The 70502-nt window shown below is 44.8% G+C and overlaps 2 protein-coding genes across 4 annotated transcripts; one reads left to right on the top strand and one right to left on the bottom strand.

The window, feature by feature from the left end:
- Positions 1–22112: 22112 nt before the first annotated feature.
- GDAP2 (ganglioside induced differentiation associated protein 2) lies at positions 22113–46986 on the bottom strand. 3 transcript variants are annotated; one of them, XM_057415923.1, is made up of 15 exons: positions 46856–46958; positions 45335–45413; positions 44892–45139; positions 43297–43436; positions 39070–39223; positions 37499–37587; positions 35253–35329; positions 34079–34238; positions 32196–32346; positions 31281–31357; positions 29789–29865; positions 29090–29229; positions 28490–28544; positions 23702–23845; positions 22113–22863 (listed from the first exon to the last, which is right to left on the bottom strand). In XM_057415923.1, the coding sequence occupies exons 3-15, from the start codon at positions 45065–45067 to the stop codon at positions 22816–22818; spliced, it is 1488 nt and encodes a 495-aa protein (XP_057271906.1). In that variant the 5' UTR covers positions 45068–45139; positions 45335–45413; positions 46856–46958; the 3' UTR covers positions 22113–22815. The 3 variants fall into 3 exon arrangements, with proteins under 3 accessions (XP_057271906.1, XP_057271905.1, XP_057271907.1); XM_057415922.1 differs by lacking the exon at positions 45335–45413 and having other exon boundaries at positions 46856–46986; XM_057415924.1 differs by lacking the exons at positions 23702–23845; positions 46856–46958.
- Positions 46987–47094: 108 nt separating this feature from the next.
- Positions 47095–70114, top strand: WDR3 (WD repeat domain 3). Its single transcript, XM_057415888.1, has 26 exons — positions 47095–47319; positions 48710–48919; positions 49297–49415; positions 51024–51102; positions 51515–51610; positions 52073–52183; positions 52949–53050; positions 53165–53262; positions 55154–55249; positions 55579–55809; positions 56636–56729; positions 57141–57242; positions 59343–59428; positions 59881–60016; positions 60670–60726; positions 61422–61522; positions 61668–61779; positions 61894–62028; positions 63286–63336; positions 63935–64000; positions 65396–65488; positions 66027–66074; positions 67786–67829; positions 68344–68472; positions 69019–69112; positions 69689–70114. Exons 1-26 carry the CDS (start codon positions 47149–47151, stop codon positions 69842–69844), a joined length of 2817 nt encoding a protein of 938 aa, XP_057271871.1. The 5' UTR covers positions 47095–47148; the 3' UTR covers positions 69845–70114.
- Positions 70115–70502: the final 388 nt, after the last annotated feature.

Genomic DNA, 70502 nt, shown 5'->3' with positions numbered 1-70502 from the left:
TGCTGTCTGGTTAGAAATAAAAGATTACTGTAAGGGTGTAATTGCAGCCGTGGTCAGGAGTTTCAGTTGACCAGGACTTCAATTTTGTTTTAATAGCAGTTGAAAACATTGGTTTAGTTGAAACAAGAAAGGAAGTTTCTCTCATAAATAAGACTTCATTAACTAGCAGTGTGCTGTTTGATGGCAGTGGTCTTGCTTTTAACTGTAAAAGCTTGTGAAGTTATGACTTTTAGTTCCGAAACAGAAGCTTTTGCTCTGGAGGCATTTTCTACCTGGTTACTGATTTTACTTACTGCTAATGAAAAATAGATGAGTAGCGAATGGTCTCTGGTTCATCTCAGGGTTCTTTTGACTGACTTGCAGTATTGTAACACCAGCTCATTGTCAGAGTTTATGTCCACTGCTGAAACCTCCAGATCCCAGACTTCACTGAAAAGTAGTAGTAGTACTGTTATAATGCATTGTGCTATTATGCTATATTATAATATTATAGTACTATATATAGTAGTATATAGTACTATAGTACTATTATAATGCATAATGATCTTGAATAAGAGAAAAACTGTAGGGAAAACAATCTAAACCTCGTTTCTTTATGACAACTGCTCTTGAGGCTGTTTCAGGTGTGCCTGATAGATTACAAATGATCTCTAATTTGTAAGAGAGACCATCTCAGAGGAGGCTGTTCATTGCAATATATATTACACTGTAATATATCACAAATAGGCTGCAATGTAATAGCATTGGCTCACGAAACTGTTTGTATCAGTCTGACTTAAATGATGACATTTTATACCCATTGAAGTGATACAACTTTTAAAAATGGTATCAGAGAAGCCTGCAGAAAGATGTTTAAGGTCTAAGGTCGGGGTGCCAGAGCTGTCTGGAAGCCTACAGCTGGCAGTGAACGCTCTGCATCTTGAGATGATTTCTGTGCTTGGGCTATTTCAGAGAGGACCCCAGGGTGCTCCTGAGCACCAAGCAGCAGCAGCACAGGAGCTTTCAGTCCCCTGCCATATTCACTGCTTAATGATGTGAATTAAGCAGCAAGTTAAATCTTACCTCCAACTTTAATCAGGCTCCATAGCAACCTAACATACTTGTTTTATTTTTCCAGTGGTTTAATTTCCTTTTTATTTCCGTAGTGATGGATTCTTGAGAATCCAGACATGCCGGAATGCTGGCAGAGTATCTAGACTTCATCCAAATCTTTATTCTCACAGTATAGAGTTAGCAGAGGACTCAAGCACAGAGAAAACAATGCATAAATACTGTATAAATGTTGTAAACAAACATATAGAAAACTGATTTTAATGTTCAGAAGACCCTTATTATGGAAAATGTTTTAAAGAGCTAAAAAATCTTACTTTTATCATATAGCTGCTATTTTAATTTTTCCTTGGGTAGGTGCCAGAGGTGGCTGGTCTCCCAGATGTCATCTGAAGATTCCTTGTCATAGGTGTTAAGGACAGCAAAATGTAGGTATCGCTACTATTCAGGCTAATGTTTTACTTCCTGTACTCCAGACTGAAGATAATGTTTATCTTTTAATATCATGGTAAGATATTGCACAGGCTCACAACAATATTTTTCTTTCAGGAAAGATCACATATACATTCTTTTCTAAAAAAAGATGCATTGAAGCAAGCCTAGAGGTTTATTTTGGCAGGGGGTTCCTGACGTACGGCCACCTAAAATAAGTTGCTTGCAGGATTTCACACAGGGTCGTGTCTGCGCCCAGGGTGTTATTGAAGGATGGGGCAGCCTGTGGTGCTGGTGCCTGGCTGCAAAACCTTGTCTGGTGCTTTCTGGCTTGTGATAATTCAGCTTTGGGTTAGTTAGGGTCCAAACTCAGTCTCCAGTTAACCTTTTCAATAGTGCTTCTACAAGGGGTTGGTGCATCAGGCATTAGCTGATGTTGATGCAGCATGGGGGTCATGAGGTTTGGGGAAGAGAAAAGCTGTTGGTGTACCAGAACAAGCTGCAAGAATGTGACTATTTCTGTGGACATGCTGTTTGTTGGCAGTGTATTTTGGAAACCTCTGTTCAACCCTGTCCTCTCTGCTGACAAGCTGTGCTGCACTGCAAGATCACTGGGCTCTAGGAATGTCTGTTTTCTCTCCAGGAACTAACAAGATATCCTGGAGGGATTGGCTCAGATACCTACACGACAGACAACTGAAAAGGGTTGAAGAAGAGTCTTATCCCAAACTGCTAGAAATCAGACAAAAATACCAGGAATTTCCTTCCAAGCCCACTGGAAGCATTTCTTCCTTTCTGTGACTGTTTTTGTGATGACAACATGGGTTCTTTCTTGCAGGTTGCTCAATTCTCTTTCTGCACAGTGTGTCAAGGCGGGTGTTTGCAACTCTTCTAGCCAAAGGTCTGCAGGGAGCAGGGTGGAGATTTCTCCTGCAGGGAAGAGAAATCTTTGCGCCATCATCTCCCACTCTCCCCTACAGTTGAGTGAGCCACTTGACTTGGCTTTTGTTTTTCCATGTCTGTGCGTGTGCCAGGAAACCCTGCTGCGATGGCAGGAGCAGAGGGTTCAGGGGAAAAGTCAGACTCGGAGATCAGAGCTTTATCGGGGAATGGTTTACATCTTTTGAGCATGTTTAACCCATGCTCTTAACCATTTTTTTCCCAATTATCTTTGGTCCACAGTTGAGTGAAGTCATTGGACTTCAAGGACTCTCCTGTTTCCAAGTGAAAATCACTCCAAAATGACTCCAAAACGTTTGGGAGCCAGAAGGAGAAACCTAGTCAGTGCTGAGCAGCAGCTGGTGTGACTATACAGATGAGACTGGTTCAGCCAAGAGCAGTTCAAGGGTCTGGAAGCTGGTCATGGAATATCCAAGCGATAACCATTAGGATGTGAAACAGGGTGTTCCTGCTAATGGTTTGATATGTTGCGGCGTGTATCTCTAAAAGCCTAATATCCCAACAGGAGGAAATTCTGAATAAGATGGGAAAAAATCTTTGTGGAAAAAAAATAAAACTCCATTTTCAAAGGGGAAAAAGTTCTTTAGGAAGAATATTTTAGGTAGCCAAAGAGCCCTCTTTCCATGTTTGAGGGACAATAGCTTTAGCTAAAAGCCATTGTACTGAACAGCGACAGCAGCAAGTTGAAGCAATATGTGCAGGATATTAGATATGGGGAAAAAAGCAGTAATAGGTGGCATTTGATGTAAATTATACTTCTGAAGTACAAAAAATATCAGGAGGGGATGCTGAAAACGGATGCATTTTGCTTAAAGATAATGTGACAGTCTTCAATTTTTGGAACTAAACTTACTGTGCTGAGGACATGTACCGTGCTGATTTTTGGAAGTAAGTCTGTTAGTAAAGATTCAAAAGGATAGGATAATTTTTTCTGATGGATATTTGGAAGGGAGGGTGACATGCTTAGATGACATGCTACTCTTGAGCCCAGTAGCAATAGGGAAAACTTGTGAGAGTTGTTGGCTGGAGAGCATTCTGGTCTGCTGGTATTAATGTTAAATCTTGAAATACTGGGTAAATTCCAGGAGAATGAAAATATATGGCCTCTATTCCAAGAGGAATAAGAGGGAGAACCACATAAATCATAGAATCATAGAATAGTTAGGGGTCAGAAAGGACCTTAAGATTACCTAGTTCCAACACCCCTGCCATGGGCAGGGACACCTCACACTAAACCATCTCACCCAAGGCTCTGTCCAGCCTGGCCTTGAACACTGCCAGGGATGGAGCATTCACAGCTTCCTTGGGCAACCCATTCCAGTGCCTCACCACCCTCACAGTAAAAAACTTCCTCCTTATATCCAATCTAAACTTCCCCTGTTTAAGTTTTAACCTGTTACCCCTTGTCCTATCACTACAGTCCCTAATGAAGAGTCCTTCCCCAGAATCCTTGTAGGCTCCCTCCAGATACTGGATCCTCATCTCTGACTCCAGTTTTACAGGTTAGTGGAAGAAATGCCTTGTACATGTGAGGGAGTAATCCTGGCATGTGAGGACTCTTTCACGTAAGCTTTGGAAGATAGTAAGAAGTGAGGTCGAAGGGGAAGTGTCATACTGCCTTTAAAAGATAAGAATTAGAAAGATCTTCCTTTTTCTGCCATGGGCTTCATGGGCTTGTTCTGGCTGTGGAGAAGGGAGGGGCTTCCTGTATCACTGCAGGGCATGAGGTGATGCAGACTCAGATCAGCAGCTTCAGGTGTAAGGTTCCTCTGCTGCAGTGTGTTTCTGCAGAGCAGTCCCTACTTGTTTCAGTCACATGTGGCAGGATCTAGAACTGAGTTAAGGATGGGTGATACAAGACTTGTCCCTTCACCAGCATAAGGGGTTCAGAAGCTACAACTGGCCTTCTCTAGACGTAGCTAGCAAATGCATAAGCCCCCATCCAGCCCCAGTTTGCACTCAAAAACAGTCCAGTAAACCCACCCAAATTTGAGATCTTGCACTCCATGTGGCTGACAACAGGAAGCCTGATGTCAGCTCTGAGAACCCATCTCACGGTTCAGGGAACAGGCCTTTGTGAGGACAAGAATTACTTTTCTCTGACAATCCTTTAATAGGGCAATAGGAGTCCTTAGGAAACCAACCACTCACTCTTCATGGAAAGGCAGGGCCCTTCTATGGGTGTCCTTACTCTACCTACCAGAAGCCATCCTGATGGACACTACTGAATGAGTCTTTTGAATGGACCCTGCTGAAAGGAGGACTCTTACAAGTGTCTTGATGGAGGCCAGGCTTTCACATGCAAATGGTGGTGGTGCAGTATTTGCTGCCTAGAATGACCATTCCAGTTTTGAGTGTGGCCATCTAGACATTGCTGTGGGCTACTGACTCTAGAGCACACTACTTGAGCAGGGGGCTTGGACCAAGTAATCTCCAGCAGTCCCTTTCAACCTCAACCGTTCTTGATTCTGGGAATCTGGATAGCTCAACCAAGTCTCATGGTATGTGCTGGGAAGCAGACCAGATTACCGTACTTCCTGGAATTTCAGCCATCTCAAAACTTAAAACCATGGAGGGCTGCTTGAATCTTTTTTCACTGAAATCATCTCTCATCCTCTTCTCACTTCCTGCATTCCCTGCCCGCATAAAAGAAAGGGGATGTGGTAGATCACTGCCTGCACTGAGCCATGAGGCTGGTACATGAGAGGAACTTTGCTTGAGAAACAATCTGTTCTTTGCCTGCTTGAGAAATAAAATGGACTTGGAGCACAGAGAACCTTCTAAAATTTTGTAAGCCAAGAGTCTTTGAAAATGCTTCAAGTACATTCTGACTGGATTTTAGACACGGTGCTTTGGAGAATGTAACTCAAGGCTGTAAGGGCAGTGTTCTTATTAGGAAATGATGTAATTTGTTCTTGCACTTTTGTCTTCAAAGAGTATTGAAAAGAATTCTTCCTATGTGTATTGTGCTGTGCACACTTAAAGTCACAGATGATGCAGGCTTTTTTGAAGAGAAAACAAAACAATGTTACTGATCACTGATGTTCAGATCCCTGATCCTGTCTGCAAAAGGGAATGTATTTCCTGTGTTTTAATTCTGGCTCACCTCAGCCAATAAACTTTATCCACTGAGGTTTCAAAACCAGTTCCTGCTGTCTCCAAACCCAGTTCACTTTGCCCTAAATAAGTATGGCTAACAAGGAAAACTTTTGTTTTCAGTGTCTCATTTTAGAGAAACTTGGGCTCTCCATGTAAGAGAGAGAAGAGAGGCAGGCATTTAAAAGATCGTTTTTAGGCTCAGATAAGTTCTTCCCTCTGATCTTGTCTCTGTTGAATTGTCTCAATGAATAAGCAGTGACTCATTCTACTTGTGCATGTCTGCTGTGCTCTTTGGATGAAACATAGAATGGTTTGGGTTGGAAGAGACCTTAAAGCTCATCCAGTTCCAACCTGCCTGCCATGGGCAGGAACAGCTTCCACTAGAGCAGATTGCTCCAAGCCCCATCTAACCTGGCCTTGAACACTGCTGCCTGCCACCTTTTATGCACCTTGGGCAATTATACATACCACAGTTCAGCAGCTGCATGTGCCTGTTTGGGCTAGTGATAAGTGGTCCACCCCTGCCATGAGTCTCATTGTATGAATTATATGAATTCCAAGTTCAGAGAAAGGCCTGGAGGGACTCTAAGGGTAAAGGCCTGTGAAGAGGTTGGCTTGTTGAAAGCTGTAAGGACAATTAAAAATGTATCCTTACACCAGTGGTTTTCTGAAACTTCTTAACCTCTACACTTCTCCCCTGTGCTTTTCAGGCTCCTGCAAAGCTGAGCAAGGCTCTCTCTCCTTTGGCAGCTAGGGACTTTGCTTCAGAACATGGATTGAAGAATGAAGCCCACAGTTGCGTGTAGGTCATAATAATTTTGTACCTTTAGGGCTGGAAGGTGACAATACCCCTGAGGTGGTAAGGGTGAAGAAAGCCATCCTTCAAACTGAATTTCTAATGCGAAATTCCAATTTTTGTGTTGTTTTTTGCTCGCTTGTTGGGTGTTTGGGGTTGAGTTTTGGGGTATTTTGTTGGCTTTTTTTTTTTGGGGGGGGGTAGGTGTGTTTGTGTGTGTGAGTTTTCCCCCTGTCACCCGGCTTCACCCAAGGAGCAGACGCTTTCCTTTGCCCAGCAGTGCCCCCGGTCCCCCAGCCCCAGCAAGCCCCGGGGAGAGGCGGCGGTGGAGCTCAGCACCGCGGACAGCGCCCGGCCCAGGCTCTGCGGGCCGGGGAGCTCGGCAAGCTGAGCTGCCGTGTTCCCTGCGATCCCAGTCTGAAGGGAAGGCTTTTCTTCTCCAGGACTCTTCACATCAGTCCTTCTGAAGACAGCCTCCTTCTTGAGCCCAGGCAGGGCACTGAGCAGGTGACAAGTGACTGAAGTAGGGGCCTTGCTTACTGAGCAAGGACCAGTCTACAACAAATGGAAGGACTGAACTTGGAGACTTCAGTCTGCCTGTAACAAAATCTCTCCTGAGCTTGCAGGTCGTCCTCACGTTCTCCTGTGATTAGGAGTATGAATGGAAGGTGAGGGCTCATTTACAGCCTTCTCAGGGCTTCTCTTGTACGTGTCACCTGCATGGATTCTGTGCATCCACCTACTCACAGCTATGGTGTGTTTATAGCAGTCCCTCTGTCACAAATGGTTAATAATATTTCATTGTGAGAGTCTCATAAGGATCAATTAATTTGCCTTTCACCATGACAGACGGAAGTATTTTAATCCCACTTGTATTGGTGGAGACCTGAAAAGACAAGGAAAGAGGAGAACTGAAATAGTCACAGTACAGTCCCTTCAGGCTCACCTCTACTCTTAATATGAAGCAATCTTTCTTGCAGCATGGGCTTGCAAGGATTTCTTTGCTTCTTCCTCACAAAGTACAGATGAGAAAAGTCTCAAGGCAAATCCTCTTTAGTAGGCAGCTGCACAGGAAAGATAACTCAGGTCTAGGACTATGACAGAACAAATACAAGAAGAAAAGCTTTCCCACCTTAGTGCCCACCTCATGCTCAGTATATGCTAATCAAAGCCCACTAGGGACTTGTTTCCAGCCATCTGAAGGCATTTATAAGACATTGTTTACCTAGATGATGGTTTTGAATAGTAGATTCCCCTTTCTCTTCTGCTGTTACAGTGTGAGCTCCATGCCCTGTTTCAGTCTGCTTGCTCTCTCTAGCCAGAGGCCATGTGTTAGCTTGCAGCGGTGTTTGGGCAATACCCTATTTAACCTGTAACTTCTAATCTCCTTGATGTGTGGTAGAAAAATAATGGGTAGGCAGTGCTGTTCGGGTTCTTGTGTAGACCTTCGTACAGAAGAGTGTGATACCAATGTGTAAAAGAAGATATCAGAAGGGAGAATATGTAAGTAGGGGTAGAGAGGTCAGGACTAGATCAGCCTGACCATGGAAGTGTCAACAGGAGGAAGGAGCTGGATACACAGATGGCTTTTCTTGGATTACCCATAAAAGCTCTGTCTGGGGTATGTGCCTTACTGTGCTGGTGCACCCAGCCAAAGAGGACTCAGCTGTCTCCCTCCAGTGTGCCCTCTCTGGCTGGGGAGAAAAAGGTGAGAGGACTTGGGGCTTGGCTTGGAAGCCTGAGTGGGTTTGAGTGGCCTTTGACTTCTAGGAGAATTAAAGGTCCCTTCAATGGTAGAAAAATAGAAGGAAAGAAAGTGTTTCTGCCCATGGCAGGGAGTTGGAAGTAGATAATCTTTAAGGTCCTTTCCAACCCAAACCATTCTATGATTCTATGAAAGGAAAAGCTGCCATGGGATAGGATTGAAGAGAAAAGGGTCCTGCTGTGGAAAAACCCTGCCTCCCCAGGCTGGCAGGTCTCCCTACAGTGGAAAAGTCATTGTTATATAGGAGCAAAAAAAGTGCTGCTGCTGAGGGAGAACAGGGAATTCAGGAGCCCAGGGTGGCCTGGGGCTTAGCTTTTTTCCTTCCTTTTCCCTCTTCTCCTACAGACCTCAAACCTTACAGCCTCTGCTTGCTCCCCAACACCTCCCTTCCTGTTACCCTTCCCTTCACACCTCTTTGCAAAGGCTGCTGACTTTAGCCCTGTCCTCTCCCTCTTTAATTGCAGACCCCCTGCTGAAGCTTTCCTGCCTTTTCTAGAGGGGTGCTCTTCTGGACAAGGGCAACTCCCTCCATCTCTGGGCACCACTTGCCGTGCAGCGTGGTGGGGTCAAATGGGATGTTTGTGCCCAGCCTGGGCTGTCAGCAGCTCCTCTCCAGTTTCACATGTGCACTGGCACGTTGGTGGTGCAGAAAGCCCTGCGACAGCATTTGCATTCCCCCGGGAAGGCTGTGTCCCTGTGGTGTGGGGGATCCCGGCCAGCTGTGCGTGCTCCCTGGCAGCCGGAGGGTGCTATATTGTGTACACAAGAGTGTGTGAACTCAGTCAAACTTCACAAACAAGGATAAGAACAGAGCCAGGGCATAATCAGTGCTCAAATATAGCAGCTCAAGGTTTCCTGAGAGAAAGACAAGCAAAACAGTGAGGCAGAGCAGGTGGTTTGGGCCCTGTGGCTTTCACTTCCCCCTACCTTGGCTTCTTAGCAGTGAAGCTGGTGCTGGCTACGGGGCCCGATTTAGACTACAGGCAGCAAAACAGCCCATCACAGGCAGCCTTGTTGCTATGCAGGACAGGAGGATTACTGTGCCTTGCATGGTGGCACGTCCTGGTACCACGCAAGTTCCTCACCTCTGGCAGCGTCACTGCAGCCAGCCCCCACCTCCATTGATGGCTCCAGTGGTGCTACCAAAACAGCCAAGTCTGATCCCAGCCTTCACCTTGAAGCAGCCTTGTGACTGGTTCATGGACCAAGAGTTAGGGGCTGTGCCCCTCTTCTGCACAGCCCCTGCTCCTGCTCTGCAGAAGGAACCAAGGGATCTGGATCTCCAGCAGGGAGGCTAGCTCCCCACATCAGAGGGGACTGCAGTGCCTGAGAGAGGTCTGCAGCATGGGGGTTCCCCTTCACCTCCAGAAGAGAAGCTAGGCAGCTGGAGATCTTACAAATACCAACATTTGAATTTCATCCAGCCCATTGCTTCTTCAGCAAGGGGATGAGTAGTGTTGTTTGCAACACAGCTACTGGCTAGACTCAGCCCAGCTTGGCCTCACTGACAAGTCTGGCCACATCTTGCTGATGGTGGAAAGGTTGGCTTGGTCAAACAAGGGGGGGCAAGGTGGCTCCAGTCTGTCTCAGCCCCTCACAGGAGGGACATAGCTGCCCAGCAGCGTCCTCCTCAGCCCAGCAATGAGATGTGTGCTACTTCAGCTCTCTCTGGGAAGAAGACCCAGAAGACCCTATGGCAATGCAAAGCAGAGGAGTGTATCCCCACCCTGGCATGGCTTGGCTAACATGGGGTAAAATAAATTGTTGCCCCTCTGAGCCCACAGGGAGCTGCCATAAGAGATGGTGCTGCACGAGAACCACCTGTAGCTCTCTGTAGGCTTGGTCACAGCTTGGGGTGAGGTAGTTGTGTGTCAGACGTGGCCTGAAAGAATGGAAAAGGGAACTTCTCAACCTAGAGCCAGGCTTAGAGCTCTTCTGGGGCTGGATCTAGGCAAAACCTGCCTTGTGCTCAAGTAGGGCCCACCAGAACATCAGCAGCCTCAGAAGACCCTCTTGGTCAGAAGCATTGCTTGTGCTTGGCTTTCCTGTTGCCGTACCAAGGAAGGTACCCTGGCCATGCCATTGCCCTGGAGGAGAGGCTGGGTTCCCTGGGGAGCTGAAGCCAAAATGGCAAGTATTCAGAAACAGGGGCCTCCTGGATACATCGAAGCCAGGACACTTTGGGGCTATCAGCATCCTGCGGAGCACATCTGTCTCCTGACCTGCTTCGTCAGCTGGGCTGGCTGCTTTTGACCTTGGGTGGTGGTACAGCCGGGAACGGCCGTGCTCTCGGTGTCCTTTTCTGACTCAAACCAGCAGCTCTGTGAGAGGACATGGCACTAAAACGGGATAAAGCTGGAGGGCCAGGTGCAGCCAGTGTGAAAGCTTTTGTGGTGTACTGAGTGCCAATAATGTCCTGAACAGGGGAGGGAGAAAAGCAGAGAGAAACCAGCTCTATCCTCCTGTGCACTCATGGTGCTCAGGCTCCCAGAAAAAGCCTAAACCAGGTGTTTCCTGGAATGTGCAGGTGAAGGGGGCCAGTGCCTATCCCCCTTCTTCAAGATGCTTTGGTCCCCATCCTCCTCCTCTCCCCTCATGCCTGCAGACAGCATGGGAACTGGAGTCACCTATGCCCCTGAGATAAGGAACTTGTCCCACTGTTTTCCTGCACCTCTGCACCCCACAGAACTACTCCTTCCCCTGGTTTTGTGCTCTGAACTGAACATCAGCAGGTAAATGGGGGCCATGGTCAGCACGGAGCTTGTTGCAGTGGTGCTTTGCTCCATCTCCATCCTTCACCATCAGTGTGGGGAAGTGCAATGACAGGGTTTGGCACAGGCAGAAGGAAGAGACCTGGCTGGCTGAGTTGGGTGAGGGAGAGACCTTTAGTGTGTGCATCCAGCCACTGGCCACATTCGCTGCCCTGGCACGTGTCCCCAGGCTTGTGTGACCTGGGTATTTAACCCAGACGGGGAGGCAAAACAAGCCCTGAGCTTATGCTGTAGCTCAAGAGTCACATCCTGCTATGGTTTGCTGCAGAAGCTGCATCCCCAGTGAGGCACCAATTGCACCAACCCCTCTCCTGAGTGCTGGCATCCCAGGCTGTGCCTGCACCCAGAACCTGCTGGGTGGGTTTTGCTGGGGCAGCTGCTGCTGTCCTGGGCAATTGGGATCATCAGGTAAAGTGGGCAGAAAATCATTTAAAAAGGGTCTACTGAGCTGCTGTGTGCTGCTCCTGGGCTGGAAGAGGTTGGTACAGTCGTGGCAGCACAGGGGATGCTGGGTTATCACATGGAGAATACATGCAATGCTTTCACGAGAGGTTTATGGGTGTCCCTCCAGCCTGCTTGAGACTGCTCATTATCAGCCTAAATTCGAATCAACCCCATCTTTAATCTTCACCACTGGCCTTGAAGCCCGATCAAATATTCCTGTCCCTGTTCGTAACATTTCACCTGGTCTTGAGCCATGGCAGCGCTTCACCCCTGTAGAGACTCACTGGGCTTTACTCTTCCTAAAATATACAGGTCAGGAACCAAGTAATGTCCATATGGCCTTGTAGTAATAAGGAAGGCTTTAATATCTGTTTTAATAACCTTTGGCTTGAGCACCATGAGGCAGAATAGCTAGAAAGGAAAACAAACCCAACAAACCCACAAGCCTGTATCCCTACACTGTCTGCACATTACCTGACAAAAGACCATATCAAAAACTTTGGAAAGCCCAAATAAACATTAGTTTGTTCCCTTTTAGCCACTTTTTGGCTGACTCAGCTGAACATCCTGTTGGGTTCATGGGATGATGGCGTTTGCTCTGCAGCAGGCATTCCTTGGCTACGCTCAGTGAGTTTATGGTTTTTCAAACCATGTCTTTGCTTCTCCTTGTTTTGTTGCCTCCAGTGATTTGCCAGGTAAAGGTATAAGTCCTAAGGGTCTGCATTTCTCTCAAATGACAGGCTGAAGCTTTTTGGAAGTCTCAACACAAACTGCTGGCATAAAAATGAGCTCATTTTGTTCTGTCTCCAACATGAAAATGTCATTTTTCTTTGAAAAGCAGCATTAAACTGAGAGGGGAGTTGGCTTTCTAGCCCATCTTGCAAGGGGGAGGAGGGAGGACAAATGCTTTGCTTGGAGCATGGTTTGGGCCATTTGTTTCTTTAGAAGCAGACACAAATACCTGCAACATTGTCAGACTTGAGTTTCTTTCTTTTTATTTAGGAAATTGGGTCATGATTGCTCATTTTCTGGAAGACTTTGCGGGGTACCACTGATGTAGAAGATGCTTTTGACGCAACCCAAGCAAAGGGGAAACCCCAGAGCAAACAAAAAGCTCCAAAAATAGTTAAGTCAATCAGACAATTCAAAACATACATGTTTTATGTGGGTTCCTTTTAGCAGCCCTTTGTCTCCAGATGTCTGGCAAGTGGTAGAAGAAACATTTCATGTGAACGTTCAAAGAGTGGTTGCTGCTTCAGCTAGCAATGGAGAAGGTTTGCCTTGCTGTTTCTCCTGATCTAACCATCTTCCTGCAGGAAACAGAAGGGAGACGAGATAGACAATGTTAGGGAAAGCAGGTCATGCAGAGACAACCCAATTCAGCATTAAAACCCAAATCTATATCTAAAAACCCCAAACCCAAGCCCCTTCTGGGCTATCTTGGGAGTTTTATAGACAGGAAAACAAAAGCTCTACAACAAATTAAACTCGTGCAAAGCCACAAATTGCCTGTGACCTTTTGGAGACCATAGGAGACTGTCATCACCCTGCCTCTGCCCCTGGGAGTGGTCTTGCAAAGGGCTGACTCCACAGCATGAGCCCTTTTTCTACCCAGGGAGGACACTTCAGTTTAACTGATACGGCTTGTACCTTGGGAAAGATTGAAACTGGCTTTGACACACTTTCTGCCTGTTTCACTCCTGGCTTTGCCTGGCTGAGAAGCTTTTACAAGACAGAAATGGAGCCTTTGCTGATGAAGCTGTAGGGACAAAAGAAGGATAGCTGTTCTCGGCCTTGGGAAAAGAGGGGTTATTAGATTTGCATGCCATGGGCCGAACAGCTTGAGCAGGAATGTGCAGAAAGCCTGTGGAGCCCGTGTGGCCTGTTCCCACCACCCTCCAAGGTCACCCCTATCAGTGCTGCTCCCCCAAAGCAGCGCTGAGGCAGCAGCTGCTCGGCTTCCCTCTGCTCAGCCTCCCTCTGCTCAGCCCTGGGGTTACCTGCACCAAGGTCCAGCCCTGCCAGAGCCCTCCCCTTGTGGGTACCAAAGCTCCCTGTGCCCAGCCAGCTTAGTGCTGGGGATGGGGATGAGGGACTGAATTCACAACTTAACTTAGACATGGTTCCCCATTCACTGTGGTGCGGCCCCTTGCATCTGGTGTCTGAGTGACAAATGGGTCTGTGACAATTTCCCTTTTATTCTTCTTTATTTATTTATTTATTTGTTCAGAATAGATAGATAGTGAAAATTGCCTCACTTGGCTTGGAAAAGGGCAAGAATAGGATGGGAGGAAGTTGCCTGGATGTGACCTTTCCAAAAGGTGTCTGCCAGCAGGAAAGCGGATGCTAAAGGAAAAATAATAAAGTTTTAAAAGTGAAATATTTAAAATTAAAAAAACCCAAAACTCCTATGAGTATCACATTTTGGACCATCAAACAACACCCTTAAGGTCTATTCTTAGGTTGAAGACCCTGTGCTTTCTGGCTCATTTTCTGGCTGGCTGTGCATAGCGGCTGTCTGCCCACTGTGAGCTGCCTGCCCTGGGGCTGTTGGGTGTCTGTCCTGGGACACAGCAGCCTTTCAGAATACAGCAGAACTCAGCTGCCATGAGGCAGGACTGAGCCCAGTTTAAAAACCAATACAGGTTTTTGGGCCCTGGAAAGCAAAGCACCTCGTCTGTCTGTCCTTGTCTCCCCCCATCTTCCCAAAGGGACCAAGGGACTTTCTGCCAGCCTTGCAGGCTCTCTGTTGTGTTGCCTGGTCCCGGGGGGAGCAGCTCCAGCATCGCCCCCGTCCTCCCCTCCCTGTGTGAGGTCACTCAACTGCACGTATGAAAATAACACACATGTCCCAGTTTATTATTTCTCCCAAGCGGATGAGAGGGCTGGAGGCTGATCAGAGCAGAGCAGTCTCCTGGTGAGTTCAGTCTTCAAAAGCTCGGCTGGCCTGCTTCTCATTAGGGCTTGCTATAGTGCCAGGAGAAGAGAATACTCCTCTCTGGATTCATGTGCACGTTCCTCTACCGCTGTCCTGGAGCTGCTACAGCTGCTCCCCTCTTGGAATTTGCCAGACACAGCAAACCCCATGCTGTTTAGACTGCACAGGGTGCTGGCAGCTGGAGGTGGAGGGCTCAGCACTGTAAGCTGTGCTGTGCAGCGCTGCCATGGGCACGGCACTGATGTCTCCAGCAGTGCCTAAGTGCAGGTACCCGCTACATTCACAGACCCTGTGATGCATCAAAGAATGTCCAGGAGTCCCCTAAACAGCTTTGTTCCTCCTCACCCACAAAAAAACCCCATGCCAAACCCCCAAGATCTCCAAACAAGATGTGTGTGGGGTCAATTTAATGATGATGGTTTAAAACTGCGCCGAGCCGTGCTATGGGATGGGGTGCTCTGGAACTGCTCACAGCCCTGTTTTCCTCGTTGGCTGCTCCAGGGTTGCAGTGTATTTCCTCACGCCAGTGGGTGAGTGGTGTTTCAGGCAGAGGGCACATGCTAATAGAATAGTCCTCCATGGGAAGACCTTGCTGCTGAGTGCAGTGTATTTTCCACAGGTGTAAAGACTGTTTCTAGTTCTACTGCTTGGCTGTCTATCTGAATCAGTAAAGTAACTTGCACAGAACAGCAAACACTGGCATGCCTTTCCAACCCAGGTGTTGGAAAGGTTTTGCACTTTGAACTCCTTGGAAACGGGCCACCAGAGGATGGGGCAGGAGGGAATAATGCATTTTGCAGTGGGGGCCAGCCCCGAAGTCTGTTTTTAGTGACTCAACTTCGAAGGCTCATTGCTAATTGTGAAATGTTTCTGCACTTTTGCTTCTGTAATGACTATTTAACTGGTTTTGCTTGCTAATGATAACAATGATGATTGCAGCACGGAGAATGAAACATTTACATGTGATGCAGCAGAGCAGAATTTGCCTAACGGCATCAATGGCTCCAAAAATGTCTAAAAGCACACGTTGCTCACAGCCAGATGGAGATGTGCAGAAACTCCATCATCTTCTCTGGGTCTTGGTATGCTCTGCTGTACTGGGTACCCATCTCATTCCCTAGTTCAAATAGATGCTCAAGTGCAAACAAAGCTACTGAGATGGGACACGGAGCATCTCCCTTTAATGTAACTACTTCATTGGGGTCTGCCAAAAGAAGCTATCCTGCTGTTACCATAAAACACATTTGCATTTTCCAAATGCTCTTTGGCTCAGTGGTCTTTCTGATGGCCCTGAACAGAAACTCTTGTTTAATGTTTTTGTTCTGACCATGCTGTTGCACATCTGCTCAGTAACATCTTCCCAAGTTCACATTTCACACTGATTGCATGTGCAAGCTTCTGATGCGCTTTCATACCGCATCAGAGAGGCATGTTCCTGAAATGCCGTGCTGTCCAGCCACCTGTGGTACAGCCCTCTGAAGGCCACTGAGACTAGAAAAGAGGGATTGCCCTGGCTTGCAATGCAGAGCACTTTCAGGGGGAGTTTCAGCTATGCCCAGCACTTTTGTGTCAGGTTTCCCCTCCCTTGCAGACTCAAAGGGTTCGGTGTACTGGCCAGATTAGGCTTTACCTGCAGATGGTGAAAGATTCAAGTGACCTCAGGCTCTGAGGTTTCTTTGTCCACTTTTCTGTCCTTGGGTGAGCACTTGCCAGGCTGGTGCAGTGACTCTTTTGGGATCTCCTGTACTGGCTCATCTCCGGGTTCTTGCATCTTACTGAAGAGGTGGCCAAAGACTTTCAGGAATGCCGCAGTCCACACAGGGCGTATGTAACTCTGAGGGCAGAGTTTGGTTACAGTTGGCTTGTTACTGCTGGGCTGCTACTGAGCAGAGCAGGTTCATTTGCTGTGGATCACCTGTCCCAAACTGCACACTTTTTCTTGCCCACTTTTGCCATTTCCCTGGTGTTTGATCCAGCAGGCACATGGCGGCTCACTGCTCTTGTAGAAACCCAGGGCAGCAACATCCAATGAAGAGGATGCTGATGGATCACAGAGCCAGAGAACCAGCAGAACTAACATATGCCAGCCAGTCGTTTCCTTTACTGCCAGTACTAATTCAGACAAGGGGCCACATTGCACCTTCCCTGTTCTTGTGTCGTTCGTTACTGCTAGGTTTTGATATACAAAGCCACCTTTGCAAATCACTTTCTGGGCAGACTTGGTAACATCTTACTTGGAAAGAAGCAAACCTGTTCAGATGATGTAAATACAGCTTTTCTTGCCAAATTATTAGCAATGCCTAAGTGTGTCCAAGTGGTTACAGCAGCCAGCTGCTGTTATTAACCTTTTAAACCACGGGAGTTCTGAGCTCTTTATTGCTCAGACATCCTGGTGAGAATGAGAAAGAAGGTTTGTAACCAGTTCTCTCTAGAAAATAAGCACGACAAACCCATGGACAACACTGGGCCCTTTCTGGGCCATGTTACCTAATCCCAGCACAGGACACTCACATGCCAATACAACCACCTGGTGTTTTATGTGTTGCCTTATGGTAGGCGTGAGTTTGTTGCAGCATCATGCTAGAAACAGAAGCAAGCCCACAAACAAGACTCAACTGTGAAGGGTCCTGTTTATAAAGTAACTCTGTTTAGCAATACACATCTGAAACTCCACCTCCACCCCTTTCTTTAAGCATTAGGCCAGACTACAGTCCATCTGCACTGGCCATGCAGGAGATGATGCATCCATGTGCCATGTAAGACCTGCAGCTGGAGAAGCAGTTTAGGTTTATGGTAGCCAGGAAGACCCTCCCACCCAAAGAATTCCCCAGTCACGCACAGGAACCCCTTTCCTGAAGGTACCAGGCATGCAGGCTTTCATGGGGAAAAGATGCACAACACAGGACATCTACTGCTCTGCCACAGGCTACACAATTGGTCCTAGCAGAGGTCCTGACTACATCACTCCAGGGCTCCAGTAAAAGGTCAACAATCCATTCATTCTCCTTATCAACTACTTAAAAACTGCTTTTGGTTTTCTCCCCCAAAACTACCAACAATGCAACAAGACATAAATGATCATGCTAAGCCTTTCTTCCGAGCGTTTGGTCTCCATGTCAGTTCTCAGTGAGTTAGGGCACCTTCCCAAAGGACTGAGATTAAGCCCATCATGTTTTCCCACAGCTTCCGTAATGGGTCATTGATTGAAATTCACATATGCAGATAGCAGTTCAGCTGCAGGTACCAGGCAGAGACAAGTCAGGACCACGCTTGACTGATACAGACACAATGCAGATCTGGTGCAGACTCTGGCTTGGGCCTCTAGTCCAGGGACAGTCCCTCCAGACCATCTCCCCAGGACCTGACTCAGGCTGCTCATACCATTGCTGACTCCCTGCCGACAAAGCCAGATCTCACTCCTAAAACCAGTTCCACCCAGAAGCATCAGTTTTAAAGGACACTGAACTGTTGCTTGATGCTGTAGAGACAGGACAAGGGGTGATGGGTTCAAACTGAAACAGGGAAAGTTCAGGTTAGATATAAGGAAGAAGTTCTTTACTGTGAGGGTGGTGAAGCACTGGAACAGGTTGCCCAAGAAGCTGTGAATGCTCCATCCCTGGCAGTGTTCAAGGCCAGGTTGGACAGAGCCTTGGGCAACACTGTAAGACATCCCTGCCCATGGCAGGGGGTTGGAACTGGATGATGTTAAGGTCCTTTCCAACCCAAACCATTCTGTGATTCCATGATTCTATTCCTCATGCAGTCCTTCTTCCACAACATAGGGATGGGCATTTAACAGCCATTCACCCCTAAAAGGGGAGAATAAACTCCAGTCCATGGGATAAATGAAGCAGAAGAGGCTCTGCTGCCTATATCCTCCCTGGAGTAAGGGCTTCTTGTAACATTGCAGTGAAAGTGTTGAGCACGTGATAACATTTTGGGGTTTGCTGCTCTGGTGCAACCCACGCTGTAATTGCAAGCAGCCCTGCCCCAGCTGGATGAGGAATCTGGTTTTCAGGGGAAGCACAGCTGAGAAAGGCTTCAAACAGGATCTGATTAGCCGATTAAAAACAGATGCTGTGCTGGCAGACAGGCTGCAGTGGATGATCCCATACAATCCCCTTCCCCTCGGTTTTGTACATGATGTCCTTCCAAGAAAAGCCACCTCCCCCATATTTATGTCTAAATTGCATTAGGAATTTTAGTGCTTTTGTTTTTTTCAGCTATACGTGTTGTGAATGGTTTTGCCATTTAAAATATTTCAGAGGGGTTGTACAGTTGAGCAGTTGACTGCTGATCACAAACCCACCTGGTATCCAAAGGAGGCAGAAGCCATGCTGCAGTGGGCCCAGGACTGTAGCAGGCCCCAGGACATTTTAATCTCTGCAGTCCTTAACCTTTACACAACACTTTCCACCTCCTCCTGGAGGAGAGAGCTCCATTGGGAGCACTGGGACCAGAGGAGGAACACCCTCCCCACCACAAACTTTGGTTTAGCTTTAAGCATGAGCTGAGAGGGCTCTGTATCCCAATACTGAGGCATAAAACATCTCTCTCTCTCTCATTTGACTTTGGAAGGAAAAAGGACCATGCAACAGGTTTGCTTACCTCTCACTGCTCTAGTATGGCTCAGGGCTACTTCAACTCATCCACATCCTCATCTTACCCTAGGGCAGAGACTACATGTTGTTGCTCTACGTACTCAGTCATTTATCTCTCTAACTAGAGGCCGATTCCCTTCCCATGGGAGACTGAATAAAACCCAGTGGGACAGCTGCCTTAGGAGTACAGGCTAGGAGTTGGTGCTAGTCCTTTGCTGCACTGGAGGATCACAAATTAAGTTGTTCCAGGTAGACTTCTTACCCTCTCCACAAATACAGCTCAACCACTTCCCTTACTCTCCCCTCAAGGCTGCACTTGCTAACAGAAGTCACTAGGATCAATTCCTACTTAGCCAGAATCAACATTCTCAGGAATTTCTGTAATATGCTTGAGAGGTGCAAACAAGTTTCAGACTGGGAATATTCATTCGGTTGCTTGGTCACAGATGTAACAGGAGACTCATCCTGGAGAGGCCAAGGGAAGGGGACAACTCCATGCTCTTGTTTTCCAGTTTGACAAAGGAGAAGGGCTGGTATCAGCTTGTTGAACAGCAGAACGATCTAAATTAACTTCACGTGGAGTGTCTGCTCTCAGCAGCAGGATGCTAATCTTTTTTAAGCACGTAAGTGCTCAGGGATAGTGCAGGACAAAGGCCTCATTCGGTGCAAAGCTGGGGCAAGAGGCATATGCAATAGGAAAAATCCTAAAGAAAAAGTAGTTTTAGGCTGCTGCTGGGTTAGAGAAGATGCCAGAGAAATGCAGCAGCTCTGTCTTCATCCTGGGATCTTGTAAGCAAGGGACCACAGAGAAAGAGCACTCAGCCTCCAGTGTACATGGCACATTCTACAGGCTCAATGGCCCGGAGAAAGCTGATGTTCTGACTTTGCCTGCAACTTTTTCCCACTTCCTACTCCCAGCGGCATCCAGTTAAGAAACAAGCACAAAACACACCAGGAGAAGCAGCCACCAGATACTCTACCTTTCACTGCCTTGGCAACTGCTTCAAACTCTGCTTGGGCAAACAACAGGGAAACCAAGACACTTTTGAGTCACCTGCCCATGGTCAGACCCAACTGCAGTGTCAGCAAGAGAGGACAGGATGCTTTCTGAAGAAGTGTGGCTGCGTAGTGCCTAAGTACCACATCTGAGTTTTAGTGACAACATACTCTGCTGTCGACATCCCATAGGGCGTTACGATGGTAGTAACACCACTCACAAGTATGTTAGTACATTTCCCTATGGAGACTCCCCTTTGGAGCCTGCACGTGGTGTGAAATAATTTTAAGCAAGGCAATAGAACCTTCATTGGAGCTTTTAATTCTGCAGTGACTGCACTGGGTTGGGGGTGTTAAAATGCACACAGAGTTATGAGATACACAGACTGCCTCTCTTCAAGAAGAAATCAGTGTATCCACTCTTAACTAGGGCATACCAGTATTTATCTCAGCTTAAATGCAGCTCAGTTGGCTTAATGCAATGTTTTTGGCTTATTAGAATTAAAAACCTAAAGATTTTAATAGCAGCGAATGTCCTGAGCATTTCAATGATTTTTCTTTTTTCTTCCATTGGCATGTTACATTTAAAAGTCTCCATTAAAAGCAACCATGAATTGGTAAATAGCCACAACTTCTGCCTCACTAGAAAACACAGGATCTTTGCAGCACAATGTGGTCTGTCTTGCTGCTGAGGTTTGTTAGGCTTGGGTAAAAAAAAAACCCAACTATTTAAGGCAAAATCTTTCAAGGGAAAAATACACACACAATAAGATGCACAGTGCCAAAATCTCTTTTTTGCTTTGCAAATGCTCTGGAGGTACATTCACACTTCACTGAGCCAAATCATTTCTTAAAATGACTGGACTAGGGTTTGAAAAACGTGCAGACTGAGTCCTAAGAACTGTTTTGGTTTTATGACTCTGAGCCATCTGTGAGTTAAAGGGACAGAACCCACCTAGACTGTGGAGAGCTCAGTTTTCACATTACGCTCTGAATCACCTTTAATCTGCCTCTGAAGTGCACGCTGGCTATTCTGCAGCAGCCCCAGTGAAAATGCCATGGGTGTGAAAAACAGCAGATGGTTAATGGGGGTGGAAAGCTACACAAATCGTTGGAGAAGCATGGAAAATTCACTGCTGGCTATAAAAGCCACTAGACAAGGGCAGCTTAAACAGCTAGGTGAACAGAGGAGGCAGGGACACATGGTAGCTGCTCTGTGTAGACTGCTGCCATTTTCTTCTCAAAACCCACCAGGAAAAGTGCTGAAAAGAACAACACACAAACTGACCATACAGTGGAACACTACCAAGCATTAACATCAAGGTGGTTTTCCATTGTGTTAGTTTCCAGCTTTTGGCAGCACCTTGGATCCGATAACGGAATCACGTAAGGACCCAGGGTACACTTAAAAAGCAAAACCACTTGCTTTTTACATGTTGTATATGCATGACTGTTAAACCCCAGCCAAATGACTGTCTTAATCTGTAACTGACACACCAACGTGCTGAGGATCTATGGACTATTAACTCAACATTAAGCCAGGAGGCCAAGGTGGGAAGGAAAGGAAACTCTATGGCGCTTCTTTCACTGCAAAGCCCAAACTCTGACATGCCATTACATGACCAAGACAAGACTTCTTTTTCTTGTTTATCCCAACAATTACAGTATCTCTAAACAGGAGACAGGTATCTATTTCTAATCAACTTAATGGACCTGAATAACCACCTTCTAAGTTATTGCAGAAGTGGCAGAAGGAGGAAAACAGAAGTTTGGTAAAGAGACAGTAGTAGATACAAGACAGGGCAGGAAGGTAGCTAGCATGAAACCATGAAACTTGTACAATCATTTTCGTATTCAGTACTGTTGTGACATTCTCTTTTTTTTCCATGTTCCTGTATTTGGGACTGCCATCCCTGATTATGTTTTATAAGGAAGCATTCTCCCTCCTCTTTTAGCTTAGTATTGGCAGGCGGCAACACTTCTCACCTCCAGTTCCATATGTACTGGAACTTAATAGTGTATGGCTGAGCTCTTGTATGTATCATATCTGTCAAAAATCAGTGAGTGTCAGTGTATCAGGAAATAAAATGGGCACTGGTATCTTTAAGAAGCAGTCTCTGCCATCAGAGGTTGGCACTGGAGTCACTGTTTCCTCCTCCATGCATACTTCAGGCAGATGGCATTCATTTGTCTTGCATACACATTTGGCTACGTCAAAGGAGAACATAAACAACTGCAGTTAAAGAAAAGAAACCGCAAGTGCCTTTCAATTTTATTCTTACTGGAAGGTAGTGGCATCCTAACATGTCACATTATCCAATGAAAACTGACAGGGACTTTGTCAAGGCTCCTAGCTCACCTAGCATTTATGGTACTAAGTCTTGCAGTAATCTTGGTTTGGCTGTAGTGTTTTGTTCAGCCTGCAGACATGGCATTCCCAATTCCAGACAGTTTTGCTGGGTCAAGACCAAAGTAATCAGCACTTACAGAAAGGGAAAGTAATCAGATGTGAAACACAGAGACCATATGATGAGCAATGTGTCAGGCTGGTGCTGCACAATATTTGTACAGACCAGCCAGAAATGGGTACTACAAATGGAGCTGGAAAATGGTAATAGTTAAACCATGATCAAGTACTTTTGATGAATGTCCCAGAAAAGGGAAAGTCTGTTCAGAAATAAATATAACAGTTTCAAAAAAAAAAAAACAAAATAAAATGCATCTAGTGATCTTTAAATCAACTTTTCCATTGGATAAATATATTTGAAATAGTTGTACAGTTCACAGTGGCATAAAGTTCTCTGATTGCTTGAGTGCTTGAAAATATCTCATCAGTAAAAAAATACCAGAGCTGGGGGAGGAAAACCCTCTCTCTGAATTCTGTACATGGGCAAATGCACAGGTTTTGGCAGGCATCAGGTCACTGGATCCATGGGAAACCAGCAGCATCGCAGAACTGCAGATCACAAGTCAGGGGATGGAGGATAAGAAGAATAGTAAGGCCCATTTTCCTGCAATGAGAACAGAATGAGTAGTTGAGCAAAATCCTTCTCCAATACACCTTAGTGCAATAGATGGTGACATAGAGGCAGAAATAAAGAGGTACTCTTGACTTTGTCTTCCACAAGTATAGTGACTGCTACAGTTCACCCAGGGAAGGACTGTGCTGGTGACGAGGCAGAAACAGGCCTTGGTTTTGCCTCTGTTTAAAGCAAAAAGTGCAGATTAAAGTTCTGCCATTAAGCCAAAGCTGTGATGCAAGGACACCACAAATGCTAGCATAGCCAGTCATTCAAGACAAAGCTGCTTATATAGACACACAGCTCTGGCTACTACTTTGTAGTTACAGCACATCCTCTTCAGAATGATTTGGCCAGTGAAAGGTGTATTAATTTCACCATTTGGTTAGGGACCTTAGGGAGAAGGGAAGAGTGCTTGTTGATACTGTGGAAGAGGGAAGATGAAACACAGGTATTATTATTTTTTGCAGCCAGAGTAAGGCATATAGCAAGTTTACAACATGAATTTTATCTTGCCCACAGGCTCTTGGTGTGTTACTTTACAGCTCTTGGCTGAATGAAAGTGGCCTGCCCTTTATGCACATAGGAGACTGCTCTATTGGAAAAGGAGTCTACTTCTTAGCCAAGCCCTCTACTTGGATTCATGTAGAAAAGAAATAAAGAAAGAAAATAGTTACTTTCAACCTGACACTAGGAACCCTCCCTTTCTTCTCCCCACTCTTAAAATGTGGAATTCAGCCCCTTTAAAGCTCTGGCAGAGCAGAACAGGAGAAGTACAAGAACTACACTTAGGAGCAAAGACTCATGCTTGTTACACACAATCACTTACCCTGGCATCATACTCAAGGACGAAGGGAGGGAGATCTATCTGTTCCGGGGGTATGGCTGTGAATAACTGCTGGAGGCTTTCCACATAGTGGATTTTGTCCTTTAGCCCTGAGACTGTAAAGGTTGTGAAAAACCATGCTGAGACCTGAAAATAAGACCCAACAAACCCAAATTAAGATGATGTTGTTTCAAAACCTTCCACTTCAACATAATACTCCATAGTTAGAGGCACAAAACACTAATATCATGGCAATAACAAAACAAGATCAGGAAGCACACACCAATGACTGCTAGTAAGCACTGCCTTGAGAACTTTTGAGCTAATGTTTTCTGATGCCACACTCTCCTCCCCAGCTGCCAGTTTAAGGTCCCCTTCTGTACAAGGTCCCACTCTGTACAAGAGTGACAGCTATTCTGCTGCTTGGTTTCAAAAAAAGCACAGGACAGTGGCACATTTTCACTTCCAGTTTAGCCAGCTCAGAATATGACCTATTTGACTCTTACCCAACAGCAGCATTTTCAACCTTTTGCCTTCAAGCTTTCACAGAAAAGGCAATTCAAGGGAGAGAAAACCAGAGATTTTTCAGCTGTTCCAATGTCCTCTTGAAATCTTCCTGGTTTGGGTTGGCTGAGTGTGTCCTTCTGTTTTACCACATTTGTTCTCAAAGCCTTATCAACTCCTTCTACAAGATTTTCCTTTGAAGTATTCACACTTTTGTCTCTTTTGGATGGAAACAGGACAAGGAATTTTTGTTTTGCAAGGGCCAGTAAGACACCACTGATACTTCTACTAGTTATTAAATACTGCTGTTTAGATTGACTACACAAGCTTTTACTTTTCAACTCGCCTTCTCCACAATTAAGCACTATATTACTTTTTGCTTATTTCTTATTCAGTCCTGGAATAACTACACTGCCACCTCAAAACAGAATATTTTCATGAGAAAGGAACAACAACAAAGAGAAAAGGAGGTAAAGAACAGGACAGAACATTTAAGATTGAATCATTATTTTAAGGGCAGAGTTAGAGATTAGCAGAAAGCATGGAGATAGATTAGTAATGGCATCTATATATATAAGAAGACTTCTTATGAATGACACTGGGTGACAATTTAATACTGTGAAAAATACAGCAGAGTGAAAACCAGGGTATAATAGAGTGAAAAATACTCAAAGTAGCATGCATTCCAAGGTGCATTACGAATGATAATCACTGAACGCTGCTGTGGATGTTTAATGTATAAAAGCCTAATAGAGGATATTTTTGCAGCCATCATGAAAACTGTCAGCAGGAAAAGCGATTTCCCCCCCTGGGGTTTGACACATCTTACCCAGTAACACAAAGGGAAGGAGTCTATCTAGAGAACTTTGCTATTTTCTCCATTCTCAATAATCACAGGTTATGGAAACAGTAATATGAGAGCAGCTATTTCCTTACTTGTAAGGGGACACAGAACTTGAAATTAAACCAAATCCCTGTTAATGCTCTGAAAGCAGAGCAAGTTACACCAGAGCAGTCAAAGTTAAAAATCTAGGCATCTGCTGAATTTTTCCTTTATTTTTCTTGTCCTGCAGTTCTGAATCTGAATAAAAGGTTATCAGAGTCACTCTGCCAAGCTGGAAAACCACAGGGTTCAGGTAGCAGACTTCTTTCCCTCAAAAAAACCCCATCACAGCACAGATAAACTGTGCCACCAATCTCACAAGTGTCACACCCCAAAGAGTAACGTATTAAATTCTGGGATATTTTATTACAATTGTAAGGATTGTTAAAAAAGCCACAAGTGATTTGTGACAACCTTTATACTGGCATCCAATCTGCAGAAATCGCTTTTAGGACTGCTACAGAAAAACAACACAAAGATTATTCTTGATAAATACAATGATTATGAGTATCTAATTTGAGCATTCAGGTATGTTTCAGTTTTGAAACATTCCTGATTCACAGCTAAGTTACTAAGTTTATGAAAACAATTTCTCTGGGTGATATTGTTTCAGACCCATCCACCAACGCTTCCACTCAGAATGCAGGCTCTGAACAGCTTTGTTTGGAGAGCTCTCAGAGGGGGTAGGGGACTGAGAGGATTCACATAAAAATGCCCCCAGAAGCTCTTTATTTATGTATCAGCAGCTATAGAAACAACAAGCAGAAGTACATTGACATGAAGAGCATGAAAGAACTTGTGATAGCACTTTAAAGGTATCTTAATCTAAGGCCTGATGGTGAAGTTGCTGTCAGCCTAAAAAACTGCTGTTGCCTGTGCTGTGATTTCATCACAAGATTACATTTCAGCAGCACAAGAGCATCAAGCTCTTCACAGATCACAAGAACACTCACATCAAAGCATGAAAAGGCAGGAGCAGTGTACAAAAATGGACTGCGCAGTGACACACTCTGATTCAGCTATTCTGTGTTTTAGACTGAACCCCCTCCCTGCGTACAAAGACCAATGAATTCTAGACAGGCAAAACAGTTTCATATCCAGAAGTCAAAGAATCATGGTTGGAACCAGAAAGTACATTGTTTTCTAAGGATGTGAGTTTTCCAAGAGACATGATTAAAAGCCTCTTGATCCCTTTTAGCTGAGAAATAAACAGAAGTGACTCTAAGAGATGGCAGCCATCCACTGCGTGAGGACTCAATACTGCTGTAAAAATAGACAGTTTTTATCAGGGATTTAAGAATGAGATACACACACAAGGATGATGTGTTAGGAAGCTGCATGAATGCACAAGGCTTCCTTATCACAGAATGGTTTGGGTTGGAAAAGACCTTAAGATCATCCAGTCCCTGCCACAGGGTGGGACACCTCACACTAGACCATGTCGCCCAAGGCTCTGTCCAACCTGGCCTTGAACACTGCCAGAGATGGAGCATTTACCACTTCTCTGGTTAACCTGTTCTGGGGCCTTACCTCCCTCACAGTAAAGAACTTCTTCCTTATATCTAACCTGAACTTCCCCTGTTTCAGTTTAAACCCATCACCCCTTGTCCTATCACTACAGTCCCTGAAGAAGAGTCCCTCTCCAGCATCCTCCTGCATTTGAGACATGGGGTATTTTCCCATGGAAGGAAGTCAACGCTCCAAATAGGAAGATGAATGTGCCAAATGTTTTTGTTTTTTTGAGGATATTTGAGGCTTCTGAACTAGCAGTCTTCCATGGGGACAACAGCCCTGCAATAGCCAGAAAAGGATGGGAGAGAAAAATCACCTTAGCAGCCACTTTCTCCACCACAACTTTCTGCTGTATATTCCCTATCATGTTTCATAAACTGACAGTCTCTACAACAGCCAGCAACGATCCCACTTGCCCTTCAGCTAGAGAAAGGGTTTGGCAGAAAAACATGGACACACATGTTCCTTTTGTCTCCAGCTGCGCTGCTAGAACAGGATAGAACCAAATTCCATTTCCAACAAGTTGAGAACTCTGCATCTCTCACCCTCCCTGCTTCCCACCAACTATCTGCTTGCCCCACAGACCTGTTGATCCCCACTGCAGTTCCCAAAGGGACAGAGACCATGGCAATGGGCTAGTGAACATGAGTTCTCATCCTTCAACAACAACTAAAAAAACCACCACCAAACCTCCCCACAAAACAGAACACATTTCCCATCAAATAGAAACACATGGTAAGAGAAGAGAGGGATAAAGTGCTGCTGAGAATCTAAAACACTAGGACTTCGTAGCTTCAGCTTTTCCACTCAACTCCATGACCTTATCAATGTTCTATGATAGCACCTACATTTTCAGTAGCATCACAGCTGGAATCTCTAATTCTAGTACTAAGACCTCAGATCTGTATCCTGTGGGAATAATTAATAGAAACTGGAAGGCATGCTGTTAGGAAGCCTCAGCCTCATCTACATGAAAACAAGGAAGCTCCAAGTCTCACAGTGTCCCAGCTGTGCACAAGCAAACAAAGGACTCTCTGCAAATGAGGAAAGAAATCCTTGCTGAACATGTGCAAACAGATGGGTTTTTTCCTAGGTGTGTAATTGTCTCAAATTTGATCAACGTCAGCAAAAAGCAGAACAAACACTGATGTGAACACGGAACGTCACATTTCTAACTGCTTTAATAGGACAAACAGAAGTTTCAGCAAGGGCTGCTGCCGATCCTTAGCTCATCTGAAGTATTCCTACTGTTGCAATATGAGTAGCGTGTATGAAGTACAGGAGGATGCGAGCTCCATCTTCTGCCACCCCACGCAGATTGTTATCAAGGATAATACCTTACTGCTTGACGAGTTCTGTTTTTCATCTCCTGAAAGCTTAACATGATTGTTCTGCAACCCATCACAAAGACATTCTTCCATCTTTCTTTGCTACTGTGCACTCTAATCCTGACTAATCTCACTGCTGCTTCACACACTGCCCTCTGCCCTTAGCATGGCAGCTCCAAGTGATACGCAGCACACATACAATACTCTTTGTGGGGAAAGAAAAGGTGAAATGTCCAGGAAGTGAACTCCACATAACAGGATTCCCAGAGATTTTGGCCAAAAAAGGATAAAAAATTTCTCCTTGAAAGAAACAAGATCCAAAGCTTCCCTCACACACAAAAGAAAAGCAGCCAGAGAAAGCTGTGCTGCACTGGGGTTTACTAAGGTTGGAAGACTACAGCTAGATCAAAGATGGGGATGAATTTCAAGGTATGACTGTGGATCCAGAAGACACTGCCTAACTTTGGAAGTCTTCTATATACCCTCCATATTCCTTGTGTAAGGGCTTACATGCTACTCTGCCAACACCCAAAATATACTTTTCTTTTGTACTGTTTACCTCACCTTTGAACGAAATGTTGGGTGGACAAAATACAGTGCCTTCAAGTTCCTCTTGTACCTAGTTTAGAGAAAGAAAAACATCTTTAAAAGTGACTTCTAATCTCACACAACTCAACTGGCAAAACAGATTTTTTGCTATAAGGGCAGATACTAGAAAAGTAAATGTAAAGAAACAAACAAAGCAGAATAATTATTTTTTTCAGATCATCATAGCATGCAGTCTTCTATGTGCACAGTGAAAGCTATGGACAAATTCTGATTGCCAATGTTACCCAAGCCTCTTCCCTCACAACCAGCAACACACTTTAAAGCCAGGCTCCAGAAGCTCCACCTCTGGATAGACACTCGAACAATACACCCAGTATGCCTCTTTAATAGCTCCAAAAGGGAGACCACAAAGGACAGAACTTCCTGGTTTAACAGATTTAGGTTTTGAGAAGGAAAGAAAACCTATCTTTGTTTCTCTTGCTGTTGTTATTTATTTAGGTCTTTGTCCCAGTAAAACTCTCTCAAAAATAAATGGGAAACCAGATACAGTGAATAACAAACATTTGCACAGCACAGAGGAAGACCAGAACGGGTTCTTTTCCTATAGACACTCACTTGGCATCAACAACATCGTAGAGTTTCTTCAAGAAGTTAGAGTCTAGTTGATTGTAATCATTTGTGAGTGTGTGGAAGTACACTAGGACATATTCCTTCACGGCAATATGATCCATGACGTGGATGAAATACAGAAGAGCCTGGGACAGAAAGAAATTAAATTTATATTTGCAAAGAACTCTTTCACGGTTACATTACATCTTAATATGCTTTCTTTAATTCATTCTTTCACAAAACAGGAATCATGGGGCTTGGTGGCGCTACGCTTCAGCTACAAAAGCAAGTGAATATTCCAAGTCTTCAACTCGACTGTAATAACTTAGATGTCTCTTTTGTCTACCTGACCTCAGAGATGAAGAGGAATTCTTGCTGTTTGCATGAAAAACTAACCTGACATTCTTCATGACTATGTAGTTATGAAAGCAGGTCAAGCATCTTCTTGAGACAAAAAAGGAGTCTACGGTAGGCCTGTTTTTCTAAAAATAGTCAGTTCCTCCTTGAAAGAGGCCACCCCACCCCACCCAAAGCTTTATAAGGGAATACATTTTCATCTGCCTATAAGAATAGTTTCTATTTAGTCTTTTAAGTCTTCTACAGATGAAGTTTCTAATATTAACACTGAACTACTCTTATAATCAGACTCTTACATCCTGAACATTCCTATTCAACCTACAGAACTCTAGTTTCCCAAGGTCTTACCTTTTCCATGTCTATCAATGTTACTGGGATATTCCTTCCAACCACCACCATCACTGTGCGGCCACAGTTATCTACACCTACAAAAGAAAGAGAGATATGTCCCAAAACCTGGCATGGCTGAGAGTAGTTTAGAAGTTGGTCCCTTTCAAACCAGCAACAACCAGTCACAGCTCTGAATTCTTGCAACGTATCTGCTTTCCATCTTAACAACAGAGGAAATAGGCTTAGAGGTACTGTTCTCACTATACCAGTAGCTATTCTGATCAAAAAAACAACCCCAGTTCATCACATCTGATAAACTCAAGGACTTACATATTATGTTGCTTGTGTACCCCAGATTTATCCGAATCTCCAGTACTAACAACTAACATGGTTTTTATTAAAGAAATCCTCAAAACCAAACCAGCAAACAAACAAAAAATCCCCACAAAACCAGAATACAAAACCCCCACCCTCCACTTGCAGTTCTACCACTGAAGCAAGCTTCTTCCAAGAAGCCAGGCTCTGAAATCTAATGCACATATTCCCAGAGCACACCTTATGGACTTCCTGCAGCCCACAGAGCTGTCTTTGTCCTCTGTCCTTTGTCTAAGGCAAACAAAAGGATTTTAAAATTGCAGCTACTGAGTAGAAAGTATTGCACAGCCTTGATACCTGCATGAAGATCAAGCACTGGATTTTCAGGAGGCCAAAGGATCAGCCAAAGTGCTGAACAGACTTTCTCTGCAGCAGCACAGCTATGCTTTCAAGAGCCTGACTACTTGCCTGTTTCTTCCTGTCATGGTGCAAAGCAGCAATAAGGCGCTGGGACTATGGCAAGTTTTTATGTTTGAGTATGCTGCTACGTAAAGAGTAAAAGTTAACTGAAGAGTACAGGTTCCCCATCTCTGCTTCCCAGGCTGCAAGGCCCTCACAGCTATTTTCTCCACTGAACTCTCCACTGGATCACTCCCTAACCTCCCCATCTACTGAACTCAAGGTTGTAAGATGTGCTGACCATGGTACTTCACCATTAGTACTAAGAAACACATACAGAGGAGAGCAACACATATCTAACCTGAGAGAAATAAAGCAAGCCATTTTGTTCTGGAAATCTCTAGTTGCTTTGTTAACTACTTATTCTGTACACTTATCACTTGAAAGCAATATTCATTTCTTTGTAGTGAAAGGGTTGAAATAGTTCTTTTGGTCTGAATTACCTCATACTGAGCACCTTATGTATTGGCTTATTCTAACAGTACTGATTTATATCTAAAGCTACAGATAATTCAGGTTATGCATGTATCTTCATATTGTTAGAGTTTGGGAGTTTACCACAAACTGGTTTCCAAAGCCAATCAAGAAAGAATTCCTGCTTTACTGCAGAGATGATGCCTAGCTCTTGGCCAGGCTTCCAGCTTAAGAACGTGACTTACTGCACACTCATGTCCAAAGCAAATACTATATTTTTCTTTAAATTATCATACATCAGATATTGGTACCCTGAACTTACCTGTCTGGTACAAGGCCTTAAGAGAAGCAATATCAGAGAGGTCTTCAGCTCTTGCCTGACACAGCCAGCGATTATAACTAGAAAGTTAAAAACATCTGGTCAGATCTAATCCCTCTTTGGATTAGCATTATAAGCCTGAAGAGGTTTAAGGATTTTAGTGTCTTAGTTACATAGCTACTGATTTTCAGTAGGGCAATGAATATGCACCAACTAGTAACTATAGTGGCATGGCATTTGGGTTAAAAAGATCTGAGGCTTTTTCCATTCAAATATATCACTGTTTGAAAAAAAATAGGAAAAAAGTAATCTTTAAAGAGTCTAGAAGTCAAATACAAATATGGAGCAACCACTGCTACACAGAGACGTGCCCTTCTTCCCACCCTTTGAATGGTGAACAACTTAGTGCCTCAATTGACAAAACAGGCCAAGTACTATGCTTCAAGAGGACTCCAGCATGGAACTGGTTCTAAGAAAGTGATCATGCATGTTAGTATTAGCTGGAGTGGGGGGAACAGAAGCCTCAGAATTTAGTTATCTTTTTGTTTTGAAAGACTGAAGAAAAATGTTTTGCTATCTGCCCAGGGCCTCAGGAGCTAGTGGGCGGTATTGAAAGCAGGTGACCCCACCAGAAAAAGCAGTAACAAAACAGTGACATCTTGTGGCAAAGAAATAAGGCAACTAGTCGGCTGCACTAGATACCCCAGGGGATTCATCATTAGCTTCCATTTCCCTCCTATTACTCTTTTCCTTCTCCCTTCAGGAGAAAGAAGCTACTACAGCGATCCAGGATGACACCAGGCTTTACATGTATTTCTGTGCTAAAAGATTAGGCTTTACAGGCAAAGTCATCATAAGGGTTGGTTCTCAGAACAGCTAACTAACACACAACATTCACACCGACAAGGAAATTCTCACTTCCTCTGATGCTGTTTTTGCAGTGCTGCCTCTGACAACTGTCCCTGAAGGATGAGGCGTCTCTGTTTATCAACATCTCCCTCCATGCGGGCAAAAGCATGGGAACCAATGAAAGACAAATCTGCCTCCAGACCCTCTTCATCTGAAGCATCTGCAGTAGAAACAAAGGCAGTGTAAAATGTTCAAGCTGTGTACAAGACAGCAATGCTGCTGCTGAATTGCTGTATATCTCAGTGAGCCAACCCAGTCCTCATGCTACAAGCCAACATAAAACCCCAGGATGTAGGCCTGTTACCCCATTACTACCACTGACAGATTATAGCACGTGACTAATAACTACAGATTCCCTTAACATGTTGGTTTGCCTGGAAACTAACTGGACAAATCTTAGTCATCAGCCTGTAACAACGGGATAATGGTAAACTCTTGAAAAACAACACCTGAAAAGAGTGACTTGGGTTTTACAGCTGTCTCACTTGTCACAGCAGGAAAAATAAGTGTGCAAAGGAACAGATGCTGCAGCTTTACTCAGCTTGAGAAGCTGTACTTCAGAAGGGGCTCACTCTTTGTACTGACGCTGCTGTAGAGCTGGCAGTGAACGGCATTTAGATATTTTTATAGTATTGTTTACAACATGGTTGGGTGATGAAATACAAGAGTACAGGACAGGCTCACTTGCTGGTGACAATACCAGAATGCTCCACTGAAGTTGATGCTATCAAGGAATATTGGCTAAGGTTTCTAGCACCACCTCCAGGCAACCAGAATGGGAACCAGGTTGCCCAGTTTTTAGTGTGACATGCTATAGTAGCAATGGGACAAAAGTGCAGGATTCTGCTATGCCTGTTCACTCCTACAGATGCAAACCCACTAATTTCACAAATTATTAGCTAGTGGTTGAATGCCTAAGAGTGAACAGCCACAGCTGCAAATACTGTTCTAAACAGCATTTTGGATGGGGGTGTGTGTATTACTGGAGTCTGACCAGCAGGAGTAGGTTCATCAGATAACAAACTGAACAGGAAAATTGTCTGATCCTCATTGCATAGTCAGCCTTATCCCAACCAGCCATGCAAAAGTAGAAAACCTTTGAAATCCATTCCAAGTTATCTGCTTTTGATGGTTTCAGACTTCTCCCGAAGAAGAGCAAAACTCTTGACAGCACTGCTTAATAAATAAGTCAGTGTGTGCCAACTGTGGCCATTTATATATTGTTTTGCCATACACATCTCACTTCCTCAACCCTGACGTCTAGGTAACCTCTTTACAAACAGACTTCTTTGGTAACCTCTTTACAGACTTCTTTCACTGAGCTTTGACAGCCATTTCCCAAAAACTGATCTTCGGGCTGATCTATCTTTTAGGGAGCTTCTGCTATTTTTCACTGAGCATCTGCTAGTTTGATACACATGAATATGATGCATATTCAACAGAATCTTATCATTTGAGACAACATTTGCTAACATGTAAGCAACACTTTGCTAATACAGAAGCTAGACCATTAACAATAATGCCTTTTTAAGTTAGGGGCTGCACAAGATTCTGCAAAAAAAGTCTGCAAAAGTCCTAATCATCTTGTAGAAAATTTGCAAAGGGAATGAAAACTTAACTATCCAGGCTCTTCCCCCAAGAAAGCAAATAGAACAACAGCTCAAATAGATCCTCTAACCACATCATTCTACACAACAAGGCAGAAAGCAGAAGTTACTACTGTGGAACACATGAAACCAACAAGACAGCTTGACAGCCGTCTTCATTATAGCCTGCCTTAGGTGAGGTGAGTCGAGGTAGGAAAACATCTCTCTGCTTCCTACGTGCCTTTCCTGGTTTTCCACTGATTTTCACACAGAGATACTTATTCTAATGTTCAGTTAAGAACTCACCATCTGGAACACCTGGCTTTTCAGTAATCCTGATCTGCCGCTCTGGTACTACCGGCTCCCCTTCTGCATTGCCAATATCTGCAGGGAGGTAAGGCAAGGATTGTATCTCTTCTTCCAATGATCTTGGAAAATACAGAGGCAGCAGCTTCTGGTAAGTGGCCTACAAATAAGAAAAATGCGTGAAGGGTCTATCACGCATCCTTGCTCTTCAGGTGAGTAACAACTGCTGAGGGGTCTTCTCAGCAGTTTGCTGGCGAAGTACTACTTCCCTCAGTGGCTTAATTTCTTTGGTCAGAGTAGCAAATGACGTTAAGAGGAAACTACTTTAACCTGCATGAACTCAGGAGACTGCAGATACTTTAGCTTTGTAATGAAGTTGCAACATGCGTGGATGACAGACTTCAGTGAAGGCTGCTTATATTTAAGCGCACCACTACAGAGACTACCTTTAGGGATCGGGTGGGGAAAAAGAAAAAGCCATCACCAACGAAGAGAAACTCTACCCACATGGATGAAAATAGTGGAAATCCCCATTAACAATGTAGTACTTCATGTGTTCTCCCCCAGATGATTAGGAGTTTTAGAATCCCCAACAAATGAGTTATTTTCCTCATTCAGATGCCACAGAATCTAAGCAATAGCGTGGGTGTCCTGCCCCGGGACTGCCATTAGCAAGTCCAAGGTACAAGAAAAGTCAATATTCAAACTGCTAGCCTCTGTCTGGACACAGATAATTCAATGTCCAGCTTGTTATTTCAACAAGCCAGAAAGCAAGATATTTGTAGGTGATGTGTGAGCATGCTAAACTGGCTCTTTTTAAGCACAAGGGAAGCAGCATTGTGTAAGGAGGAAATCTTGAATGAGGAATTTCCTTTCTGGCTGGCTGATGCCATCCAGCACAATTGCATTGCTGTAACCTCTAGTACTGGTTTCCTGCTCATGGAAGCCAGAAGTGAAAAGATTTTGAACATGACCATAGTGACTGCTGTGAGAGCATAAGCAGTACTGGGAAAGACGCTATGCTAGTAGGAGGCAGAAGGACTCTCTGGGACCAAAAGCCTGCGTAATCTGAAGGAGAAATTCAAATCCAGCCCTACAATGCAGGAGTTAATACTGCTGCAGAGAAGACTGAACATGCCCATGAGTTTTGGTGGAATGAATGTCAAGGAGATACCTCTTCAAGCTCAGAGACTGCAAACACCACCTTCTCCAGAGTCTCTCCATGAATTTCCAGGAACCTTCTAACTGTGCCTGCAAGCAAGAAGATTAAATGTAGTCAACAAAACAGGAGACATTTACATACACAACTATAAGCAAGGAAGTCAGAGTGCAGAACAGACACACATTGCTCTCATACAAAACAGCTTCACAGGCTGTACACAAGTGTGGATTAAGAGGCAGTTTAGCACACCAAATGGGCTGTTTGCCATATTGGAAGTTCCACCTCTATACTCTCCTGTTGCTCACTCTAGTGATGGGTACAAAAAGAGAAGAAGTCCCTCTCTCATTTTAGCTTACAAGGTATTCCACAGTCTGTGGAATGTGATTCTATGGTCTGCAAAATCAAGCCAAGTCCACCCTTTACAGAGACCTGTGCAAACTGCCAAACCCAGACCCTCCTAGAACAAGTCATCATGCCTAAAGTTACCAGGTAAGCAAGATCATAAGCAAACTACAGGAGAAGCTGGTACAAGACATTCAGCCACACAAAATCTCAGGGGTCAGCTATGCCCAAGAGGCATCTAAAAATTACATTTGTAAATCATGAGAGAGTTTATTTCCTCTATTACTTTTCTGGAACTCCACCAAAGCTTTGGTATAAATCAGGGATGCAGTCAAGTTCCTAAGCATTTGCAGCTGAGGGGAAAAAACGCTTTGTAACCAAGCTCCCGGTCAAACATATCCTTGAACAGATGAGGTCCTTGAGCTGCAATGATCTTGACACATCAGGCTTTTCAAGTGCTTTCCTGTCAGACTGCCAAGAGAGAAAGTGTCCAAACAAATAGGCTGGCCTTGCAGTATTTTATTAAGTGCTATATAGCCCTAGAGACACCAGAAGAGAGCAATAAAAAAACCTACTCTACAGAGAGTACATTAGCCTGAGTTCTTTGGGAAACAGCAGAAGAATTAAAAAAAGAGGAAAAAAGAAAAAAACAGCTATTTCCAAATACTTCCTGTGCAGAAATCCGTGCAATCGGGTTGACCTGCGCTACTTCACAGGACAAACGCAGCAGTGCGGCTCCAGAGCAAACAGTGTTCTGAACCTATGTGAGCAGATGTTTTCAGATGTCTCACACAACAGGCAGATAGAGAACACAACAGACTAATCTGTTTCCCCAGTATCAGCACCTCTGCTGAACAGAGGGTAGGAAAGATTTCTCTACTCAGCTTGCACAGCAAGAGAAAAACCCACCCCTTCCATCTGCAACAACTTCCCTATTGTGCAGGCGTACCCTGCAGGAAGTCCAGGGACTGGGTGGTGGTGGTGGAAAGCAGACAGGAGCAGGCCAATAGAAAAAGTCAAAAAAGAAAAGGGGAAAGTAAGAACGAGGCAAGTATGTAATTTCTTCTCTGAGCTCTTTACTAGAACTATTTTCAGCCTAGGAAATGTTCTGATTTAACAGCCTTCATTTTTTTAATATAGTTTCCTCTTGAAAGCAAATTTGAGAACTTTTAGCTTATATAATGCTTTTGGTAAGAAATTTTATAAAACAAACACTGTAAGAAGAACAATTTCCCTGTGTTTGTTCTGAACCTGATTCATACTAGCATTGTTTAAAGGTTCTTCTTTTGGGAGACAGTGAACAACTGATTCCTATTCACCATTTCCACACCACTCATCAGTTCATAGACATCTATTACACTCCCTTCGAGTTCAGCGTATTCCAGCCTGAAAAAGACTTCAGCTTACTTAGCTATTTCTTGCCTTTCCCTATTCCTGTTGACCTCCTCAACTTCCACTTCTGCTATATTCTTTCTGAATGTGCAGCTTTAAAGGGTGGGCAAAACAGATTTATAGCCTAACATTCTTAATTTTGTTGTATCTTACCCAGCTTGCTGTTTTGAACTCCAGTGAGCTGCTGTGTTCATGGAACTATTATAATCTTGATTTTGCTCTGTAGGATTAGCCCATCATTTTGCATGTGAAGACATCTTTTCCAGGTTATTAATTAATATATTGAAGACTATGAGTTCCAGAACAGATTCTCACAGATATTTACTGATGACATCTCTGAGAAAGGATCATTTGTTTTTATCCTCTATTTCTTGATCAACCATGGAAGCCCTTTTCTTTTTTACAGCCTCTAACAAACTACAGCTCCCTAAAAACACGGTTTCCCCATATCAACAGCAACCTGTCAGACATAATGATCTGCTGAATACTGCCATCCAGTTTGCATCGCTTTCCAACAAACTTACGCAGAGCTATGTGGGTTGCATCCTCCAAGGGGTAGCATCTTTTCAGAGAGTTAATGACACAAAATCCTATGGAGCACATTGCCTGTTCCCTGAAATCCAGAAAAAAAAAAGCAAACAAATGAACAGACAGTCAGATGAGAAAACATGTCTGGTGCTACAGTAGCTAACACCAGTACTTTTTATCCCCTGCAGCAATCCTCTTTCAGGTTTTTGCAGAAGGATTCTTTCCTGGCAAGATGTATACATACCACCATGAAGCAGAGGAGAAGGGAACCACTAATGATTCCACAGTTTCCTCTTGTGTTTGTATTCAGATTTCTCCTTCTACCTCGGCTACATTGTTCCTGCAGTTTTCCATATCCTGAATAAAGTTCTTCCCTCAAGCTCCCTGCAATCCTTTGCAAAATACTCTCCTTCCAGCATAGGAGTGGCAGTGAGGAGGAGAAGGGGAAAAGAAGGTGCTCTTTATTGCAAACATTCTCCCATTCTTCCACCTGACCTACCACTTGTTTTGTTAAAGGTCTAGGCAGTCCAAGATGGCATACTCAATACTAAGTGTGATTAGAAAATCACTGGCACAGAGGTAACACGCATTTTAAGATCAGTAAGACACTTCCACCAGAAGAATAAATCAGAGGTGTTACTAACACTCATCAGAGGAGTTCGAGCAAGCTCAGGGCTGGTAGACAATTTCACAAGTAACAGATTTACTCTAGAGAACAGACTGACCAAAAGAATTCAGTAACCAGAATTATTAGAAACTTTAGACTGTTTATAACATGTTTCAATCCAGGCCTGACCTTGCTTGTTACTTCTGAGACAGAACAGAACTGGCACATGTTACAAACCTCAGCTGTAACCTTGATTATGAAATGATTACTATTGTACTGTAACACACGGGGTAGATTTGAAAGAACTGATCTTCCCAACCTTAAGAAATTGTTAAGTAGGTTTTCTGACACTGCTCTTGTTCAGGTATTTTTTGTAACTGCTACCATTACAGCAGCTGTCACAGGAAAAGACCAGAATACAGGAAAGAGCACAGACAAACAGAAAGAAAAAGACCCATTAGCTAAGAGGAAGTAGAAAACACCACAGATGAAACAGGAAAAGCTAAAATCCCCAGGAACCATGGATTTAGAAATAAACTTGCACCATGACTCAGAGTTTTAGATGGCTGATGAACAGAGGCCAAATATATGAACTGATACAGCAGTCAGATCTGCCTATGGGTATATCCATGTGGCTACAGAGATACATGAAGCTGCTGCTTGAGAAAGCTCATTTAAAGCTTTTCACAGCGTGAAACCTAACACACTTACCAATTCTGCCTCTCCTCAGAGTAACTGACTACTACACAGCTCTAGCTACTGTATTTCAGGACCTGAACCAGCTCAGATCTCTCTGCACATTTTGACAAAAGGCACGAAGTATACCATGAAGACACTAATATTCTCATGTCCTTAACCCAATCCAGTACGCATGTGAAGACATTCACAGACATTTGGCCTCTGTGCAGACCTGAGTAACTAGAACAGATGTGCAAACCCTCCTGGAAGTTGTGTGCTTACTTGGCAAGCTGCAGGACATTCCGGTAGCAGCTGTATAGAGAGCTCTCAGCTGCTGTGCGATACCGGCTTTTGTATTTGGGTCCCACTGTGTGAATGATAAAACGTGCAGCCAAATTAAAGCCTTTGGTGAGTTTAGCCTCGCCTGTCCTGCACCCTGAAACAAATAAACACAAGGATAAATGCCAACATCACGATAACAAAGCTAGAAGCATTCAAGCCCTTGACTTCCTCCAGAATCGGACAACTCCGCATACTGAAGTCAGTGTTTTAGACATCAAATATTAAGGACAGCATTCTATTTTGTATCAGCTGCTTAGTATCACCTAGTCAGGTTGAGGTGGCAAGAGCTGTACTCATTCCTCTCAATTTTAAAACTATGCATATATGGACAAACCAGAAATTGCTAGAAATGCTGCCTTCATTGCAGTAGTTACCGTGCTACATACAGAGGCAAAGCGAGAGATGATTTAACAATGTGAAGAGAACGGATGCACAAATATGCTATACAACCAGCCATAAGTCCTTGGTTTGGGGAGACTGCTTTTTGGATAAAAGGACTTAAAGTCTCCTCAATCAAACCCACCAGCTGTTTGCAAAGCTATTAATATGTTAATACATTAATAAAGACCAAGCACTTGTTCCATCTATGCTCCCAGTACAAGGTAGCTTGCTTTGTTTTGCAAGTTTCTTCATGTCCACAAGGCAGAAGAATGATTCTCATGGAGATGATAATTTCTTGACAGACTAGTCTCCAGGCAAGGAAGTTCAAGCCACACATTTAATTGTTCCATTCACAGCACCCTCCAGTTATATACTCTAGGATCATTTACTGCATGTGGTTTTGACTGCTCTTTGGCTATCCCCTGAAAGTTACTCATACTTAATTCCTGTCATTTTTCAGAAGGGAAACCTGTTTGTCAGAACTCCTGATGACATCCACAGACCCCTCTACTTCCTTCAGTGTGTCAATACATTTTTGATAATGAAAAATCCAGTAACAGCTACGTTTTTTTTTTTTCTATCTGTTTTTGAAGTCTGTTTTTATTTTGGCACCTGGAAGAAAAGCCTACTAACTCTCCCCTTCTTCACCCAAATCTAGTCCAGTTCTGGACAGCTGAAGAAGTACTTCGCTGTCTTCAAAGACAAGTATTTTCCATCGTCTTCCTTCTGCTTGTATAGTCGCACTTCAGTCTCTGATCTGACTGAAAATTAGTATTTTCACTGGATCAGCTTTTAAACTGATCTTATAAGTTAAGGTGCTAGTGCCCATGAAAAGGAATGACATGTGAACAAGTGGCTGCGACCACCTTTCTGGCAGCAGCACTGCAGTAGCTTGGCTTAAATCAATCATGAAGGCGCCCACTGAACAGGAGTGTTCACCTCCCTCACTCCACTCTGTTCCTTGTGGTATTCAGGCAGGCTATCAGTGTGTATATGAAAGTGTATTTTATGGCAAGAGACATTCCAGGTTGAAAATCTCTCTTACTCAAAACTTTAATCATGACTTCTTAATGGCAATAACATACTGCTTTTAACCCAGCATCTTGTAAAATTTTTGATCCAATAAATCACACTGCTAGCTGCTATAGATCTCCACCTTCTGGGCTAATCAGAAGGAATATAACAGCATACTAAAACTAAGAGTCCTCTTCTGCACATCCTCCAAGATATATCAGCTCAAGGGAGCAACTAAGTAAGCACAATATGGAAAAAGTAGAAGCTGAACCTGAAATATTCAATACATTATCTGTGGACCATCCAAGTCACACAACTTGAAAAGAGCAAGCAAAGGCCTGCTGGAAAAAGTAACTTACGAGAAAGAATGAAGCAAATTTGAGTGATAGAGTTGTGAATTCAGTAGGGAAACTAATAAATTCAGACAACCAGACGTACCATCAGTAATCTAACTACACTTACATATACTTAGTACATCCCAATGCCTTCTGCCTGGAGATCTCTACAAAATTTATAAACCTAAAATGAATAGCAAGTATTATCCCTCTTTTAAGATACAAGGTGAGGTGAGCTAGTAGAACAAGCTGCACAGATCAAGGTCTGTGGCAAAATAGTCAACAAAGTCAGTATCTTTTTAATCTGATGAGATTCAAACATTAGAATGGCTTCTCTCCAAGTTTAAAATGGAAAGTCTGAACCCCCTATATAAAGTGTGCAATGGGAAAAAGTCTTGCTAAAGTTGGAAGACTACTGTGCATTGCTGTTACAGAACATCCTTATTAGCCTGCAACAAGTATGTGTTGATAGGCACATATATCAATAGCACTTCATTTGCAAGCCTGGCCCCTTGGCTGTAGTATTTCTGTTAATCAAAACTACATACTGTTCCCAGGAATGCACAGGTTAGCTAAGCCTTAAAGAAAGAACAGGCCTTTGAAAGGTCAGCACGTCACACACTTTAATATCATGATTTTTCTTGAAGTCTATGAAACATGAATACATATCAAGCAGTAGAAATAAAGCAGGAGAGCATGAGCTGAAAATCATCACTGCACCCATTTTTCTGGGTGCACCCATTTTTAGCTTTAGAGCAGAGACCATACATTTCCACTTCTTCAAAAAAACATTCTCCTATGAAAAAAGTTCAAGGTTAAATGGGAAATAATGCAAAAAGGAGGAAGAGGTGACAAAAGAATCAAACTAATTTCTTAACTAAGTTGCCGTCCACTTCCACTACTGTGACAAACACACTAAGGGTATACAAAAGCCAAAGCTGTAACCCAGCCTGTCTTTCCTCCCTCGTGCAACATGCCAGTGGAGTGTCACAGAACTGATTTCCAAAAAGATCTTGTCACAGGATTAAAACAAAGCTACCATGTATAGGGAGTCGTGAACCTGCAGAATGTGTGCCTTCACAGGGGTAGAGGATGCAAAAATGCATATAACTCAGCATGGTAAAAATTTAGGAAGCTAAGCCAGCTTTCACAAATAACTCCATTCAGAGCTGACAGATCTCAGATTTTAAGGACGCTTTGAAATGTTGCCCCTCTCTTCCTACCTCACAGAGCACACAAGAGACCCAAGTTTATTCCAGACGAATTGTGGCATACATAGCAGGGTCCTAACTATTCTGTAACACCTGCTGTATTTTAACAGTTGTTTCCACCCAAAGGACAAACTGACATTTTCCTTCCCTGTGAAATGGTTACTTTTTCTCCTTCCTTTACTTCCAGGTTACTCACAAAAAGCAAGCTAAATCAGCAAAACAGGATTTTTATAAAAACCAGAGGATGTCTATTCAATTATAGTTTAACCTACTGAAAGACTGTATTAGAAATATTATTGCTGTTCTATCCGTTTTGTTACTACATGGTAAGGTTAGGGCTGTTACCCGAGAGTGAGCAGAACTATTCAGAGATCAGCTGGGTTTCAAAATACAGCTCAGTACCATAGTTACTAGAAATCTGAATTTCTGCCTGCAAGCTAAATTAGACTTTTGTATGACCTTAGATAACTAAAAAATTTTTGTTCCTCACACACAAATAAAGAAACTCTTCATCTATCAGGCACTGGGAATAAAACTGAGTATTTGTAAATCTCATTATCAGCCATAAATTCTGTTAATAAAGAAACCAGGTCAAACAAACCTCACCCGTTCCCAGTATTGCCTTCCGTTAGGGATGGTCTTGTAACTTTCTAACGAAGTAGTTTGTTGTGCTGAAGAGGCAAATGAACTGAACATTTTAAGTAGTCACTAAGACTTCATTTAGACATGCACTGTTTTATCAAGCCACCTATTGTTACCGTTTCCTGAGTGGCTGTGTGTGTACATTAATATCCAGAAAGAGGATACACAAAGTGTATACTAGAACCCACTTAATTTCTTCAGCAATGAACTTCAGTTCCTGTCTTCCATGGTATATACACACTGAACAGGATAAAAACAAGAGAATGTACAAGACTGGTGCCTTGAGCGAAAGCTTTGAAAAGCTAGCTACTCAAAGTGGCTTCAGATAAAAGCAGGGATAACTACAGCACAAAGCAATGGCCAAGTAACTCGAGTAACTGCCACATGCTTTCAAGGATCTGCAACCTGAACAGCAAAAAGAGAAGAGTCTAGTCTTCCTCCATTTAGTTCACATTAACACCAGATGTCAGGGGCGAGAGGGGGAAATCACTATAACCTGATTTCATTTTATGCCCAAATCCTGATGCTTTGTACTATGCAAGGACAATGGATTCAATATGACACAAATGTCTTCAGTTACTTACCTTTGAGCTTTTGGAGTTCATCCCTCAGATCAGGCCCAGCATGCATGAATATACTTTCAGATACTGGATTTTTATCAGTGAGGGACTCATTACTGGTATTTACTATGGCTGTGCAGTTCAACAACGCTACATCGCCTTTCCTGAGGAAATAAGGGAATGGTTTATTGCAGGCCAAATGCAAGATCAAGCAGGATATTCTCAAATAAGTGCTAACAGGCAAGGAAACGCCAAGTTAAAGGAAAAGCATTAACAATACTCCAATGCCCACAGAGTGTAGAAGACCCCGACATGCAGAATCCTCCTTTACTGATGAATACTGCATGCAACCAGTCATTTCCTTAAAATCTCACAAAATCAACAGTAACTTATTTATGTATGTAGAAAAAACAGCGTTTTAGTGGTATGTATGGCAGCTTAGCTAGCAGAATATGAAAAGCAGCATGTTGAACTGATTAAGTGTAGTATGTCCCACAAAAACCCAAGTATTCACGCTTGGAGAGGACAGTCCTTGTGATATGCAACTTTCAAAACTCCAGTGATTTTTTGCATGTACTTTCTTCATCTTGCATACACACTATCGAGGGCACCAGAGCTCCTGCTCTTCCTCAGACCACTGAGGATCTAGAGTGACACTGCAGTTAGACAAGTTTTCATTGCTTTTGTTCCAAAACTGTGACCTTGCAATCTGATCGTGTTTATTCTGCTGTTCAAGGATCAAACATGCAGAAGATAAACAAAGCAGAGATGTGTGAGACAATGGAGTAGCAGAACTCTGACCTGCTTTCTGTCACAGCAGCAGCCGTGAGGGATTTTGGGATCAAAGAGCATAGAAAGGGAAATAAAGATTCCCACATGCAGGGAGAGGTTCAAATAACTGTTGAAACTGCACATATTTATTACACCTAAGCCCTTAATCAGGTTCAAGAAATCCATTTCATGGCATGTATTAACCAGAAACGGGTTCAGGCTGATTCCTGAATCTGCGTCCCTGAGAAATCCTCCTCTCTTCACGCTGATTAACAGAGTTGCTCTTCTACAGAGCAGATTCAAGCACCTGAGTTACAGGAAAGAAAAACTGATGGAGCAAGTTCACCTCAGCACACTGTACTTTATCAATAGATTTTAGGAGAAAAACATGGAAACAGAACACCCAATGGAGCGAGGGGAGGGTGGGGGGAAGAGCCCAAAGCAAGCCACAAGAACCACATGATCCAACCCAGAAAAGTGAATGCAAAATAAAGCCAACAGCCACAAAAATCTATCAGACAGCGAGAGTACTTTTAGAAAGTTTTAAAAAATAGAATCAAAATGCCCAATTATGTTTTGGTATTAATCTTACAGTTTGACAGCAGTAAGTACACTTCCAGTCTGCTGCATCAAGGAACGCTTATGAACGTGCAATTTATAACCCATGGTGGAGCAAAATCTCATATTTGCAGACTTACAGTGAAGAAAAAGATTATTTTCTTCCCAGATCCGTAATGTCTGACTCAAGAAAAGAAGGTTTAAAGCTTTATTCTATAGCAGTGATTGTTATAGGAGGCAATAAGATCGTGCAATAAATGGCAAACAAACCAGAAACACATGGAACTTACCATAAAATTATTTTTGCATTGATGTCTTTTCTGTATGGAAAAGGTGACCTAATATCAACTTGAGCTTTTTCAATAGGATTTTGGTGAGAGTCCAGCTGCTTAGCCTCATAGGCATCAGTCCAGCCTGGCAGACTGTCAACATCCACAAACTGGGAAGGAGCACCCAAGGGATCCATGGAATGGAAAACAACAACTCCTTTCCTCTGCTAACTTTTCACACTCCAATTCTCACTGGAGTCTTCCAGGTGCTTTAAAGGAAGAAAATCAAATCACATCACCAAACTATCCACTAAACATAATTCCTGAGGAGCCAGACCTTTCCCAAGGCTGCAGTGCAATTACAACTTGCAGAATACAGAAACAGTTTTCCCACCCGACTGCTCCCTCTCTGGTTTGTTATCTGTTCTCAAAAAGGCAATACAAATACTAGCAGTAAAACAAACCTTTTCCAGTAGTGCAAGATGAAAACACATTCTCTAATCAATTGGTCCAACTGGCTTGTGATCTTGCATTTTAAAAACTCTGAAAACACATATTCAAGTGCAGAAAGGACCTCAGTCTTTCTGAAAATGATTATTTCTTTATATAAAGAAAAAAGCAAGTCTGTAGCAGGGTTATGTGTAGTCCATCCCTTCAGATTTCAGTCTAGCCCTGGGTCATACTTAAAAAACAAAAGAAACCAATCAACCAACCAAAGAACCTCGAAAGAACACACACAACCTTCCAAACAACCACAGACCCAAAAAACCCTAAATACAAAGAACCGCCTTGCAAACAAAGCAATGAAAACCTCATCCCTTCCTCCCCCCAAATCATACAGCTCTCACAGGTCAGTGATTCTGAAGCACTGCAAATAAGGCTTACAACTGCATAGGTCTTACAGGCACGGTCTTAGGGACAAAACCCCTTCACTCAAATAGGTTTTGCAAGAATGCGAGGAACGCTGTAGATATGAATGCTGGCCCAATGAACTTGCAGGCTCAACTGTAATACCTGGCCTTTTTAAAGTCAGAGACGATACTGCCTGCTGGATTAAGACTCAAACTCACCAAAACATACTTTTCAAATGCCGGGACGTAACACCTAGGTTACTACATTTTCACTGTAACTACTAAACTATACTAGTGAGTTAAGTCAGCACAAACATACTTGCATAAGTAACTTCAGTTTACCACATACACACCTGCTACTTAACCTTTTCACAGGTTCATAATTGACAGCATCCACAAGGGATGATTCTGAAATATGAATTATGAAGTACCTTCACTAGCTATGGAAAACCACCCTGAATAACCAAATGTCCAACCCCAAACTGAGGCATAATAAAGGCTGCCTCTAGGACAAAGATAGCCATAAGCTCAAGGCCAGGTTGGATGGGGCTTAGAGCATCCTGCTCTATGGAAGGTGTCCCTGCACTTGGCAGGGTGTTGGAGCTGGATGAGCTTTAAAGTCCCTTCAACCCAAACCATTCCATGAATCTAGGTAGAGCATCTAAATGAAATTTTTGCCACGAAGAGTGGGGAGAAAAGCAATGAGCAAGAAGGCAAGAGCAGTTGGACGGGCTCCAACCAAAAGCTCATCTTTAACAGCGTCTTCCCTCTGATGACCAGACGAAAATAGGGGCCCAAATAGGAGATAAGAGGCAGGCACAAGAAGAGGGGCGCACATCAGCCCCTCCTGGATGCTCCCCTAAGCGCGCCGCCCGGGGCCTCCAGCGGCGGACCCGACCCCTGCGGGGATGACGGGCTCGGAACGCGGAACGAAGCGCTGCGAGCGGCATCCAGCGCCCACGAGCACCCTGCCCGGAGGACTGAGCCGCTCTGCCGCCTCCCCTCCACCCTGTCAGGGCAGCGGTAACCTGCAGAGCCGGTGAGCGGACAGGAGCTTCCTCCCGCCCCGGTTCGGTTCGACCCATTCCGGTCCCACCGACACCTCCCACCGCGCAACCACCAGCTGCAACTCACAGGCAGGCCGCGCCGCCGCCAACCCCCCCCGGCCGCTCGGTCCCGGTCGGCGCCGGCTCGCCGACATCACCCAGAAACGCGCAGCAGCAGCAGCCGCCGCCGCACGCTTCCGCTTCCGGGAGGAGCCGCTCGCCCGCCCGCCCACCGCGGGCCGCCGTGCTCCGGGCCCTTCCGGGGCGGGCTGTTCCCGCCTGCTCTGTAGCACTTCCGGGCTCGGTACATGTGGTGGCTCCTCGCCGCGGCCGGGGTTCCTCAGCGCTTTCCCCCGCTTCCCGCCGCAGCTCGGCACCGCCATGGGCCTCACCCGGCAGTACCTGCGGTACGGGCCGGCCGCGCTCTTCGGGCTGGTGGGCAGCGCTAAGGGTAACGCGGCCTTCGTGGCGCTGCGCGGGGAGCGGGGCCGCTATGTGGCCGTGCCGGCCTGCGAGCACGTCTTCGTGTGGGACACGCGGAAAGGAGAGAAGGTGAGAGCGGGGACACACACGCTGGTGAGGGGCAGCCAGTTGCGGCGTGGGGCTGTGTGTGTGTGTGGGGGGGTAATCGTGTGATGTGTGGCGTTTTGGGGCCACCCGAAGCAAAGCGCGTTGTGTTACTGGGCTTAAGGGAAGCGCCGCTTCCACATCTTCCCCATCTCCCTTTTCTGTAGTCTAAGCACATAGAATCACAGAACAGTTACGGCTGGAAAGGACCTTAAGATATCCAGTTCCAGTCCCCTGCCATGGGCAGGGACAACTCACACTAAACCATCTCACCCAAGGCTCTGTCCAACCTGGCCCTGAACACTGCCAGGGATGGAGCATTTACCACTTCTTTGGGCAACCTGTTCCACGGCTTCACCACCCTCACAGTAAAGAACTTCTTCCTTATATCTAACCTGAACTTCCCCTGTTTCAGTTTGAATCCATCTCCCCTTGTCCTATCACTACAGTCCCTGATGAAAAGGCCTTCTCCTGCATCCTTATAGGCCCCCTTCAGACCTTGGAAGCTGCTTTGAGTTTTCCACACAGCTTCTCTTCTCCAGGCTGAACAGCCCCAACTTTTGTTTGTGGTGTGAGCCTGTGAGTGTGCCCTGGTTGAATTTCATTGTTGATTCTTTGAGATTTGCCTGTGGTATCTCAGCTGAAGAAGTGTAGTTACTGTCATAGTGACTGGAAAGCTTTTCCCTGTTTAGCTGGTGACCAGAAAGTTACGGGATGAAATAGGCATGTTGTGGAATTTGTTTTCAGCTTTGGAACTGGGCTTCCCCTGTGAACACTGTATCCCATAGGGGTTTGTGAGCTGTAACTTTAAGGACTTTGCTACATGTTGCATCCTGTCAGATTCTGAAATCATAGTAAGTACTGCTGTCCACTGCAAACTGAATTCAGGATTTGCTTTACAGCCCCTAGAGTGCTGACTGCTGGCATGTTGTTTGGAGATGTTTTTGTCTTTCTCAAGTTCCTGTGTAGCCTATGGACAAGAACTCTGTCCTGTACCTGAGAAAGAAAGACCAAGTAAGAGATGATGGGTCAGGAAGAAGCTTTCAGACTTTATACTTAAGCAATGTTCCTTGCTTTCCGGCACTTAAAATGCAGGGTGAGAAATTTTGGCTTCGGAGTTCCAGGACTTGTTCTGCACCAGTTTTCTGTTTGATTATGAGAAATTATTTCAATTCTAGCTGCTGTCTCCCTTGTAAAATAGAGGTGATGGCACTGTATTTGGTGCAGGAAGTGGAAAAATGAGCTTCTAAAGTGACAGAAGTGCTCAGTTAGAAGCTCAGTAGAAGAGTACAGTATATACTTTGTGCTGTGTAAGTATCTGGCTCTAACATGTCATTTATCTATATTGTATGTCTTTGTCTCCTAAAAATTGCAGGTTGTTATCCTTAAGGGTCTTAAGCAGGAGGTCAGTTGTCTCTGCCCTTCTCCAGATGGGTTGCACCTGGCTGTTGGGTATGAAGATGGATCCATCCGTGTCTTCAGCCTCCTAAGTGGAGAAGTGATTATCACTTTCAATGGACACAAGGCTGCAGTTACAGCCATGCAGTATGACCATCTGGGTGGCCGGCTGGTATCTGGCTCAAAGGTGAGAGTTGCATATCTGGAGGACAGCACTTTCATAGAGATGCTCCATAGAGAAGGCTGACCTGCTGTAAAATGTTTGGTATTTTAAGTGGGTTATGTGGCCTCTGCCTATAGGGCTGGGAGAGCAACTGAGGCTGAAGGGCAGAAGTGAGGTACCAGTAGAGCTGTTAAAGTGAAGAAGCTTGTGAGTCAGGAATAGTAAATGCAGCTTTTAACTGGGGCAGAGGTGCATTTATTGGCCTGAGTGCACCTTTGGGGAAGGAATGTCACTTGCATTAATCATCCCTGACATTCAAATTCAGAGGGAGAAAGTGTGCTCCTAGGTAATGTCTCATAGCAGAGGTAGATGTTTTGCAGAGACACTCTTGTCTGTTCCAGGATACAGATACCATTGTGTGGGATGTCATCAACGAGAGCGGTCTGTACCGGCTGAGAGGGCACAAGGATGCTGTCACTCAAGTCCTTTTCTTGAAGGAGAAGAACCTGCTGGTCACCAGGTGAGCCAGGCTAAGTGTAGTAGTTGATCAGGAAAGCAGCCATGGTTTTACTTGCAATTTAGGCATCTTGGGTGCCACAGTCATTTGTATTTCCCTTTTCAACTCATGTATCTCAGACCCACCAGTATTTTAGAGTATGATTTTGCCATGTCCACAAATTTCTTAAATCTGATGCCTGAATACAGATATGGCACACAGAACTGAAATGTTCATTATGTGCATAGGAATTTTTGCTGTTTATCTTGAAGAATTAAGCAGACTTGCCTTCTGAAGGTGTAATTCACACAGCTATAGGACAGAAAAATTGCCTCCTGCTAAACTGGATTATAGGAATTAATTAAAAGATGAGAGATGTTTTTTTGAGTTGGTTTTCAGTTATTCAACATGAGCTGCTATTGACACTATCCCTTTAAAAATAAATGGCTGACAGAAGATCCTCAAATACCAGTCAATGATTTCTTTGTTTATCAATAGTCATCTAATAGCTAAATAGAAATCAGTTCAGTGTAAAATTAGAACAAGTTTCTTGTGCCTTTTTTTTTGTTGTTTCCAGTGGAAAAAGTAGTATTTTGTTGGTTTGGTAGATGGTGCCCATTTCTTAATGCAATTTCAGGTCCTTGTAGACAAGCTTTAGAAATGCTTCTTAATTCTAAATTGGGATAAAGAAATCTGCTCAATTTATTTTATTGACAGAGTAGAGATCCTGCTTTTCTTGAAATAAAATGTTGCTTCTTTATATTGTGTTTTTTTTTTTTTTCCCAGAGGACTGCAGTCCTTTGTGTACAGTTGTGTTTTTCTTTGGTGATACTTTCATATGTTCACTTTACAAGTATCTTTGGATCCTGTGTAACAAAAGAGATGGATTAACAATAAATATCGCTTGTAATCAGACTTTTTTTCTTGTCCTGAGGGAGCTTACTAGTGGAACAAGTGTTCTATTTTGATTTAGTTGAAACTAATTGAGGAAAATAGGCACTAGCAAAGTTACAACCCCCCAAAACCAGTACTAAATATTGTAAGATGTACTGAGAGAATCTATATAAATGTTCAAATTACTTTTCTCCAGTGCTCTTGTAGTATTGGCATAGCATAATATGGCCAGAAATGTGTTTTAAGGAAGATCTAATCCTACAGGGGTTTTGAAGGACTGAAGCAGCTGTAATTCTCTGTGAGGAGGAGCAGTTCCAAATCACTGTTCAGAATGAAGGAAACGGCTTTTCTTGTAGCCTGGTGAATGCACAAGCATGGCACAGGTTGAGAATGTGGAGGGGAGGTTTTAGAGGCAGCTTTAGCATTGATCAGGACTTTGCACTTACCATTCTCAACCTAAGTAAACAGTATTGTTCTCACCCTAAATAAGTGAGAAAGGAGGCTGTGTGACACTTGGGCTTGCAGCTGAATCCAGGGGAGGAAGCAGTTTTCAGTGATGTGCTAAATACCTTTATGCAGTACCTTTGTATTGCTATACTTTGTTCTTCCATAGCTTGAAAATGCAGCTGCTTTGTGAGATGTTGTGGCATGGTTTAGATTTTGTTTCTATCACTTTTCTAAGCACGTGAGCTCTGGCAGTCTTTCCTCATGTCTTGAGTTTTTCCTTCTTTATACTAGCGGCAAAGACACGTTGGTGAAATGGTGGGATCTGGACACCCAGCACTGCTTCAAAACTCTGGTTGGACACCGTACTGAGGTACAGAGGGTTTGTGGGGAGCTGTTGTGCTGGAGGGATTTAGGATTATATGTCATAGAATCACATAATGGTTTGGGTTTTAAATGACCGTAAGATCATCTAGTTCCACCCCCTCTGCCTTGGGGAGGGAGACCTCACACATGGCTCACTTTGCTCTCTTCCTGCTCTTATGAGTTGTAAACGGGCACTATGATACATTTTGTTTGTCATTAGGCTTTAGGGATGAGCAAATGAGAACCTTCCAAACTTTCCCTATGCTGTGGGTGACTCCAGAACAGATGTACTTGGAGGAGGTCCTGGCTAGATCCAGTCTCCTGTTGGTTGCTGTTTAAATAAATCAATTAAAGATGCTCTGTTGTTACAATAGTTAAAGGAGCCATAAGCCAATTCCTCACATTGTGCCTCTGCACAGGTTTGGGGGATGGCCGTGGTATCTGAAGAGAAGCGTCTGGTCACTGGAAGTGCAGACAGCGAGCTGAGGGTGTGGGATATTGCATATATTGAGGAGGTAAGATACTCCCCCTGTAACCCTTCACAGCCTTGCCCAACCGCTTGTCTTTGGACTGAGACTGGAACATATTAGATCTGGTTGATGTCCTGGGAAACTGAGCCAAAGCAATGTCTTTGCTGTTTGAGGGGTCCAGAAGCTGCTCTAGGGATAGACTTTGCTGTTTTCTGTGCTTTGAACTTTCATGTGGACCTGTGAGCACTTCCAGAACAACATTTCCAGATCTTGTGTCAGATCTTCCTGCCTTCTGGCTTATGGCTAGAGAAGATTAGTCTTGTGGGTGGGTCATAAGGAGGGGAGGACACAGTGTTCGGTGTCTGCAGACATGCTATAGGCCACTCCTTAGTTGCAGTGCACACTAACCACTTGTTCCTCCAGGGAAATGAAATGGGAGACAGAAACCTGGACACTGTATCTCTTGTGATTTAAGGTATTCCTTATGTTCTTTTTGTCCATGAGCAGGTAAAAGACCCTGATGAGCCAGAATCCAAGAAAAGCAAAGGGTCTTCACCTGGAGCACAAGAAAATACTGAAGAGGATGAGACCCTAGAGTTGGATGAGCATCCTGAGGAAGTAAGCTGTTTTGCATGCTGTCTGTGGGATGTTGTATCTTAACCTCATTTGCATGGTGCTGCTTGCGGAGCCAGCAGGAGTTTTAGAGATGGTCACATATTGCTTCTCTGGGGGTTTATACCCCAAGTGTCATATTTAGCCTGCAAGGGAAATTGTTAAGCAAAACGAGAATTACGACATCTTCCTCAGCAGCAGTCAGAGTTGTATCGTAACAAAATACAGCATGAGATTTGACTGCAGAAAGCTATTCCCACTTGTGCTGTTCTGGAGACTTCACTGACTCTCTTTCCAGTAGAACTTTCCAGGGTCCTGCTCAGATTTCAGACTGCATCTAGTTGTGGTTGATACCTGACCTTGTTAAATACTTTCCCAACTTCCTCTCCAGTGGATTTCCCTCCCTTCAATCACCTGTTTAAGAGTCTGTTATCGCCACCTCTGCCTTTTCTGACAGAGGAACTGAGCTCTGCTGCTGTTGTAGCATAAAAAAATCAGCTCTGCCTTTACTGGCAAGCAGTAGTCATTTAATTCTTCCACTGAGCCTGTCATTGATTACTTTCAGCTAAAAAGCAGCAAAAGTTCAGGAGACAAGCTCATGGTTCACACAATGCTTGTTTTGTCCCTAGGTTATCCTTCCTAGCTGTTCTACCAGGACCCTGTAGGTTTATTTCCCCCTTTTCCTCTTGAGCTCACTTGCCAGTAGATTTCTGAGTTTGAGAAGATCACTTTAACTTTCAGACCAGAGTTGTTCTCCTTCTTTCCCTATAGCGCCTTGTAAAGTGCAGCAAAGTTGGATCCATCATGCGGGAAGGGAGAGACCGAGTAGTAACTCTTGCCACAGACCAAACGGGCAAGATTTTGGCCTGCCATGTAAGTAGTGTGGGGTTCTGCTATCAAGCTGTAGATGAGGCTTGTAGAGACTTTGGGTAAATTCTGTATGACCAGAGTTTTGCATGCCTTTGACTTTATTTGCTGTGTCTTTAGGGAACGGGTGTTGTTCTGGAAGTGTTCTCTGTCCTTTCTGAAGAGGAAATCCGGAAGAAATTGGAAAAGAAAATGAAGAAAGCAAAGAAAAAAGCCAAGTAAGCAGTCTTTCGCATGCATTTGGAAGCTGTCTGTTTCCAGAGAATTGTTAGAAAAGCCTTTCAGCAGCACGACACAGTGGTTGAACTCCAAGCTACTTGTTGTTCTCTCTCTGCTAGCTGTTCTGTTCTGGGGTCACTCTTCCTGTGCATCATTAGTGCTTGTCTGAACAACACTACTTCCAGAGACTAAGGAAATGCCTCCCTGCAAAAAAATCTAGTGCATGCAAATGAATGGACTAAAATGGGTTTTTCAGAGCAGCTCACTTCTACCTGATATTTGTATTTACACTGCTTGGTGCATCAAAGAAAGTCCTTGATAGAATGTACAAGAATGAGAGTTTTATCTGAGAAGTCAGAGTGACTCTAATACCTCATCTCCTGTTTTACAGCAGACAGAGATACAAGTGAGAGCTTTCTTAATGTTTAATTTGTGTTAAGTGTCTTTCTGGGTATCATGGCACTTAACAGGGGTCTTAGAGCAGCCCTTCAGAAGAGGTCTGGCTCCAGGGTAGAAACTGAAGCACAGGGCATGTAAATCTGGAGATGGATTTTTGGCAACGGCTGAGGACTTTGGATGAGTGGTAGGACATGAGCAGAAGCTGAACTCCCTCTCAAACAGCTCTCTGTTGTCTGTTTTAGAATCATAGAATGGTTTGGGTTGGAAAGGACCTTAAGATAACCAGTTCCAGCCCTCCTGCCATGGGCAGGGACACCTCACACTAGACCACGTTGCCCAAGGCTCTGTCCAGCCTGGCTTTGAACACTGCCAGGGATGGAGCATTTACCACTTCTTTGGGCAACCTGTTCCACGGCTTCACCACCCTCACAGTAAAGAACTTCCTTATATCTAACCTGAACTTCCGCTGTTCCAGTTTGAACCCATCACCCCTTGTCCTGTTGCTACAGTCCCTGATGAAGAGTCCCTCCCCAGCACCCTTGTAGCCCCCCTTCAGATACTGGAAGGCTGCTCTGAGGTCTCCACGCAGCCTTCTCTTCTCCAGGCTGAACAGCCCTGACTTTCACAGCCTATCTTCATATAGGAGGTACTCTAGCCCCTGATTATCCTTGTGGCCTCTTCTGGACTTGCTCCACAGCTCCATGTCCTTCTTACACTGAGGACACCAGAACTGCACACAGTGCTGCAGGTAGGGTCTCACAAGAGCAGAGTAGAGGGGCAGGATCACCTAATTTGACTCGCTCTCCTTTTGATGCCACCCAGCACATGGGGGCGGTTCTGGGCTCAAGCGCACACTGAAGCTGGCTCTTGTTCAGTTTCTCATCGACCAGCACCCCCAAGTCCTCCTCTGCAGGGCTGCTCTGAATCTCTTTTCTGCCCAATACTGTGCCTGGGATTCCCCTGACCCAGATGTAGGATCTTGCACCTGGCTTGGTTGAACTTCTTGAGGTTGGCATTGGCCACCACTCAAGCTTGTCAGTGTCCCTCTGGATCCCATCCCTTCCCTCCAGCGTGACAGCCGCACAGATTGGTGTCATTGGCAAACTTTCTGAGGGGCATCAATCCCGCTGTCCATGTTGATGGCAAAGATGTTTAACAGAATCAGTCTCAACACTGACCCCTCAGGGACATCTTCCTGGACATTGAGCTATCTTTTGTATTCATTTTTTGGTTTGCATCCATCTTTCTAACGTGCCTTGTTCAAATGCTTTGTGTTCAGAAGAGATAGTCCTTTTTTAGGGCAGTTTATCTCTTCAGTAGTCTGCATGCCAGCATGATCTTCACTGTTCTTAAAATGTAGTTAGCCCTGCTGGGTAAGTGGATTGTTCTTTTCAGCAGGCTAAGTGGTTTTCTTATTATTCACTGTCTCTGTTAAGTTTGTGTTGGCTCTGCTGGGTTATTTGACTCTTCTCCATTACCTGACATTCCTAGACAGAACTCTGAAGAGGAGCCTGAAAAGAGTGTGGAGCTGAGCCTGCAGGAGGAGATTCAACGACTGACTAATATCAGAGCTTCTTCTAAAATCAAGTGAGTGGAAAGCCTGTTGTAGAAGCTGAGCTGTGGCTGTGTAGCTACTTGGGAAGAACTGTGTACAGCTCAGTATAGGGAGAGGTAGAAGTTTAACCCTTGACATGTGTTCTGCTTGAAGCTGGGGGAGAGGCCTACCATAATCTCCAGTCCATTCACACCTCTTCCACAAGTGGTCCCCTTCTTGCACACCTCTGTGAGTTAGTGTGGACTTGCTTGTGGCATGCACTCTGCCTATATTCCTCTTTCTCAGTTCTTGATATTTGATACATCCTACATTTTGTCTTACTGCCCCTGTGTACAGCACTTTTTTTGGTCTAATTTAACAGGTCATTTGACTTGTTTCTCACTCCGAAAGGAGAGCTGAAGATCGTTCTGCTGCTCCAGAGCAACATCATTGAGTCATACAACCTGAACCTGTCAGCACAAGTCCCACAGGCTGTCCGTGTATCCAAGATAACCATTGGAGGGCACCGCAGTGATGTCAGGACGTTGGCTTTCAGCTCTGACAACATTGCTGTTCTCTCTGCAGCTGCAGAGTCTGTAAAGGTTTGGAACAGGTATGCAGACCAATTGTGTCACTCCCCTCTGCCCTACAGGTCAGTCTCCCAGAGCTCGGGGATGCTGTCTTCAGATGGGCAGTGATAAGGGGCTGATGGAGAAATATGAAATAGTGAATGAAGTAAAGGAAATAAACAGAAAGCTATTTGGCTTCTTTCCTTCTTAGGAAAACTGAAAAACTATGGAGCTAAAACTCCATAATTCACTCATAGAGTTTCTATGGGGCTAAAACTCCATAATTAACTCATGGAGTTTCTTGCTGTAAAGCAGCACTGAGGCTAAGTTTAGTAGCAGGTATGGAAAGATAAATACCTAAACACAGAGGTAGTATATAGCAGTCCAGTATAGACTGTATTTTGTTGCTTATTTTCCTTTTTAATAAGAGGTACTAACTCTGAACTAGCTACTACCTGTTCTTTTGGGAACATGTGGGTTTCTTGGCATTGTATCAGAAGGATGTAGTATTAGACTGAGTAAGTTACTGTTTTGTTCTAGAGGGTTGTCCCAGTGTTTCCTTAGTGCTGTGGATTTCAAGCTGTGTTTCCTTTGAGTGTGCTGTCTTGTACTTCTTCTTCCTCTCCTGAATGACAGGAGCTGTCCTTGCTCATGACAGCAGGAAGTCATGATGGTGGATGGTATAATGGCATGTTTTTATGGGAAACGTTCTTAGTGATGTTGGATAGCATTTGCGTCATAGCATGGTGGTGGTGTATCCTCTGGCCCCAGCTGAAAAGACAGCCCTGGGCAGAGGCCATGGTGGAACATGTCTCAGTGGGACAGACTGTGTGTGTGATAAGAGGTTTTGGGCTTTGCCTTTATCTCCAGAGCGACCTTGCAGTGCATCCGGACAATGGACTGTGAGTATGCGCTTTGCTCACTCTTTGTCCCAGGAGATCGGCAAGTCATCGTTGGCACCAAGGTAAGCAGTGTGCTTTTGTACTCCAGAAACAGCTCTCATAACAGATTTCCAGACTTGGGCATTTCCAGACTGGCCAGCTCTGGAAATATGCTATGAAAATGTCATGAAGGCAGCCTTACAGAAAATACATTGCATTTCTTCATCTGCAGCATTCTGGTTTAGGTGTAAAAACCTCTCTGACAGTCAGGTTCTGCTCTATTCCCAAACTCTTTATGCAGCTTTCGTGGCTTCTTGAGCTGGGTAGCTTGGGCAAGTCACTGATGGTGATCAGGAGTTTGGATTTCTGTGTATAACAGCCATCTAAGGAAGCTGGCTGCTAGGGAGATGTGTGACAGGAGTACTCTTCTGCTGGGAGCTCTCATGTGTTGTCAAGGGGCTGATTAGTCCTCTGTGATATATCTTTCTTCCCAGACAGGGAAGCTGCAGCTATATGACCTGGCTTCTGGGAGTCTGACAGAGACACTTAATGCTCACGACGGGGCGGTGTGGTCCATTGCTCTTTCACCAGACCAGGTAACTCAGCCACCATTCTAAGTATCATCTGTTGCATGTCCTGTCCTGTGTATGCACTGCTGATGAGAGCATGGGATCCCTTCATCCTGGGAGGTGGAGGGTGCAGCTAGTAGTCTCTAAGAACTTTAAACTGTGGATACAGGCATGGTTTGCTGAAATACCTCTCTAGCTGTGTGGCACATGGCAGTAGGTCTTTGGGCTGAGTGGAGCCTCATCTTCATCACCTAATCTGGCTTCTGCATGATGGAGGACACTTGGATTTCCCTGGTGGAGTCTGTGTGTGCAGCAGTACAGACCTTGTGGATGTGTTCTAGCTGTGGAGAGCTTCAGCCCCTTTAACCTGCTGCAGTGGCTGATGAACCAGTTTAATTTGCTGCTTGTCTGCTGGATTAACGATTTTGTTAAACACAGTGAGGTTTTTCCTTTGTGTGGCATTCATCTTGAATGACCAAGTCACTCTTCCCATCTAGCTGATGGTCATTAGGGTGAAATTCTCCTGTTCCTGCAGGATGCATTTTCCAGGCTCTTAGTTCTTGTACTTTTTCAGTTAACTGTAGTAATTTTTTTGCTGGTGGCCCCAGGATCTGGGTGCATTGTGTAATAGGGATTACACCAGTGCCAGATGCCCTTTGGGATCCATCCAAGGGCTTAACTAACATTTTTGATCTTAAGGAAAAGGATAATCCCTAACAAGTTAATTTTCCATAAGCTCTTTTCTCCATATTCGGTTCCCTTTCTTTGGTTGATGGAAACCGTAATTACCCGTTTGTTCTGTTGACTGTGCTCACAATTACCAGGCCTGCCTGTTCACTCTGAATGATAGTATTACATTAGTTTCTTCTCACTGTATTTCCAAAGTTGCTGAGAATGGAAATTGAGAGTTCAGAGAGTCCTCTTCATCAGGGACTGCAGGGATAGGACAAGGGGTGATGGGTTCCAACTTTAACAGGGGAAGTTCAGGTTAGATATAAGGAGGGTGGTGAGGCGCTGGTACAGGTTGCCCAGAGAAGTGGTAAATGCTCCATCCCTGGCAGTGTTCAAGGCCAGGTTGTACAAAGCCTTGGGCGACATGGTCTTTTGTGATGTGTCCCTGCCCATGGCAGGGGGGTTGGAACTGGATGATCTTAAGGTCCTTTCTGACCCAAACCATTCTATGATTCTCCATTGTACTGCTCTGTAAAAATCTTGCATTTGGGGAATCTGAACCATTTATAAATGTCTGACATGAGTAGCTGCATTTTAACAGCCTTGTGAGTTTTTGGAGCAGTTTTTCATCGCTGTTTTGTAGTGTGATTATGGAACATGTTGGTTTTTTCCTGACCACAACAGATGATAAATGTTTCCTGAACCCATATTTACTGAGCATTGCTGTTTAATAGTTCTCATACTAGCCTCCTTAGCTCACTCTACTTGGCGTAACCGCCGTAGCTGTAGAAATCTATTTGTGTCTTGTACTCCTTGTATCAATTTTGCTCCATTACCACAGTTCAGGTTCATACTGATTTCTCTCAGTTTCCACTTTCTTCTTTTTGTTGTATATGCCCATCTTTTCTCATGTTGCACTTGAAGCTGGAGTGGTTTTTAGTGGAATCAAAACCATAGCAAGTAATAACCTTCCTGAAATTTGTTTATCCTACACATTAAAACATAGGGGATAGATTTTCCCATGTTATTAATGTAAAAGGGATGATGTTGAACTGTCCTTCCTTTAGAAGGCTGTGCTTGTGGGGTAGTGGACTGAGTGTTCTGGTAAGAGTGAGAGGGTCAGCTTGCCCACAAAACACAAGCACATCATTACCTGCAGCTGAGGTTAATGTTTTCAGACCCAACGTTTCAGTCCATGTCTCAACATTTGGAGTCTTTGCCTTTGAGGTCCCTGTCAGAGCTTTTGAAACATTTGTTGTTGCTCAGCCAATGGGTAGTGCATGATCTAACCATAGCAAGTGCTCCTGGTGGTGTTCACTTCATCATTAATAGGGTAGGAATGTGGGACATTTCAGAAACCACCTTGTGTGTTGACAGTTCCTTGCTGTAGAGTTTCTCTGGATTACAGCAAAACTAGTTTCAAATATGGTGTTTTTTTTTCGCTTTCCCCTGCAGCGTGGCTTTGTGACAGGTGGTGCTGATAAATGTGTCAAGTTCTGGGAGTTCGAGCTTGTGAAGGATGAGAGCAGCATTCAGAAAAGGTGAGAAAATAAACCTTTTGAGACTATGTTCAGCTTCAGTATTCGTTGTTGCTGATGGATGCTTTGGCCTTTAGTGTGCACTGTAACAAGTGCCCATGACTTGTATGTGGAACACGTGGAGAAGAGTGTGAACTCAGTGCTGTTTTGTGAAGGTCTGAGCTTTGTTCAGCCACCTCAAGGACACTTGCCGCATTCTGATCCCTTGCTTTTTGTGGGAGTGTAGCTTCTAATCACACGATGGTCCTCCAGCTCGGAAAGGAGTAAATTTAGCAGTGAAGTTTATCAGCCTGCAGTGCTGTGCTTATTTCTAGGCCTGTCTTGTTGTAACGAGGGATGAGATGCTGTGTGTTAGAATTAAGTTGCTTTCCCAGGGTGCAGTCTGGGAGTCATATTTTTATCTCTTCAAAACTTGTTTGGGATCACAATTGTTGTTTTTATCTTCATGTTGCCAGGCTTTCTGTGAAACATGTGCGTGTTTTGCAGCTGGATGAAGATGTCCTCTGTGTGAGGTACAGCCCCAACCAGAAGCTGCTGGCTGTCTCCTTACTGGATTGCACTGTGAAAGTTTTCTATGTTGACACACTCAAGGTACATGACCCAATGGGCTGTGAGGCTGTGCAGAGAGTGATGCAACTGTAGCCTGATTGGGAATACGTATTGTGGGACACTCGTAGGGAGACCATACATCCCACTTCAGCTGCCTGTTTGCTAGCAAACCTGTCAGAACATGGCTGCCCAACACTGGGGAGAAGATAGTTTTTCATCTGGGAAGTACTGTGAACCCCCATGTGCAAGGTTCACTCTAAACCCTGAGGGCATGGTGGTTCCCCAGAGCTGCAAGGCACTGTAAAGATGGATGTGTCACACATGGCATTAAATAGGGCATAGCAGAGGCAAAGCCTGGGAGAGAAGAATCTTCCTTGTGATCAGTGTGTTGTGGTTTTGTGAGTTGTGTGTTAGCACATGAATGTTAGGGAGTGACACGAGACAGACCAGCACTGACGGACAGGCAAAGAAGAGGAGAGAGGAACTCCATAGGGAGTGGTGGCATCAGTGTTAGCTTAGTTTGCTTGAGTATTTCCACCCTCAGTTCTGCCATCATGGCTCTGCAGCTAACAATGAAAGTGGGGCAGTGCTAGAAAGACAGCACTCCTGAGGCACAACAGAGCTGGCCTGGAGCTTGAGATTTGCACACATCTCTACCCAGCATGTCTAACTGAGACACCTTTCTTCTGCTTCAGTTTTTCCTCTCTCTGTATGGACACAAGCTGCCAGTGCTGTGTATGGACATCTCCTATGTAAGTATCATTAGGGCTGTGTGTTAGGTGGGACTGCAATGATACTAATGACTGCAGGAACCTCTGCTGGCAGCCAGGTCTCTAGGATAGTGCTTTCTTGTCACCTCCTTGCTCTGACTTAGCAGTTTCTTAATGGGACGCAGCAAGCCCCTCCTTATCCTGCAGTTCTGTGCTCACCAGGAGGGTCACTGAGTAGTGGTCATGATGGAACTGACCAGGGCATTCTGTGAGCAAGTGGAAATCAAAATGCTGTGGTGGTTCCCTACACTCAAGAGGTACAGCTTGCTCTCTGCTGAAGTTACTGACTCTGTGAGAGGAGCTCAAATTCTTTGATAGTGTGAGCAGAGAGCAGGTGCTGAGGTGGAGCAGCCTCCTCATGCCTATTCATTCTTGGGATATATCTTGTTCTAGGGTGTCCTTGGGAGGAGGCTTATTGGAAGCCAAAAATGTCAAGATATAGCTAAGGTCTTAAATGCCTGCAGAGGTTCAGAAGAGAGGAAGGGTGCTGTCAGTGGGCTGTGCTGGTAGCACAGGCATGGGCCACTCTGGCGAGAGGTGATGGAGGGGTTGGGGGGGAGCATGTTTCAGGAGCCAGGTATCTGTATACTCAGCAGTTCTTAGTCATTGGTTCAGCAGCAATTCTTCATGGGGCTGCCAGCCAGTTCCCCCACACCTTCCTCTCTGTTGCTCTGTAGGATGGGACTCTAATAGCAACTGGCTCCGCTGACAGGAATGTGAAGATTTGGGGCTTGGATTTTGGGGACTGTCACCGTTCTCTCTTTGCCCATGATGACAGGTCAGTCATATTTTACAGCATCTCTGGGTTGCGGGTTATATCACAAGGGATTGTGATCCAGCAATTACCCTTTTGTCCAGCATAATGTGGGTGTAGGTCTGCAGTGTTCCCCAAGTGGATGAATTTGAGCCTTTTTCCCTTTCAGTGTGATGTATCTGCAGTTTGTGGCGAAATCCCATCTCTTCTTCACAGCTGGGAAGGACAGTAAGATTAAGCAGTGGGATGCAGATAAATTTGAGCACATCCAGACACTGGAGGTAGGAAGTTTTAGAGACTGTTGGAAGCAAGCATTATTCCTTTATGAGCAGCACTTCCCTCAGGAGTGGGAGCTGGGTGGTGTTCTTGTCTAACCTCTTCTGTCTGCCACATAGGGACATCACAAGGAGGTTTGGTGTTTGGCACTCAGTCCTAATGGAGACTACGTGGTGTCGGCATCCCATGACAAGTCCCTGCGCCTCTGGGAAAGGACAAGGGAGCCACTTGTTTTGGAAGAGGAGAGGGAGATGGTGAGAGTTGCATCCTTCCTGCCAAAGACAACTGTTTTCTCTTTGGTTTTCACTGTGGAGGAGTCTGGCTCCTCACTTGGCAGGTTGCTCACTGCTAACCGCAGCCTGGTGTTGAGGTGCTCAGGGTTGACTGGTACCTTTTGCACCATAGTTCTGTTGACCTGAGCTGTCTAGAGAGAGCACTGCAGATGCTGCAGTTGCTTGCTTGTTTGCTGCATTGCAGATGCCTGGCTGACTTGCTGTCTGCTTTGCTTTTCTCTTGATTCTCAGACTTTACTCTAGAGCTATGTTTTTCAACAGGTCAGTTGGCTACACTGTTTGACCTTCTCTTATTCTGTTGTGCTCCTTTCGATGTGTGTGCTTTGTAGGCAGCTCAGCAGGTGGCTGTTGTGGAGTGATGGAGAGCACTGCTCCTGTTAAATGCAGTTTGTTTTGTGTTCCTCTTTTCCAACAATAACAGGTCTATTCTATCTTAGAGGCAGGCTCCAAAGCTCGGAAAGGATGGAATAAGCCCATTCTACTCCATTTTAAGCATATATTCATGTAGCATATATATGTGAATCATAGACTTGCAGAAAGACTTAAGTAGGGTGGAAACACTGTTGTCAGAGTCCAGTCCTACCCCTTGTTCACTGCAAGATCACCTTGAAGCTGTATCAGATTGCTCAGAGACTTGTCTTGATATGAAACCTGAGGTGACCCATCAGCAGCATCTTGATGCCCAGTGGTTGGTGTACTAGGAATGGTGATGGTAAAAGGAGAGCAGAGACAGCTTTTTCCAGATGCCAGGAAAGTGTTGTTTGGGTCAAGTTTGAGTAACAAGATGGGCACAAATACACCAGTAGTGAATTACACACCGATGGGGCCCTATTGACGTGAGAGGTGCCAGACAGGAGATTCTTTCCTCTTGCAGGCTAGGATAACCCTAGGACTTTTCTAGGCTTCTCTGTGTTGTGTGCCAGGTGGAAAGTCTGGTGCTGAATTGCTGTTGTCTCCATCTCAGCTTGGTGTCCTGTCTATGGGCTATTCCTGTATCCAGAGCAGAGACCTTCATTTCTTTCAGTCCGGGAGGTTACAGAGTTCTCTGTGGGGTTGGGACCAGGGACAAGTGGGTATTTTGCACTGTTGTTGTTGATCCCTGCTGATTTATCCTGGTTCTGTAACAAGCTGCATGAAGGTGCAGGTTCTGTTGCTCAACTAGTCTGGAAGGGATCTGTGCCCAAATCTGTTAATACATTGTGTTCTCTTCCACTGTAGGAACGAGAAGCTGAATATGAAGAGAGTGTGGCGAAGGAAGAGCAGCCTGTGGTGAGTTGCAGTGAGCGTGTGTCAGTCTGACTGTACAGATGCTGGAATAACTACTTCTGTAAGAGGCATAGAAGAGGTGTCGGAGAGGACTGGTAATCTCACTGCTTTGAGGAGGTGCAGGGGGGGAAAGGTGCTGATGAAGCTGTAGCTGCCCCAAGATACAGTTGACTGATACTTCACACACATAACTTCAGGAGAGTGTGTGGAGCTGGCCAAACACACAGTAGCTGTGGACACTGAAACTTCTCTATGCTGTAGGCTTTGCTATCTCCAATGTCCGGGTCCACACCAGCTCTGTACCATGGCTGCCTTCTGACTGCTTCCAACTCGATGTAACACAGGATTGGTGGGGGAACTTAATCCCTCTTGCTTAGGTGCTTGGGTTGTGCTGCTGGTTGTATTATTCAGCCTCTGTTGGCAGAACAAGAGCTGTGTTTACCTACCTCCCAGAGCATACTAACACACAGCACCTCTGTTCATCAGAAGGAGCTATGCACTTGGCAAGTACAGTATTTTCCCAGATAAACCACCCGTTTAGGGAATGGGGCTGTTTTTCTTAATATGGATTGTGGTAGGATGCAGACTCTGCATTTTGTAGGTGGCTGGGGAGACTCAAGGAGAGACGGGGCTCGCAGGAAAGAAGACCATTGAAACCATCAAAGCGGTAAGATCATGCGGGTCTACCAGCACTGCTTTGTGCCTCAGCAGTCTCTCGAGGGTTGGAGCATTAGTTTGAAAGAGTAACCTGTGCTGTCACATGAGGGCAGTTTACCATGCATACAAGAACAGTCTGTCCTGCTTCATGGCCCGCAGGGAAGGGTCTGACTCTGGAGAGTCAAGCACCAGGAATTCTCTCCAAACCTCTCCAGGGAACAGGTGAGGTTCCTGTAGCTGCAGCTTTGCTTGTCATGTGTGGGACAGATGGGGCTGCTCTTGACCATTGGGGCCCCAAAAAAAGAACACAAGGCAGCTGAGATGTTCTCTAGGATCCAGGCTGCTCCCCAAAGGGCTGCTCAGTCTTGTGGGCATCTGTGGAAGGTAGAAATGTATTGCAGTGCCTGAGGCAGAAGGTGTACCAGGAAGGTGCGGGGATGGGTAATTTCATGGCACAGATTTCAACAGTCTGGTGCTCTTATAAGTACAGAGAAGATGTTAACCTGAGTAATCGAAATGGCCTGACCCTGACTTTCTTCAGAGGCATGCTGCTTGCTTGGGTAGGGGGTGGGAGCTCAGTGTCAAGGCAACAATTGAAGCTGCAGCAGAGCACCCAGGGCAGTGGGGGAAATCACAGAATGGTTTGGGTCAGAAAGGACCTTAAAATCATTCAGTTCCACCCCCCTGCCATGGGCAGGGATGCCTCACTCTAGACCCTGTCACTCAAGGCTCTGTCCAACCTGGCCTTGAACACTGCCAGGGATGGGGCATTTACCACTTCTCTGGGGAGCCTGTTCCAGGGCCTCACCACCCTCACAGTAAAGAACTTCTTCCTTATATCTAACCTGAACTTCCCTTGTTCAAGTTTAAACTCATCACCCCTTGTCCTGTTGCAACAGTCCCTGATGATGAGTCCCTTTCCAGGACCCTTGTAGACCCCCTTCAGATACTGGAAGCTGCTCTGAGGTCTTCATGCAGCCTTCTCTTCTCCAGGCTGAACAGCCCCAGCTTTCTCAGCCTGTCTCCATATGGGAGGTGCTCCAGCCCCTGCTCATCCTTGTGGCCTCCTCTGGACTTGTTCCCACAGTTCCATGCCCTTCTTACGCTGAGGACACCAGAACTGCACACAGTGCTGCAAGTGGGGTCTCGTGAGAGCAGAGGGACAGGATCACCTCCTTTGACCCGCTGATCACGCTCCTTTTTGATGCAGCTCATGTTCTGACATCTTCAGGACATGATTGACATGCTCTGAGTAGTGGTGCAGTTTGGAGTAGAGGTTGCCTTTCTCCAGGAGATGTCCTATGATTCTCCACATCAGTCTCTGCTTCCACCTCCATTTGTCCAGTAGGACTTGATACTTGCTTTGGCTTCTCTGGTGTCACTGTGCTGTTCCTGTGCTGTACAGGCTGAGCGGATCATGGAAGCTATTGAGCTGTATAGAGAAGAGATGGCAAAACTGAAGGAGCACAAGGCCATATGCAAAGCTGCAGGAAAAGAGGTAAAAGACTGAGGATTGTGCCAATCCCAAGGGTATTGGGTGTATCCTTCCAACTCAGCACGCAGATAAAATCAAACAGCTGGAAATAGCAGAGATTTGCTGAAATCTGTTGAAGAACAAAATGACACTGCTCTGGGCATGGCTGGTGGGGTTTTCTTTCCAACGATCTTTGTTTCAGGTCACAGTAGGATGTAAGATGGGTATTTTTGTTCTTGGGAGAGCATGCTGCTGTAAATTCATCTCCTGTTCAGCCTGTTCTTTGCCTTCAGCTCAACGTTCCCTGCAAAATTAGGGGCTGTGGTATCAGTGGGGAAAAGTGACAATGAAGAAGTGGAAGAAGATTCATGCATGTTTGCGTTATCTATGCACGTCTGAGAGTGAGATTATCTGTAAATGAGGCCTCATCAATGTTCTGGGGAGGGTGGAGGTGAAATTGCAGGAAGACTCTCGATAAAAGCTCTGCAGATTAAAGTTTTCTCTGTGAATATGCATTTGTACACATACACCTATCTTATTCTGACCCATTCTGTGTCTCCAGGTTCCCTTTCCTGTCAATCCCATCCTGCGTGCCTATGGAAATATTACAGTAAGTGGAATGCCCACTGGCTGTGGCCCATTCTCAACTGGGGTGGGGCTGGTTCATTTTCAGGCTGAGCCAAAACACTGGGTTGCTGTGGACTAACTATTTGGTTCAATTTGAAGTGAAAATTCAGCACTTCTGCTTGTGCAAAGTGAACACAATTTGGGGGTTTTGTGGTGGTGGTTTTTGGTATTTTTTTAATCTCCTGGAGGTGTTACAAATGTTTCACCTCATCAGGGTTAAACATAACCCTGATGGTAGCCGTGACCTTATCATGGACCTTACCATGAGCCAGCAGTTGACAGTATTCTCCAAGATGTGGGAAAGCTAGTTCAAACCCTTCCTGTGCCTCTGCCAGTAGGGTGCAGTTGCCATTATATAGCATACTCCAGAGGAGCTGTGTCATGTTACCCAAAATACCTGAGCATTCCTGGGAAGTACCCATATCACTGTGCCTCCCACCCTGTGAATAACACTTAACACTTAGCTTAAACACTTAGCCAGAGCCATTCCCTCCCTTCCTCTGGGAATACAGGCATATTTAAATGCAAGTGGAATAGATTGAAGATGGGTGAGTGAAATCCTATGGCTCAGTAGCTAGCAAAATTCCTTGGAAGCAGGTAATGTTTAGTTGAATCTTACTGTACAAAGAAAGGGATTTGAACCTGTTTCCAAAGCCTTGGAAGAATGTGCTGGTCTACTGGGTAAAAACATTAGCCACAAGTTATGAAATGTCCTGTTGGTGAATTGACCATGATGAGCATTCAGTATGTCAGACCATGAACAGAAAGACTTCATGTGCTGACCGTCACTTACCCTTTTTCTTGGGAGAGATGCTGCTTGTGGAGCACTTGTCCCAGCATTCCTACTGTGTTGCCTTGACTCAAGAAGTTGGAGCTGGAAGCACGTGAGGGTTTCCTGACCCTAAATCACTGCCTGTGCAGCTGTAACAACAGCAGGGCAGCTCTGAGCAAGGCAGGGCTATATGGTAGCTGCCCAGGCTTATTTCTGTGGCACTGGTACAGCAGTTACTGATTCTGTTTTGGTTTTCCTGGTTATTCCAGTGTGTACTCCTGGACTGCATTTTGAATTACCCTTAAGAAGATCCTTGTTTTTTTCATCCTCACCTTCTCTGAGGAGTATGTCAATGCCAGATGGAACAGCCTTTTGTCTTCTAACTACCTGTAACCACCTTATAAGAGCCCTTCTGCCCCCTCCCCTGTGAATATAAGTATATTTAATTACAAGTTGAATAGACTGAATGGAAGTGAATGAAATCCTATGAATTAGTAGTCATGTACTTTACTATGGCAATTCTCAGCTCTGCTCTGCATCTGCCAAACGCTTTCAGCAGATAAGCAGGAATTCAGTCTTTGGGAGATGAGTTTAAGGTTTTATCTCTGTAATTTGTCTGTTTCACCAGGCTTTTCATTCCAGGTTGTACAGGATCCACTGAACTGCATATGAGATGATTTAGCTGCTTGAATATAAACTTCAATTTTCACAATATTCTTTACCAGACCGGGTTATGTTATGGGGAGGGACAACTTCTTAGACTGATTGAAGCTGAAGGAGTTTCCTCTTTGCTATAGTCAGCCTGATATGGTCATCTCAAGATGTGATTGCATGTTTGTAACTGGGTGACACAGACCTTAAGGCACATGTTTGTCCTGGAATGTTTCTTGGTATGCAGAGGTGGTTCTTTCCTCTGTTACAGCCTTCTGCATACGTGCTAGAAGTTTTCAAGAAGGTCAAGTCGAGGTGAGTCCTGAAAGCCTTATCATTGAACAGCTTTGTGACCAAGTATTGCATTTCTGGGCCTGGGACTGGCTGGGGTCCTGGAATGGTCTTTCATGCTGGGTTTGGGCAGTGCTAGAGAGTCTTGAGTTCTGTTCCTGGCATGTTCCTCATGCAGGACATTGGGAAATGGAAATTGGTACTTCCATGGGGAGTGCTGGATGGAGCTTGTGTATGAGAGTTGGCTGCTTGGAAGCGCACATTTATGTGAAGAGCAGCTTGGGGATGCTGAGGAGGGAAGGTTGTGTGCCTGCTTCCTGTGCCAGAAGGTACCTGCTGACCTGGGCTGTAGTCTGTGAAGGTGCACTGTGCTTTGTGGGTGGTCAAAGAGCAGCAGTCTTGCTTAGCACAGCTTATGTTCCAGAACCTACCTATACAGAAGTGCTTCCTGTTCATCTGTAGCAGTGCAGTGGCTGAGATTCTATTAGCTAACTAAGGCTTCTATTCTAATGCTTCTGTTCCTTTGCTTTCTCCTCAGTGAGCTGGAAGAGTCTCTCCTGGTGTTGCCCTTCTCCTATGTCCCTGACCTGCTCAGACTGTTCAATGAATATATTCAGCTGGGCTCAGATATTGAACTCCTGTGCCGAGCTCTCCTCTTCCTGCTCAAGTGAGTCTTTCATCTGCCCAGACAGATCTGTTAGTGTCAGTTTGGTTGCTGTTGCTGTCCAGAACCTGAGACAACCCTAACAGGGCTCTGATCGGTAGTGGGCTTTCTCTTATATCTCTTGATCTGGAGCTCATGAGAAGCATTGTTGGGAATAAGGATGTGGTCTCTGCAGGAGGTAAGGAATCACTGCAGCTGCAGCAAACAGTGTGTGGGAATGGACTGACTGGATGTAGAATGTTGACGTGCCCAGATGGGGTTGCTGGTCCTGGTCCCTGAAGTTCATTGTATAAAGATCCTGCATCAAGGCACTGTTGACTGGTACAGGGTCATTGCAGAGCCCGTGTCCTCAGTGCCTGACAGAGACCTTCCCCTTGAAACACTTAAAAAGAAGCTTCAGAAAATAGCTTTTCCAGGTCAATCTGCCTATGCCTGGCTGGCCTAATTTAAGAAAAATCCTATGTCCATAACGCAGAGAGGCTCAGGTGAGGGCTTTCTGATGCTTCCAACAGTAATGCTGCAATACATCACTGCCTGCTTTGTTCCCAGGATACATTTTGGACAGATCACAGGCAACCACATGCTGGTGACTGTAATAGAAAACCTGAAGAAAACCACCATCTCCAGAGTCAGTGAGGCCCGGGTGAGTGTTGCACCCACCCCCTGGGATCTGGAGTAAGAGGATGGTCCAGTGTCTGGGAATGTGTGTTGTCTGTGGTGTCCAGTGGGAAAGTTGGTTGGGGGTCTGAGCCCATTTTGCCTTCCTCCGCTGCAAACAGGTTGCCTTTTCCTCACCTTCTGATGTGTGAGACTGCCCAGTGATGAGCCTGCACTTGTGCTCCCTCATTTACTCTTGAATTTGAGTATTTGGGCTCTGGCTCACTAGTTTCTTAATATGTTGGAGGTAAATAAACTATTTCTCTTGGGCTTTTCTGTGGGCTTCTAATATCACAAATGATGCAACTAGTGCCTGTCAGCATCTTGTCTTTCAGCAAATACAGTGGATTATAGGTGCTCTTGAGAGAACTCTGGGGAGCAAGGTGCAGGACTGACTGTTTTCCTACTCGGCTAAAGTTTACATGTAAAGAATGCTGGTTTATTTAAACCTGTGGGCTATTTTGCTTTCATCATTTCTTAGTAAAGGGTGGCCAGTGCAGGACCCTCTGCCCCCAAACAAGCTTGTTATGTACCCAACAGTGCGGTGCTGGTCTGTTTGCAGGATGTGCTGGGATTCAACATGGCGGGACTTCAGTACCTGAAGAGAGAGATTGAGGCCAGGGATGAGGTGACATTTTTTGCTGATGCTACTGACCGTTTTGAGGAGAAGAGGAGGAAGAGGAAGAAGAAGGAGAAGATGATTCTTGCAGTGCTTTAGCGTCTGCTGCCCAAGACCCAGAGCAGCTGGATGGGGTCCTGTAGCCTCAGTGCTGGCCCTGGAAGTTTTCTTGTGGCTGAATAGCTGTGATGATGTCTGCTGGCTGGGACAAAGCCTGTCTGCTCCCCATGTGGTATAGCCCAGCGTATAACCCCAGCTCAGAACGGTTGTCTCTGAGATGAGCTCTCTGTAGGCTGCTGCAAATGCATGCATGTGAACTGTTTCTGAGGTGGCTGTGTGAAATGGAGGCGATTTCTCCTGCAGAAGAGTTCACCTATTCTGACTGTGTTCTCCACGGAGTGAATCCTGCACATGGAGTGCTGGGGAGACCATGCCCTGGCTGGGGAAGGCAGCTCGCAGGATTTCATGCTGCTTTGACACCTGCTGGTGGTTTGTGGCAGTGCTCAGAGCCTCTGAGCAAAGCTACGTGACCTCTGCCCAAGTGTGAGAGCTTGATCTGCAGCCACTCACTTCTTGATGGGATGGGAAAATATGGCTGCCCTCTATTAAAGGCATATTTATATATGCTTTATGAAACACCTTTTGTTCGTGGAGTTTTGTCCTGATATTTTTCTGTAAAGCCTCAACTGCCTTGCCTTATGTGTCAGTTCTGAAAGGGTTTGGGTTTTTTTATTCTGGCAGAATAAAATCTGTGGGA

Source organism: Pezoporus wallicus, unplaced genomic scaffold (genome assembly GCF_028554395.1).
Source record: "Pezoporus wallicus isolate ANWC-B61680 ecotype Strahan unplaced genomic scaffold, APGP_CSIRO_Pwel_v1 contig_6814, whole genome shotgun sequence".
NCBI classification, from domain to species: Eukaryota; Metazoa; Chordata; class Aves; order Psittaciformes; family Psittacidae; genus Pezoporus; species Pezoporus wallicus.
The sequence above is the reverse complement of the archived record's forward strand: the minus strand, read 5'-3'. Positions and strand labels throughout refer to the sequence as shown.

What these genes read in the sequence shown, in the direction of transcription:
- GDAP2 (XM_057415922.1), bottom strand. Translation starts at nt 45,067, where the DNA reads ATGGATCCCTTGGGTGCTCCTTCCCAGTTTGTGGATGTTGACAGTCTG. An exon ending in TGCAACCCACATAGCTCTGC is followed by an intron (nt 35,330 to 37,498) that starts GTAAGTTTGTTG and finishes TCTTGCTTGCAG; the next exon opens with GCACAGTTAGAAGGTTCCTG. An exon ending in AAAGCCAGGTGTTCCAGATG is followed by an intron (nt 32,347 to 34,078) that starts GTGAGTTCTTAA and finishes TTTCTACTGCAG; the next exon opens with ATGCTTCAGATGAAGAGGGT.
- WDR3 (XM_057415888.1), top strand. Translation starts at nt 47,149, where the DNA reads ATGGGCCTCACCCGGCAGTACCTGCGGTACGGGCCGGCCGCGCTCTTC. An exon ending in GAGAGCAGCATTCAGAAAAG is followed by an intron (nt 59,429 to 59,880) that starts GTGAGAAAATAA and finishes TCATGTTGCCAG; the next exon opens with GCTTTCTGTGAAACATGTGC. An exon ending in TCTATGTTGACACACTCAAG is followed by an intron (nt 60,017 to 60,669) that starts GTACATGACCCA and finishes CTTCTGCTTCAG; the next exon opens with TTTTTCCTCTCTCTGTATGG.